The sequence below is a fragment of the Rosa chinensis genome, chromosome 1, assembly GCF_002994745.2.
Source record: "Rosa chinensis cultivar Old Blush chromosome 1, RchiOBHm-V2, whole genome shotgun sequence".
NCBI lineage: Eukaryota > Viridiplantae > Streptophyta > Magnoliopsida > Rosales > Rosaceae > Rosa > Rosa chinensis.
Window position 1 is genome coordinate 63,210,422 of NC_037088.1, and position 68,203 is coordinate 63,278,624.

Sequence of the window (68,203 nt, forward strand, 5' to 3'; positions counted from 1 at the left end):
ACAGAGCGAGGTTCGATATCATCATAGTCTATGATTCCTTTTGCAACATGATATGCAAATGCATCATCAATTGCCATAGAATTTTTATCCATCATCTCATGTACACTAGTGTAATTCATGGAGATCTCTCTATTCTCTGGAATTGGTTCTGACATTGGAGCGTCCCCCAATGATGTCTCTTGGACATAACCATAATCCGGAATGTTTTCATGAGATGGATTATTTACATCGATGATTAATGGATTATTTTGTGCCAAACTTGCTTTCTTTCTTGGGCTAGAATCCATCGAACCTATAGGCCTCCCGCGCTTTCTGGCAGGAGCCGTGGGCCTAGCCACAACCTCACCAAGGGTGGGGACGTTGGTGCTATACTCATGTACTCTTGAGGTGGCGTCATGTCCTCTAATTTTAGGGACATCAATCCTTGCAGGCACGTTTGCAGCAGGTATGTGTGATCTCGTCACTTTAGCGATATCGGAAAAAGCATCAGGCATCGATTCTGCTACGTTCTGAAGATTGAGAATTCTCCGCACTTCAATTTCGGACTGTACGGTTCGAGGATCAAGATGAGACAGAATGGGGTCGACAGACCACGACAATTCCTGTCGTTCCTGTTGAACATTGATGTTCTTATCTCCCCCTAACGACGGGAAGACCGTCTCATCGAAGTGACAATATGCAAATCTAGCGGTAAAGAGATCGCCTGTCAAGGGTTCTAAATAGCGGACAATCGTTGGAGAATCATATCCAACGTAAATGCCTAATCGTCATTGAGGACCCATTTTGGTTTGCTGTGGCGGCGCAATAGGCATATAAACTGCACACCCAAATATGCGTAAGTGTGAGATATTAGGCTCATACCCAGTCACCATCTGGGACGCAGAGAAGGGTTGAGTGGCATTGGGCCTCAGACAAATAAGCACAGCTGCATGCAATATTGCATAGCCCCAAGCAGAAATAGGGAAATTGGTGCGCATTACCAATGCCCTAGCGATCATTTGTAGTCATTTAATAGCGGCTGATAGGAGCATTTTAATGCGACGTTTTAACTGTTATTTCTCTATATTTTCTGCTTTATTTCCTTAATAAAACTCTGTTTAGGAAAGTTTCCATTCTTCGAATGGGAAAGTTCCTAATTGTAGAAAGTTTCCGTTTTGTAGTTTCTATTTTCCATTTTTAGAAAGTTTCCATTTTAGTTTAAGAAAGTTTCCATTTCTTATTTTAGAAAGCTTCTACTTTCAGGTTTTTGGAATAAATAAGCTGAATTGAGTTCATAAATGGAAAGAGAAGCTTCATGAAGATGACATGGCAAGGAGAGAATCAAGGAAGAGTTTTTTTTTTAAAAAGGAAAATATATTATCCTTGGGGATTAAATTTGCCGTGTAATGCTTAAGGAAAAACAAGGTGACAACGTGGGAATTAAAGATGATTGATTGAGGATTTCAAGGAGAGATTTTCTTGGGAGACTTTTATGGAAAGAAATATTGTTGGAGGAATAATTTGGTGTGATTGCCAACGTGAAAATCAGAAATAATCAAGGAGATGACGCCAAGAGAGATTCAAGGGAGATATTTATGGAAGGAAAATATGTGTGCACCAAGGAAAAGCTAAAAAGGCGTCTAGATTCATCCCTAAATTCCCTAAAGGAATGTTGGCCGAAATTCATGAAGAAAATCAGAATAATTTCAAGGAAATTCGGAAATTAAATATTAGGGAGGTAATTTAGAGAATTTTGATTGGTTGGAACACATCACAAGGCTTACTTGGCATCCTATGATTGGTTGGACCACATCACAAAGCTTACTTGGCGAATTCCTATTGGTGGAAGCTATGTGGAAATTTCTGATTGCTTTGTGAATCCTAGCCGTGCTCCTATATATACCCACCTCTTTGACGTTGAGAATGGCCTTCTCCCATACAATTTACACTTTAGAAAAATCAGAAAATCTTCTTAGCATAGCCGTGAGTTTCTCCATCCTCTAGTCATCTCCACGAGTTCAAGCAAGGCCAAGGGAGAAGAAGCATAGCCGTGAGCATCCATCATCCATCTCCAACCTTGAAGCTTGCTTTCGAGATTCAAGAGACCACCACATCAATCGTTCATCACCATCTCCATCTCACGGTGTAATCCGATTCTCCTTTGTAACCTTTGCTTTGAATTTCGTTGGTTATGAACTAGTTGACATATGTGTTTGAACAAATATTAATTTCTGGAATTTTTATGATTAATTGAGAATTTTCAGATTCATATTATTGTTCTTCGAGAGTTGCTTATGTGGGTTTGTTTAATTAAATTTGCGTTATAGATAACTTTTGTATTTTAATCTTATGTGGTTGCAAACACTTAGGGTTTCGATATAATTGGTGCTAGGTTTAAGAACATGAAATCGACTTTTCGTTTTGTGTAAACTTGAATCAAAGTAGTAAAGGTTTTGTACAAAGATCAAATTTAATTAACGAGGATTGCAATTAGGTGGACTTTTCCATACTAAGTTGTACACTTGAGTTGATAGCCTTTCTCTATGTGTAATGCGTTAAACATGACATGATTGACTAGCTTTCTAGGGTTTGATTGCATGTTTGATAGGATTAATCTAGGTGCTTTCGCTTAGGTTAATTAGCATTGAAAAGTAAAAAATGGGAATTCATTTGCTTTCGAATGTTTCACATGATCAACTCCTCTCTCATGACTTAGATGAACAATATTAGGGTTTGAATCGATTTTAATCATATGTTTCGGTTTTTGATCTTTGTTTCTCTCATTCCATTTGTATTTTTATGTTTTTGCATTTTAATTGTTTTGTTAACTTAGTTTATTTTTCGAAAATCAAAACCAAAAATTCCTCCTTTTTCGTAAATAATGTTTATACTTGTGAATATCTTTGTGAATATTATACTTTGTTTTAATTTTAATTGTTTAATTGTTTGACAATGACAGGTGTACCCTCAATCCCCGGAATAGAACGATCCCTATTTACTATATACTACTAACGATATTTTAGGGTTAAATTATGCGCTTGCTTTCAGGCACATCAGCGGCTTATGCGAGACCATTTTGGGTGTGAACATGAGGAACTGGGTATTCAACTTCAATCCCAATGGACATGCAATAATCATCAAAAGTTTTTGATGTAAACTCCCCAGCATTGTCTAGTCTTATAGACTTAATAGGATGATCAGGGTGGTGAGCCCTTAACTTAATAATCTGTGCTAGGAGTTTAGCAAATGCAGCGTTCCTAGTAGACAATAGCATGACATGTGACTAGTGTGTCGATGCATCAACCAACACTATAAAATATTTAAATGGTCCGTATGGTAGTTGAATAGGTCCACAAATATCACCTTGGATTCTTTGCAAGAATGGTATATTTTCTTTAGTGTCCTTTGCATAGGATGGTCTCTATCCTAATTTTGCTAAAGAGCAGGCTTTGCAGAATGAATGATGGGCTTTAGAAACAACCAATGAGGATTTTGGTTGAGCCACGAAGTCAGAATGGACTTTAGAAGTAAAATTTGGAGACAAAGGAGCCTTGGTGGCGTCAATGCCACCCTGAGGCCGCAGGGGGATGGCAGCGCCGGCCAAGGATGACCGGATATGGGGGTGAACGGTGTCCAAAAACTGATTTTTACTTCTTTTCGTTCTGAAAAATGGATGTCCGTGCGAAGTCTTTAATATACGGATCATCATATCACGACTTGGATGTCCCAAACGGTCGTGCCAAAACCTATATGTGTCCGAATCCCATAAATCATCTCTCATAACATGATTTGATTCAATTACTCGAATAGTGGTTGCGTACAACCCACTAGATCGACACATAAGTTTCTCTAAGACTCTTTTATATCCGTAGTCATGAGAAGTGATGCAAAGGAACTCTTATCCATTCTCACAATGTGTTTCCACACGAAAACTATTGGCTCTTATATATTTGAAGTAATAAAGTTTGAAAAATATGTCTACGACATGAGATAAAATAAATCGATACTTTATTAATAATAGCCAATGATTACATCAAAGTTTCGTGACCAAAATCTAATCCAATATAAAAATCAAATCGTAGACAAATCGTAGTCACTCTATCCGTTTGGTAACTCTAATCAAATATGATCAGGGAAGTAGAGAGAGATGTCGGTGGAGCAGGGCTCTCTTAAGTACCACTAATCTCAATTACTTTGCTAGACATCATACTTAATTCGATGCGCCACATAAGATAGAATTAATACAAAATGTCATTAATTGACTAATGCATATTGCCATTACATAATTCTTGGAAAATAAAAGACTATTCTAGATAAAAATCTGCGGCATTTTGTCTACATCGCCAGATTTAAAGTCTTCTATAGCTCAATATCTTGATCACCATTGATCAGGTACTCTATAAAATACCATGAAGAGGATGCTCTCTTGATTGAGATCTATTGACACAATACATATGGTCCCTAGGACCAATGGCATTGGAATAGTGTTACCATGGCCAAAAGTGGCGCCATGGATTCCAATCCTCATACCCTCAACGTCATGACCCCTATGGTCATGTTAGGGTTTTCTCAATCAATTTGTTCTTTTGTGTTTTTCACAATCATGCATCAATAATATGATGTAGAGAGCCTCCGAACAATATTTCATAACTCTTTCAAAGTTTAGAGAAGCGGATATTAGTCTATCATGCTTCTAAGTTTGGAAAATTGTGAATGTTACTAAAACTTTCACGAGGCGTAACCCAAAGGTTGTTAGTGTTATCCTCATTCATGTACTCAAACTGGAGGGCCATCCTCATGTGGCGCTTCATCAGGGTAAATGCCCTGGAATTATCTATCTCAGTTTGAGGGCCTTGAGTGGTTCTTTTAGAACAAGACTCCTGGATTGTAGGCAATAAATCAAGGGCAATTAGGTGGAGCTCAATAACATGAGCCCACAGGAAAGTATCCGTGCCCGTAGAATCTAATGGAGTAAAATCGAGCTTGTTCAAGTCTGACATCCTGAAAAGGAAAGCAAGAACGTATTAGTTTCGGAGTCAATGCTTCCACGAAAACTAATATAAGATTTCTGAGCCTTAATGCTACCAAGAAATTGATTTCCAAGAATATTTGGATTAGACCGAAACAATGATGTTTGAATGGTCAAAATCGATGCTCACGAACGATCTTAGTCCGTAGCTTACGAACGCTCTTAGTTCGTTAAATCGATGCTTACGGACGCTCTTAGTCCGAAGTCTTACGAACGCTCTTAGTTCATTTAATAGCCATGAAATTGAAGCACGCTCATCTAGGCTCTTCTGCTTGTGACCATAATATTTGAGTTAGCTGTTAGCATTAGGAAACAAGCAAACTAATCTTGTGTACTGAAACTGTAGAATCCGTGTTCATTAATTCGTTAGAACAACTTCATAGTTACTCGCCACTGATGTTCTCTATATAATATTATTTTGTGTGTTTGAGACTGAAAATTTGTTCTTATTTTTCAGTGCAGAGTGGAATATACATGGGCTGTTGGTATATATGGGCCTTGCACATTGCCTAACATAACATTAAGTTAATACAACATGTTTCACGACATTGAGTGACAGTAATATGAAAACACAAATGAACATGCATTTTTCTCTCCGAAATTACTTGTTTGTAATCTCAGCAGACAAAAAAATATTGGTAAAAAAACAAAAGCAAAGCAATAGAAATACCCAAGTAGCACAAGAAGTGAAACAAGGAGCTGATTGCTCATCAAAAGAAGAAGTAAAGAGACTTGACCTTCCAAAGGCCAAATGGAATGCCCTCCTAGTCTAGTAGCATCTCTTTGATAAGAGTTGGATCCTTTATTGACACTAAAAGCTGAGTTGCTCCGAATCACAACTTCACAACAAAGCCACATTTCTTGTGCAAATCAATCACCCTGAACCTCTGAATGCCAAAGATAAGAGTCAATGGTCAATGCTCTATGCTCTATGGTCTCCACCAAATTCAAATTCACCACAGGAAAATTCCAATCATGACAAAACTTGTTCAACTTCTGGAATCCAAGAAGACATATTATATTTTTGTATTGACATGCTTCATTTAGTTTTACGATTTCATTAATTTTCTAAGTTAAGCTGGACCGGGCAAAGTTAATTACTCTAAAAAAAAGCAATTGATCAGAGTGCAAGCAACAATTTTACCGGTTTGTATTGCTCTTGCCAGGGACATACACATTGAAAACTATGAACCAATCATATTGCTCTTGCCCAGTACATAGAAATTGAAAACTAGGATTGGATCATATTGCTTTTGCCCGGTACATAGAAATTGATATAATTATTGTGTATAGTTTGACAAATGCGCCAGTCCAAGCACGTACAGCACCGACCATATGGATGGTCGGTGCTAGTTTCCAACCCCAAATACCAAAACAAAGATTGAGAAATTACCTGGTTAGTAGAGAATAATGAAAAGCGAAGGTACCTTTCCTTGAACAGTTCGAAAAGAGGAGTGGACGGACTCGGAGGCATTTGATTTCCTGGGTCCATTCCCACCATTAGTCAAAACCACTCCAATTCTTTTGGCATCCATCCAACAAGAAGAGCAACTTGCACTATTAGGCTCTTCATTGCAATTAGAAAATCGGGCACTAGTTTCAGTTGTTGATCTTGTGTTTCTTACATGATGGCGGCTTCATCTTCATCTGGTGCTCGTTGCAAGTATGATGTGTTCCTCAGTTTTAGAGGGGCAGACACCCGCAAGATCTTCGTCGGCCATCTTTACAGAGCTCTGAAACAGAAAACAATCAACACCTTCATCGATTCTGAAGAGCTCAGTAAAGGAAACAAGATTTCGGAGCTACTCACAGCTATTGAGGACTCGAGGATTTCGATTGTAGTTTTATCTCAAAAGTATGCATCTTCCACTTGGTGCTTAAAAGAGCTCGTCAAAATCCTGGATTGCATGGATACGAAGAAGCAGATAGTGGTGCCTATCTTCTACGAAGTAGATCCCTCTCATCTACGGAAAATCAATGGAAAATTTGCTGAAGCTTTTGCCAAACATGGAGAGAATTCTAACCTCGACAACGAAGAGTTGGAAAGCTGGAGGTCCGCTGTAAATAGACTCGCGGATCTATCTGGCTGGGATTCGACCAAATATGAGTGAGTAATCTTTATTCAAACTCTCGGTTAGTTTTAGTTAGTATGTCAGGCGGAGTGGCCTGATTTTAGTCTTTATCACATTTTAGTTTAGTTCTATGTCACTATATGTTCCTAGTAACTGTATGACTCAATCACCCTTTAAAAATACAATTACACGGATTTCAAATCTTGCAGGGATGACGGCAAGCTTGTTGAGGAAATTGTTGAAAATACTTTAAAAAAACTGATCCACACTTCGTCCAATAAAGCTGATGGCTTGGTTGGAATGGATTCCCACATTACAGAAATGAATTCAAGATTATGTCTTCAGGTGAATGATGTTCGTGTTGTTGGAATATGGGGTATGGGCGGTTTAGGAAAAACAACCATTGCTAGAGCTGTTTTTGACGAAATTGCTTGCCAATTTGAACACTCCTGCTTTCTTGATAATGTCAAAGAAGCTTTTATAAACAAGCGTGAAGTACAAATGCAGGAAGCACTTATATCTATATTGCTGAAGGAAATGGTGCAGAGTCTGGGTTTGAACAGAGGTTGGAATATGATAAAGGAAAGGCTAGGTTTGAAAAAAGTCTTGGTTGTTCTTGATGATGTGGAAACTTTTGCCCAAATAGAAGCCTTGCTTGGAAAACTACATGCATTTGGTGAGGGAAGTAGGCTCATTGTAACGACTAGAAATAAGCAATCACTAAGTGGAGTTAATGAGACGTTCAAGCCATCGTATTTAAGGGATGATGAAGCTCTCGAGCTGTTTCGGAAATATGCTTTCAGAACAAATCAACCCAACAGAGACTACGATGATCTATCAAGGCGTGCCATAGAATATGCTCAAGGTTTGCCTTTAGCACTTAAAGTCTTGGGGGCATTTCTTGATAACAGAAGTGTGTGTGAATGGGAAGTCGTGTTGGAGAAATTGAAGAAAATCCCACACATAGAAATTCAGGATGTGCTTAGAACAAGCTTTGATGGACTAGACGATTCAGAGAAAAACATATTCCTAGATATTGCATGTGTCTTTAGAAAATGGCGCACAAATTTTGTAACGGAATTACTGGACAGTTTTGGCTTCTTTCCCCACAATGGATTAAGAGTTCTAGTTGACAGAGCTCTCATAACTTCGTCAAATTACAGAGTCGACATGCATGATTTAATTCAAGAAATGGGTAGAGAAATCGTCCGCCTAGAATCTACTAAAAAACCTGGGAAGCGTAGCAGGTTGTGGAGTTATAAAGATGTTAATCACGTGTTGACTCAAAATACGGTGAGATATTCAATCAATCATGATCATTCTTTAGCTCTTTTCCATGTCAAATGTGTACATAATGTTTGGTAAAATACAAAGATTCAACTTTGACCAAATCATGGGAATCTTGTATTAACTTTCTGATAATGTTATGGATATTTTGCACTGACATGTAATTTGCTATTGGTTTGCAGGCTACGGATGCAATTGAATGCTTAATGCTAGACTTGTCGAACTCAAAAGTTGACCTAAGCATAAATGCTGAGGCCTTTGTAAGGATGACGAAGCTAAGACTGCTAATAATCTGTTATTCATTCCACGTATACCTTATTCCATATAGCGAGTGCCGCAAGAATATATGCCCAGTAGGTGGCTGTAAACAACTCTTGAGCGGGGACTTCGAGTTTCTTTCCCATGAATTGAGGTTTCTCTTATGGCATGGATGCCCGGTAAAGTGTTTGCCATCAACTTTTATCCCGAAGAATCTTGTTCACCTTGACATGCGTGGTAGTCACATTCGAGAACTTTGGGAAGGAATCAAGGTACGATCATCTAAATATCCTTTTCTTGTTTCAAAATTATAAATTTCCATGTGCCCCAAGTATGAAGACATGTTTTCCTGGTGTTTTAAATGCAGCCCCTACAAAATCTGAGAGTCATCAAGTTAAGTCACTGTCGATACCTTGTCAAAATCCCCGACTTAACTGAGGCGATAAATCTTGAGACACTACTTCTTGATGGCTGTTCAAGTTTATTTGAGGTTCATTCATCCATTTCTGCTCTTCAAAACCTTCATTCATTGGATCTTACCGGGTGCAAAAAACTCAAGATTCTCCCAAAGAGAATTCATATGAAATCTCTACAGACCTTTTGTCTTTCGGGCTGCTCAAATCTTGAAAAGTTTCCGGAGATTTCAGGAATCATGAAGGAGCTATCAATGCTTCGTTTAGATGGGACCGCAATTAAAGGACTGCCCTCATCAATCGACCTGCTTCTGAGGATTAAAAAATTAAGTGTGCGGAACTGCAAAAGCCTTGAATTTCTTCCCGACAGTATCTGTAATTTGGCAAAGCTTACACATCTGAATCTGTCTGGGTGCTCAGTACTTCATTACTTGCCTGAGAAATTGGGGGACTTAGAATCCTTAGAGGTCCTCGATGTAAGATATAGTGGTATAAAACAACTTCCATTCTCTGTCCTACGTTTGGGAAAGCTTAAAGGTGGATTATCATGTATTGGATGTAAAAAGATGACGGCACCCTTGTCAGCCTGGCCAACATCAATCGAAGAATATTGTAGTTACTCTGTTCTGCTACGTGCCTACGTCTTGATTTAAGTGACTGCAATCTGTTGCAGTTATCGGATGGTATTGCTCATTTATATTCTTTGAAAACATTAAAGCTGTGCAGAAACAATTTGGAGAGCTTACCTGTGACAATGAATCGACTTCGTTGTCTAACGCATCTTGAATTGGAAGCTTGTAAGCGACTGAAGTCGGTACCTGAGCTTTCATCGAGTGTAATACGCATAGATGCACATGATTGCACAGCTCTGGAAACAGTTTCAAGACGAAAGACTGATCCAGTATGTAGAATTCTAGACTTCAGGTTTTCTAATTGCTTCCGGCTTCAAGCAAATTTGTTTATAGATATTGTTGAGACTGAGACTTATTCTCTCGACCAGGTTTCTCTCTCTCTCTCTCTCTCTCTCTCTCTCTCTCTCAACTGACAGACATACAAATCCCGAAATTAAGTTTATAGTTGTTTTCAATGTATAGGACAGTCATCTGCGACCTCTGTGGTTCCACATGTGGCTTCCTGGAAGTGAAGTTCCAGAATGGTTCAACCTTCGGGATACAGGATGTTCAGAAACTTTTCGGAAGACAGGATGTTCAGCAACTTTCCAAGCACCACTGAATGGTTTCAATAACAAGCTTTTAGGATTTGCTATATGCATTGTTATTAAATTCAATGGTGCTCGTCATGATGTATCTGATATGTATGGAAGATGTTATTGGACCTCAAAAGGAAAGCATGGTGAGTACTTCTTCGAATTTGATTTGCTCGGCCGGCAGTTCGGAATTTACAGTATAGAGTCAGATCACCTGTTCATGGCATATTTGCCATGGTCTGGATATGGCAGGATTTCACAAGATAGATTAGATGCATTTAAGATTGTAGTAGAAACTGGAACTTATTCTCCGACAGAAGATTGGTTTACTAGTGTCTGCGGTGTTCGTTTAGTTTATGCTCACGACGAGATGCAAAATAGCGTGACACAGCCCATAATTCATGTGGATGGCCAGACAATGGAGGATGCGGTGCAGCAGGGGGAGGGGTGCTGTGCTATAGGAAGGGTGACGGGGCTTGGCGCACCTTTCTTTACGGACCCGTTGGAAATAAGAAAGAGTGAAACAGAGTTGGAGGCAGAGTCATCGGAGTCGCGCGAGGGGAGAGGCACGTGCCAGATATTGGAGCTGTTACCAGAGCCGCAGACTGAGAGAAAAGAAGAGGAGGATGGGGAGGGGTGTCATGTGTTAGGGTCGACATTCTCTTTGAGAAAGAGAGAAACAGAGAGAGAAGGAGACAGAGTCACCAGAGTCTCTGACGAGGGAGAGATATCGGAGTTGGGCAGCCACAGTGGTCTGGTGGTGCCAAATTCACAGAGTGAGGCCAAAGAAGAGAAAGAATTGATGGGGGAGGAGTCGTTGGAGAGGGTTGTTATGGCCGCTGTGCAGCTGCTTTTACTGGCTGGGTGAAGTATGGCGTGGAAATATAGAGAAGTGGCAGAAGCAGAGGACTTTGGCTTGCATGAAGGGAAAAAAGATTAGTTGAAGAGTTGACAGTAGTGATCCAAGGTTAGTTTCTTAGTAGAAAGTCCTTGCATTTCTGTGCTGTCTTTGATGCTCGTAAAGATCTTCATGTTATTATTTTTGTTACTCATCTTTTAATTTTTTGGAACTCAGAACTCACCCACACTGAAAAAAAGGAACACTCATTGATATGCACAAATTCCTTGATATGTGTTGTTTATTTATAATTGCTTTTGTTTACATTTTGTGCTTAATGTAGTATGTTGATAGTGATGCTAGTTTTAGTGGTATGTACACTTAAAATTTCTCACTGAGCAAGCAATACTTGGAAACTGAAGTTTTAAATCCCCTTACCATATATTTTATTTTCAAAATTAGATTAGCATCTGTGTTACTGGCTCCCTGAATTTCGCTATTGTAGCTTTTAACTTTTAGTGGAGAAATTCACTATGATTTATATCTCTATGAAATTTGATGTTGAAGTTGGGCATGCAAACTTTTTTGGGGAAGATGTATGAGTTTGAATCATCTGGGATGGCACAGGGCGTGTGATTATTAATTTGGTTGAAATAGGTTTTGCGATACTTAGAAATAGCACTAGTCAACATTGTGGGTGACTGAATTATTTGTCTGAAACTTGAAATTGTAATTTGTTGATTGCATTCCCTTGACAAGTATATAGCTTTTATTGTGAATTCTCGTACGTATGATACACAAGTTTGGCACCTTGCTGTTGCCTTGTTGGAGAAATTTTGGTAACATATGTTTTTTGCTGTTGTAGAGTTTTCTTCTGAGGATTGTTCGGGCAAAAATTTCAGCACTTGATGTTACTATCATGAGGATTGTTGAAAATATCACCATGATTTTCCCTCAGTAGTGTAAATCTGAGCGTTTGAACTAATTAAAAGTGAGGAGAACATATGAAGTTAGCAACAAATTTGAGGCGGAAAACGTATGTTTCTCTATTCTAAAGTTCTGGTCAATGGCTTGGACAGAACAAACTAACTTGCCCTCTTATTCTCACTCAGCTCAATAACCCTCGTGTTCTCTCTAATGACCTGTCTCTCTGCACAGAGAATATAAAGAGGAAATCAGGAAACGAAAAGGGAGTCTGGCAACGTGTCAATGGTACAATGTTATCAAAGGTGAGTTGGCTTGCTAGCTAGCTCTGTCATCTATAATTTCTTTGATGCTAGTTTTAATTATTCGTTGCAAATTCATAGGTGATCACATCTGACAACCAGTGATAACATTTGAATCTCGCCTTTCCATCACAGAAAGGGAGAATCAAATCAAGTTGAGTAATTGATGCCAGCTAACAGTGGCATTTGGGTAGCTAGAACATGTGCCTGTCATCCAAACCATTTTCTCCTCTAAAAACAACCACGCAGCTGCAATACTACTCTGCTGCCTCAAGTTGGTTCAGAGAAGTTTTGATGATGATGTGTGTCGTATTCCACTGTAGTCTGAAATGATAATAATTGACATGTGGATCTGCAAGCATTTTATGTCATGAATGTTACTTGTGGGAGAAGAAAAACACGGTTAGTCTGGACAAGTCTATAAGGTTAAAATGTTCTGTAAATTAGTATGTAATAGCTTTATAATTTGCTTTAATTTCTAGGACTCTTAACGCATTGCCATTGTGGCTTTTTGTTCTTGGTTTAAAGACTTAGGGCTACTACTTGGTTTGGTAATTACCAAACCAACAGAATACCAACCGATACTTTAGGTTTGGTAAACCCACTTTTTGGTAACCGAGACCGATAAAACTGAAATCGAAAATTACTGAAAAAGTTAGTTTGGTTTTGGTAAATACCGAATTTACCGATTATTTAAATATTAGCTTTATATAATATGGTTTTCAATACACAGACATGTATGTTAAGAAATAAACATAAAAGTTTTCATAATAATATGAACATTACTCAATATACTACATAATAATAGTACATGTATTTTGAGTAACCTAGTCTAAGATGGTTAAATAAGCTAGTTTTATTGAAAATTGCTAAAATTTAATGTCATATATACAAAAGAAAGCTATGATTAGTAGATGAATACGAAGTTTACGGTTATAAAATTGAAAAACCTAATTTTGTTCATTCTAATTTATATTACAAAGAATTAGTTATTCTAAAGTTGGTAATACCGAAAACCGAAATACCGAATTTAGTAGATATGATTAAAAATAAAAAATTTTGGTTGGTAATTGGTAGCTCAATTTTGAAACCGAAAGCTTTGGTTTTGAAGTTGGTAATACCTATAACCGATTCGAACCGACCGAGTGACAGCCCTCTTTAAACTTTATATTGGTAAAGCTTTGTGTGAAGTTCTACAGAATTCAAATACAAAAAGAATGAATCTTTCTAAAAGCTCAGGGTGTGGTGTATTCATCAAAACTTCAATAAAGCTCACCACTTGCACCTACAGTCCAGGCCCATCACAAATTCCAATCTAAACATTTACCACCGCCTGCTCTTACAAACCTTACCGGTTCATTGTCGACACTCATCGGAATCTGGGACTGCGGTTCGACCGGAAGTTGCGGCAGTACGGTGGTTGACTGGTTGGTAATTTGGGTAGCGGCACAACGGTGGTAGTAATCAACTGTATTGCCAATCTGCGGCCTTCACCATATTTGGTTGCTCCGGTTGTAGCTGCCAATCAGCGTAGTGTTTTGATTCTTTTTTGTTTGGACAGAAAAACAGAATAGTGGTGTATACTTGGATATGTATACTGACAAGTAGGGTACCCCACCCCTGACAAGTATATCTCTAATTCTCTATCTACAATTCTACATACATTCATTATTCATTAGTCTTTCTTGTTTTTTTTTTTTTTCCTTCGGTTTCGATATGTCTATATGCTTGATGTTTTGTTATTCAATCAGATACTGTGAAGATATGTCCTATGCCATTTCTAGCTAATTTTTTGGTGTCAACATTAGAACACAAGCGAAACAACAAGGTCATGTGCTATTGTGCTTTGAAATGACATGTAGAATTCTCATAAATATTCAATCTGATTTCTGTTGTACGTGCTGAATTAGATTGGAACCAGTTCAGTTGCTTACATGACCCCTTCTTAGACTCATCATTAATGTACACATCCAAACAAATACAAGTTCTGCACTTCGGCCCAATTATTCACAGGCCCAATCCCTGGAAAAGTGAAAACGCACGATCTCATTGTAGGATAGGATTTCTGGTCGTCCCCCGTATCCGCAAAATTTGCGATGACTACCCAACACGTGGAACGTTTGAGAGACGACGACGACGACGACTCTTGACGAGTTGACTCGTGGAGTGCGATCCTTGTTTGTCTAATTTAATGATGATACGGAGCAAGTATGATGCTGGTCTATTCGATCGTCGACGAGCTTTGATCTTGTCGGTGTTTATTGCATGATGGCTTCTTCTTCATCTCCATCCGGCGATCCCTGTGAGTATGATGTCTTCCTCAGTTTTAGAGGAGAAGACACCCGCAAGATCTTCGCCGGCCATCTTTACAGAGCTCTGCAACACAAAGCAATCCGCGCCTTCATCGATTCTGAAGAGCTCGAAAAAGGCAACAATATTTCAGAGCTACTCACATATATTGAGAAATCAAGGCTTTCGATTGTCGTTTTATCTCGAAACTATGCATTTTCCACTTGGTGCTTAAAAGAGCTCGTCAAAATCCTGGATTGCATGGATAAGAAGAAGCAGATGGTGCTGCCTATCTTCTACGATGTGGATCCCTCTGATCTACGGAAAATCAAAGGAAAATATGCAGAAGCTTTTGCCAAACATGGAGAAAATCCTAACATTGACAAGGAAGAGGTGAAGAGCTGGAGGTCCTCTGTAAATAGAGTTGCGGATCTATCTGGCTGGGATTCGACCAAATATGAGTAATATTTCTTCAAACTCTCAATTAGTTTTACACTTCTACACTTCTAGTCTCGTAAATCTGGCCTTTTTTTCTTTTCTATGCTTCAGTGGAAATCTTACAATTTTACCCCATAGCTATTGTTAAAGTGTTAAGGTTGTGATATACTTCTTCGTTACCATGAAGGCTGCCTATTTCTTTGTTATAAATTCGTGGATTCATACTGATGTTTAACTGAATTTCAAAAGTTTTTAATCAACTAAGCTCTATGAAGTTCATTTTTCTTGAATTTCTATACAGGGTTTTGTGTGCTAACTTATGAATCCCTTCTCTTAATCGAATTGTACTTTTTTGGTTTAGTCTTATGTATTTAGGTTTTTTTTTTTTTTTGCTAGCATACATGCATTAATCTTTTAAACTATAAGTTTAGATACTTGACTCTGATAAGATCACTGCAAATTATTAACTGAATCCCTGGTTTTAGTCTTTATCACATTTTTAGTTTAATTCTATTTCACTATATGTTCGTAGTACCTGTTTCACAGTACATCTTGCTTTGATTACTCTTTACAAACACAGTTACACGGATTTCTAATTTTGCAGGGATGACGGCAAGCTTATTGAGGAAATTGTTGCAAATACTCATAGAAAGCTGATCCAAACATCGTCCAATAAAGACAATGGCTTGGTTGGAATGGATTCCCACATTACAGAAATGATGTCAAGATTATGTCTTCAGGTGAATGATGTTCGTGTTGTTGGAATATGGGGTATGGGCGGTCTAGGAAAAACAACCATTGCTAGAGCTGTTTTCGATGAAATTGCTCGGCAATTTGAACACTCCTGCTTTCTTGGTAATGTCAAAGAAGCTTTTAAAGACAAGCGTGAAGTAAAAAAAATGCAGCAAGAACTTCTGTTCAAATTGTTGAATGAAAAGGTAAAGAGTGTAGATTTGGACAAAGATAGGAATGTGATAATGGAAAGGCTGGGTAGGAAAAAAGTCTTAGTTGTTCTTGATGATGTGGAAACTGTTACCCAAATTGAACACTTGCTTGGTAAACCACATGCATTTGGGGAGGGAAGTAGAGTCATTGTGACAACTAGAAATAAGCAATCACTCAGTAGAGTTGATGAGACATATCACCCCACGATATTAAGTGATGAAGAAGCTCTTGAGCTGTTTATGAAATATGCCTTCACAAGAAATCAACCCAATGGAGACTATGATCATCTCTCAAGGCATGCCATAGAATATTCTAAAGGTTTGCCTTTAGCACTTAAAGTCTTGGGGGCTTTTCTTGATAACAAAAGTGTGCCTGAATGGGAAGCAGTGTTGGAGAAATTGAAGAAAATCCCACAAATAGAAATTCAGGATGTGCTTAGAACAAGCATTGTTGGACTAGACGATTTTGATAGGGACATATTTCTAGATATTGCATGTCTCTTTAGGGAATGGAACACAGATTTTGTAACAGAATTACTAGACAGTTGTGGCTTCTATCCCCGCAATGGATTAAGGGTTCTAGTTGACAGAGCACTCATAACTTTGTCATTTGACAGAGTCAACATGCATGATTTACTACAAGGAATGGGTAGAGAAATCGTCCGCCTAGAATCTCCTAGAGAACCTGGGAAGCGCAGTAGGTTGTGGAGTTATGAAGATGTTAATTGTGTATTAACTCAAAATATGGTGAGTCATTCAATCATGATCATTCTCTGGCTCTTTTCCATGTCAAATGTGTACATAATGTTTGGTAGAAAGATTCAACTTTGACCAAAATCAAATTCATGGGAATCTTGTATTAACTTTATTATAATGTTCTAGAATTTTGCAATAACTTTTAATTTTCTATTGGTTATGCAGGCTACGGATGCAGTTGAATGCTTAGTGCTTGACTTGTCGAACTCAGAAGTTGACCTATGCATAAATACTGGAGCCTTTGTACGAATGAAGAAGCTAAGACTACTCATAATCTATTATTCATTCTACACCATATTTGATGATTTTGAAGATGAAGATTATTCTGATTTTGAGGATATTTGCCCAGTCTATGGCTGTAAACAACTCTCGAGGGGGGACTTCGAGTTTCTTTCTCAAAAATTGAGGTTACTCATATGGCATGGATGCCCGCTTAAGTCTTTGCCATCAACCTTTATCCCGGAGAATCTTGTTCAGCTTGACATGCGTGCTAGTCACATTCGAGAACTTTGGGAAGGAATTAAGGTACTATCATCTACATATCTTTTTCTTATTTCAAAATTATAAATTTCTATATTCCCCTTGTATGATGAAGACATGTTTTCCTGGTGTTTTAAATGCAGCCCCTACAAAATCTGAAAGTCATCAAGTTAAGTCACTGTCAATACCTTGTCAAAATCCCCGACTTAACTGAGGCCATAAAACTTGAGAGAGTACTTCTTGACGGCTGTTCAAGTTTATTTGAGGTTCATTCATCCATTTCTGCTCTTGAAAACCTTCATTTCGTGGATCTAAAGGGGTGCAAACAGCTTAAGATTCTCCCAAGCTGCATTCATATGAAATCTCTACGGGCACTTAAACTTTCGGGCTGCGCAAATCTTGAAAAGTTTCCAGAGATTGCAGATGTTATGATGGAGTTAAAAGAGCTTTATCTAGATGGGACTGCAGTTAAAGAACTACCCTCATCTATTAACAATCTCACTGGGCTTCGTGTTTTGGATCTCACAGATTGCACAGAACTTAAGACTCTATCAACCAGCATTCATATGCCTTATCTTCAGACCCTCGAACTCGGTGGCTGCTCAAGTCTTGAAAAGTTTCCGGAGATTTCAGGAATCATGAAGGAGCTAACAGTGCTTTGTTTAGATGAGACTGCAATTAAGGGACTTCCCTCGTCAATTGATCTACTTGAGGGGCTTGAAGAATTAAGCATGCAGAACTGCAAAAGCCTTGTCTCTCTTCCGGACAGTATCTGTAATTTGCCAGCCCTTAAACATCTGGATCTCACGGGTTGCACAGAACTTAAGACTCTATCAACCAGCTTTCATATGAGTTCTCTTCGGTACCTTTACCTCGATGGCTGCTCAAATCTTGAAAAGTTTCCGGAGATTTCAGGAATCATGAAGGAGCTACCAGAGCTTCGTTTAGATGAGACCGCAATTAAAGGACTTCCCTCATCAATTGATCATCTTGAGGGGCTTAAAGTATTGAGTATGCGGGACTGCAAAAGCCTTGAATTTCTTCCCGACAGTATCTGTAATTTGGCAGACCTGACACATTTGGATCTGTCTGGGTGCCCAGTATTTCATAACTTGCCTGAGAAATTGGGGGACTTAAAATCCTTACAGGTCCTTAACGTAAGGGATAGTGGTATAAAACAACTTCCATTGTCTATTCTACGTTTGGAGAAGCTTGTACGTGACGGATTATCATGTAGTGGATGTAAAGAGATGATCGCACGCTTGTCAGCATGGCCATCATCAATCGAAGGGCATTGTAGTTACTCTGTTCTGCTACATGTTGATTTAAGTGACTGCAATCTGTTGGAGTTATCGGATGGTATTGCTCATTTATATTCATTGAAAACATTAAAGCTGTGCCGAACCAACTTGGAGAGCTTACCTGTGGCAATGAATCGGCTTTGTTGTTTAACGCATCTTGAATTGGAAGCTTGCAGGAGGCTGAAATCAATACCAGAGCTTTCATCGAGTATAAATTACATAGATGCACATGATTGCACAGCTTTGGAAAAAGTTTCAATGCCAAAGCCTCAGGACAAGACTTATCATTTCTTTACATTTTCTAATTGCCTTCAGCTGGTACAAACAAATCTATTTACAGATATTGTGGAAAGACATTCACATTTGCAGGTTCCTATCTCGCCCCCTCCCTCTTTGTGACAGATAAACAAACAAACTTGTACAAACACATAATTAAACCAAATAAAGTTTACTGTTGTTTTCAATGTGTAGGATAATTACCTGCGACCTCTTCAGTTGAATATGTCTCTTCCTGGGAGTGAAGTTCCCGATTGGTTCAACCATCAGAGTAGGGGATTTTCAGTGAGTGTGCAGCTACCACCAAATTGGTTTGACAGTAAGTTTTGGGGATTCGCTATCTGTGCTGTTCGTGTATGCCAGGGACTTATTGATGATACATCTCCTTTATCTGCTGCTTGTGTATGTACCTTCAAAGGAAATCGTGGCGATTATATTAATGATGATACATCTCCACAAAATCGTAGTTTCAGTTTTGATTTGCTCAATTCGGGTTTCAGAACTGATAGATTCTTTGAATCAGATCACATGTTCCTGGGATATGTGTCGTGGTCTGAATGTCGCCTGATTGAAATAGGAAAACTGGTCAATGAAGCCTACACTGAGGCCACATTTCAGATTGTAGCCTACAATGAATTCAAAACAGAACAGCTCCGCATCACAAGCTGCGGAGTTCGTTTTGTATATGCTAATCCAGATGAAATGCTGGATCTAAACATGCCGCCGCCCCAAGTTCATGTGGACAGTTGTGAGACTGGAGTTTGTTTTATGGACGACCCATATGAATTCACAAACAAAGAAACAGAGAGGGTAGAGATTTCGAGGGAGATAATGTCATCGGAGACAGCGGAAGGGATAGACACCTGCCACACACTGCAACTGTTTCCGGAACAACAGATAGAGAGGAAAGGAGAGAAAGAGATAATGAAGATGACAGAGCAGGAGGATGGGGAGGGTTTCCGGGTGTTAAGTCCTGTATGCTTCTGCTTCTCATTGTCTGGGTGCACCATGTGTTCGAGAAAGAGAGAAACAGAAAGAGAGGGAGACAGAGTCACCAGAGTCTCTGAAGATGGTGAGTTGAGCAGCCAGAGTGGTCTGGTGGTGCCAAATTCAGAGACTGAGAGAGAAGAAGAGAGAGTTGAGGGAGGGTTCAATAATGGGAGAGGAGTCATCAACTGGAAGAGGATTGCTAGGGTCACTATGCAGCTGCTTTTATTGGCTGGGTGCAGTATCGCGTTGAAACAGACGACTTTGGTTCGCATGAAAGGAAAAAAGAGCAGTTAGGAGTTTAGGACGGCTAATGCATTTCTGTGCTGTCGTTGATGCTCATGGAGACCCTCATGTAATTATTCTTGCTACTCATGACTCATCTTTAAATTTTTACAACACAAAAGTCACCAAGACACCAACACTAAAAGAGGAGTTGATATCTTAAACTCAATAGTTTCTCTTCTTGCAATGATAAACTTAATTTACAAGTATTTAACTTTTCTTTTGATTCCTCATAACTCATAAGTCATATGTATGATACTTGTTGGACAAATTTCAGATAATATATCCTTGTTGCTGTAGTAGAATTTCAGCAAAGACGAGTTGGGCTATGTCTGGATGCACTATGTCTTTGGGAAACAGAAACAGAAAGAGAAGGAGAATGATGAGTATCTGATGAGTTGGGCAGCCACAGTGGTCTGGTGGTGCTAAACTCACAGAGTAATGGCAAAGACGAGAAAGAATTGATGGGGGAGGAGTCATTGGCCGGAAGAGGGTTGTTAGGGCTACTATGCAGCTGCTTTCACTGGCTGGGTGAAGTATGGCGTGGAAACAGAGAAGTGCCAGAAGCAGATGACTTTGGCTTGCATGAAAGGAAAAAAGATTAGTTGAAGAGGTTATAGTGGTGATCCAAGGTTAGTTTCTCAATAGAAAGTTTTATGCATTTCTGTGCTGTGACTGCTGTCTTTGATTCTCATAAAGACCTTCATGTAATTATTTTTGTTACTCATCTTTTAATTTTTTGCAACTCAGAACTCACCAACACTAAAAAAAGAACACTCGTTGCTATGTACAAATTCCTTCATATGTGTTGTTTAGTTGTAATCGCTTTTGTTTACATTTTTGCTTGATGTAGTACGTTGATAATGATGCAAGTTTTAGTGGTATGTTCACATAAAATTTCCCACTGAGCAAGCAGTACTCATAAACTCATTGTAATTTCAAACTTAGATTGGCATCTGTATTCGGCTCCCTGAACTATGCTGTTGTAGTTAAACTTTAGCTTTTATTGGAGAAACTCACTATGATTTATTCCTCTATCAAATTTGGTGTTTAGGTTGGGCATGCAAACTTTTCAGGGGAGATGCATATGTTTGGATCATCTGGAAGGGCATAGCAACAGAAGGAAAGTATGCCTCAGTGATTTCATTCCGTCTTCAACAGAATGCCCGTTGTACTGGTACTAACATTAAAGCGGCAAACGCCAGGGTGATTTTAATTTATTTATTTATTATTATTATTTTTTTTTTTGTAAAGGCTTGGATAGGTAAGGACTATTAATTTGGTTGCACTAGGTTTGGCGATAGTTGGAAATAGCAGTAGTGATCATTGTTGGTGACTGGTTTAAATGTCTGAAACTTGAAATGGTAATTTGGTGATTGCATTCCCTTTACAGGTATTTAGCTTTTATTGTGATTTCTTGTGTATGTGAGACAAAAGTTTAGCACCATACCGCCATACGGTTGCCTTGTTGAAGAAATTGAAGAAAGTTTGGTAATATATGCTTGTTGCTGTTGTATAATTTTCTTCTATATGTAGTCATTCATTGTTCGGGTAAAAATTTCAGCGCTTGATGTTGCTATCATGAGGATTTTTTTGAAAATATCACCATGATTATGCCTCAGTAGTGTAAACATGAGTGCTTGAACTAATTGAAAGTGAGGAGATCATCATATGAAGTTTGCAACAAATTTGACATGGAAAATGTATGCTTCTCTATAATAAAGTCTAAAATTATGTAGTCAATGGCATTGGACAGAACAAACTCACTTGTCCTCTTATTCACTCAGCTCAATTACCCTCATCTTCTCTCTAATGAACTGTCTCTCTGCACAGAGAAGATAAAGAGGAAAGCAGGAAAGGAAAAAGGAGTCTGGCATAGTGTTATCATAGGTGAGTTGCCTTGCTAGCTAGCTCAGTCGTCATCTAATTTCTTTGATCCTCCTTTTAATCATTCGTTGCAATTTCACAGGTGATCGCATCTTATAACCTGTGATAACATTTGAATCTCGCCGACTTCAGGCGAGTTTCGACTCTGCTATGAGGAGCATTACATCTCGACGTCGTTTTGTTCGTGTGAAGCCTTTGGCGCAATAGATGCGAGTGGCAACAGCGTGTTTCAAACTTACGATCTTGGCTTTGACAGCGACGGCAAGTCCGAGAGCAGCGCAACGGTGCGTGTGGGTTTTGCCCTTGCACACACGTGGGCTATTTGGTGGGTTTTGTCCTCACTGATATAGTTCCGACTACATCCGATTATAAATTACATTGTGGGCTTGAGAAGATCTAGTGCCTCCAGATTCTATAGCGATGGTTCTGCGGTGTCTTTTGAGGTGGTGGATGCCTCTGGGCCTCACACCTTTATTGTCCCCTAACAAAGTTGCATGAAGTCTCGTTGTACTTTTCTTCTAGCGAGAATTTATTAAAGATGGCGTTTTACCATCTGGGTAAAATGCTTGTGGTAGTTTTGAAGCTTAGAGCATCTCTAACAGTAAAAGCTATTTTTTTAGTTAAATCATCTAAAAGTTAAATTTAGGTAGTAAATTTCTAGTTTTTCGTCCAGCAGTGTTAGCTAAACTAAAAAAATTGAACGTGGAGTGTTTAGTTTTTTGTTATTTTCTCTCTCCTGCCTAGCTAAATTTAGTTAGAGATTTTAGCAAAAATCAAATTTGACTTTCATATAGCTATTCTGCTGGAGTGCTAAACTATCTCAAATTAGCCAAATTTATAACTTTTTGTTGAAATAGCTAGTTTGTTGGAGATGTCCTAATTCTATGAAGAGTTGTTACACTAGTCAAAGAGAATCTCTGAGTACCACAATTGAGTGTATTGATAAATGGATTTCTCACTTAATTTTAATTTTGTGAGATGACTAGCCATAATCTCGTAGGCTCACCAATGAATCAGGGTTCAATGTAACAGTGTGCATAGTATTAATTTTTCCTAATTGTTTGGACAATTATGAGCAAAGGAAATCATCGTAAATGTCGTTATAAGATTTGAATGAATACTCAAAAGTAAATTAGTTCGTTGTGGAAGTAAATCGGCTCCATGCATTGCTAGATTAGTTTGCCTTTATATTAAAGTATTGTATTTTTATATTAAGTTAACAGAAAATTTATTTTAAGTCCAAAATTCACCCTCTATATCGTAAGCAATTCAGACAAACATTTTTGTGAACTGCGGTTCTACGACTTCACCTGCCACGTAACATTTCTTTCCTTTTCAGGTTTTGTCCGATTAATTTACTCAATTAATAAGCTACAGAGAAGACGTGAAGACCCATGATTGGCAATTGTTAATAGTGCTTAAACCCAAGAGGTGTCCCCTATTCCTAATAAAATAGAACACGATTCTTTCTTTCCCCACTTCTCAAGGCCGGTGGAACAAAATCGTTTACTTTGACTAAGCCCTGCCGTATCTCATTTCATTTCTTAGATCGGGCTTTTCGATCGAGTCCCATGGCCGCTTCTTCTTCTTCTTCGTCTTCTGCAGCTGTCGGTCGTTGGAACTACGATGTCTTCATCAGTTTTAGAGGCGATGACACTCGCAAGATCTTTGTCGGCCATCTCTACAAAGCTCTCCATCAGAAAGCAATCAACACCTTCATCGATTCCGACGAGCTTAGAAACGGTAACAACCCTTCAGAGCTTCTGGAAGCCATCGCCGACTCGAGGCTTTCCGTTGTGGTGTTCTCTAAACACTATGCTTCTTCCGAGTGGTGCCTCAGAGAGCTGGTCAAGATCGTCGAGTGCATGAAAACGATGAAGCAGATTGTGGTGCCCGTTTTCTACGAACTTGATAGTTCCGATATTCGGAAACTCAAGGCGAGTTTTGAGCAAGCTTTTGCTGAACATTTGCATGATTCTAATGCCGATGTGGAAGAGGTGCAGAGGTGGAAGTCTGCTCTAGTTGAGGCCTCCAATTTATCTGGCTGGGATTCAAGAAATTATGAGTAAACATTTCTTTCATATATACTTTTTTTCTGTCTAATGAAATTGTTAGAACAAAAAGTTTTTTCCTTTATAATAAGGGTTGAATAATTAAGCTGGGTTTTATGTTTTTTTTTTACCATACGCTAATCAATTGGATTTCATGACAATTAAACTGGGTTTCAAGATTCTGATCAGTTGATTGTATATATATGGATCATACTGTAAATTAACAAAGGCTACTAGGATATTAAAAGATTCCTGATTTTGGTCCGAACACATATAGTTTCAAGTTGTCGATTTATGTTTTCTTAGTATCAGTATGATATTAGTACATTAGCTCTTGCTCTGGACTTACAAAAAGAAAATTTATGTATTATTTTTCTTTTCTTTTTCTTAAAATATGGCAGGGATGACGCCAAGCTTATTGAGAAAATAGTCGGTGATATTTCTAAAAGATTGATCCGCGTCTCATCCGGTATAGACAATGTTTTGGTTGGAATGGATAAGCACATTGCAGAAATAGATGTACTATTATGTCTGGGGGTGGATGATGTTCGTGGTATTGGAATATTCGGAATGCCTGGTATAGGTAAAACAACCATTGCTCGAGCTGTTTATGATGAAATCACTTGTCAGTTTGAACACTATTGCTTTCTTGAAAATGTCAAAGATGGTTTCAAGAATAAAGGTGCTGTACATATGCAGGAAGAACTTCTATCTAGAATCTTGAAGAAAAAGGTGTGTACCTTAGGTAATTTGAATACAGGCTTCAAGATGGTTATGGAAAGGCTGAATAAGAAAAGAGTTTTGCTTGTTCTTGATGATGTGGAAAATTTTTCCCAAATTGAAGCCTTACTCGGAAAGCAATGTTCATTTGGTGGTGGAAGTAGAATCATTATAACAACTAGAGATATGCAATCACTAAGTGGAGTGCAGGAGAGATATAATCCCAAATTTTTAAGTGATGATGAAGATCTTGAGCTTTTTATGCAGTATGCGTTCAGAACACACCAACCCACAGGAGATTACGATTCTCTCTCAAGGCTTGCCATAGAATATGCTCAAGGTCTGCCTTTAGGACTTAAAGTTTTGGGAGCTTTTCTTGATAGCAAAAGTGCATGTGAATGGGAAGATGAGCTAGAAAGAATAAAGAAAATCCCACACATAGAAATTCAGGGTCTGCTTAGAACAAGCTTTGATGGACTCGATCCTTTACAAAAGGATATATTTCTAGATATTGCATGCTTCTTCAGAGGAATGAACAAAGGATATGTAACAAAAGTTCTGGAAAGTTGTGGTTTTTACCCCCATAGTGGATTACGAGTACTACTCGATAGAGCTCTCATCACGATCTCAGATGACAATAGGCTCGAAATGCATGATTTACTACAAGAAATAGGTTGGGAAATCGTCCGACGACAATCAATTAAAGAACCTGGGAAGCGCAGTAGGTTGTGGGTTTATGAAGATGTCGATCATGTGTTCACTCAAAATACGGTGAGATATTTGATCATGACCTCTAACTCCTCTTCATATCAGTACCTACATTTAGTGGAAACCTTTAACTTTGAACAAAACCCCATTTATGGGAAACATGTACTACCTTTATAATTTTAGATAAGTTTATGGGTATTTTCACTCATGTAATTTCCACTATGCTTATCCAGGCTACAGATGCAGTTGAGGGCATAATGCTTGACTTGTCAAGATCAAAAGAGGTATACTTAGCTTCCGAAGCTTTTGTTAAAATGACGAGGCTGAGACTGCTAAGAATTATCAGTAATAACCATTCACGTCAGGATTTATGTCATCCAAGTGATGACACTCAACAACATCTGAGTGGCGACTTCAAGTTTCTTTCTAATGAGTTGAGGATTCTCCACTGGCATGGATTCCCCTTAAAGTCTTTGCCATCCAATTTTATCCCGAAGAATCTTGTTGAACTTGACATGCGTTCTAGTCACATTGAACAACTGTGGGAAGGAATCAAGGTATCATTTTCCTTTAAAATGTCAGCATGAAGTTTTAGATGCATTATGCATGTTATCTAATGCATGTTATCCTTGTTGTTTTGACATGCAGCCTCTGAAAAAGTTGACAATTATTAATCTAAGTCACTCTCAATACCTTAAGAAAATACCTGACTTCACTGAGGCGATGAATATGAAGAAACTAATTCTTGATGGTTGTTCAAGTTTATTGGAGGTTCATCCGTCCATTTCAGCTCTTAAAAACCTTGTTGTCCTGAGTCTAAAAGGGTGCAAAGCAGTTCAGAGTCTTCCGGGTAGCATTTACATGAAATCTCTTAAGACCCTTGATCTTTCTGGTTGCTCAAATCTTAAGATGTTTCCAGAGATCTCAGGAATTATGGAGGACCTATCAGAGCTTTATTTAAATGAGACTGCAATTGAAAAATTACCGTCATCGATTGAACAGCTTCAGGGGCTTGTGTTATTGAATATGGCAGACTGCAGAAGCCTTGTCTGTCTTCCAGACAACATCTGTAATTTGGCATACCTTACAAATCTCACTCTCTCTGGGTGCTCAAAACTTTATCGTTTGCCTGAGAACTTGGGGAATTTAGAATCCTTGATGATCCTTGAAATAGAAAGAAGTGGTATAAAAGAACTCCCTTTTTCGATCTTACGTGTGAATCAGCTTAAAAGATTATCATGTGATGGATGTAAAGAAATGATGGTGCCCCTTTCATCATGGTCATCATCAATCAAAGGATATTATACTTACTCTGGTATGCTACATCTTGATTTAAATGACTGCAATCTGATGGTATTATCAGATGGAATTGCTCATTTGTCCTCATTAAGAACATTAGAGCTGCGCAGAAACAACTTGGAGAGCTTACCTGCAGCAATGAATCGACTTCGTCGTTTATCACATCTTGAATTAGAAGCATGCAAGAGATTGAAATCAATACCTGAGCTTTCATCAAGTATTAGTTACATAGATGCACATGATTGCACAGCTTTGGAAACGGTTTCAACACCAAAACCTCGCTCTTCTACAAATCTTTGCTTCACATTTTCAAATTGCCTCCAGCTGATACAAACCAATCTATTCAGGGATATTGTGGAAACTTATTCCCATTATCAGGTTCCTCTCTCTCTCTCTCTCTCTCTCTCTCTCTCTCACACACACACACACACACACACATTCTCACTCTGTTAAACTTTAAACAAATACATTGACACAACACTAACATTTACAAACAAAAAGTTAACGCAAAAGAAGTACTTAAACATTGTTATGTTTTTTTCTTGTCTAGGGTAGCTATCTACGACCTCTCTCCTTTAGTATGTCACTTCCTGGAAGTGAAATTCCTCATTGGTTCAACCATCAGTGTAAGGGATTCTTAGTGAATGTGCAGCTACCACAGAATTGGTTTGATGATAAGTTTTTGGGATTTGCTATATGCGGTGTTAGTAACTTCAAGGGTGCCCATAATGATGCATCCGATCTATCTGCTGTTTGTTTTTGTACCTTCAAAGGAAATCATGGAGAGTACAAGTTCAGTTTTCATTTGCTTGATTGGGGTTTCAGAACAAACAGATTCCTCCAGTCAGATCACATGTTCCTGGGATATGTGCCATGGTCGCAATATCGCTTCAGTGATGGAGGAAAGCCGGTCAATGAACGCTACTACACTGAAGCCACATTTGAGATTTTGGTAGAAAATGGAGTCTATGCACATGATGATTACAGGACAGTAATACGACGGCATTGCATCACAAGTTGCGGAGTGCGTTTGTTTCATGGTAATTACATGGAACCGCAAAATCTAAGCATCACTCAGCCTAATTCTCATCATGATAGCAGTGAAATCCTATTGGACACTGCGAGGAAGAGAAAGAGAGAAATAGCAGGGGTGAAAATGCAGTGGAAGTGGCCTCCCGCAGAAGAGGTGTTCACTGAGCAAGAGCAAGAAGGATCCCTATCAAGGGAAGGGTCCCTGGTGGGGGAAGGGTCCTCCGCGGGCAAGAGGTCCTCGGCGGGGGAAGGGGTTCTTTCTATCCTTTCTTCAGTAGCAACAGTAGAAAGTGGTGCCAATGAGTATGCTTCCGTCCCCCTCCGATTTTTGTCTAAATTATATTTTGAATAATGTGTCCCATACAACTTGCATTTCTTCCCATAACTTTTGATTGTGTGTTGGCAGACGTGATGGTCCAACTATCCCTAATCGTACTAACAGAAGAAGGCGCACAAATTTGCGAAATTCGGCAACGTGGATACGGGATACAAATCAACTTATTGATGACGGCCATGCTTGGAGAAAGTATGGCCAAAAGGAGATACTTGGATCCAGATATCCCAGGTATTTAGGACATTTTTATCATATCAAATTTAGCTATGTTTCTTGAATTTGAGGCAATATACTACTACAATCTGATGCGACTGTTGTCTATGACCTCTAATTGTCTGGAAGCAGATCCCTTTCTCTTTAAAGTATGCCTTTTTTTTCTTTCTTTAATACTCATAAGATCAAATAGTAGCAAACAAAGAAGTGGAGACTGAAGAGTTCAAACCCAGAGCCTCTTGCAAACAAGGCTATGGTGCCATGTTAGATAACTATGGGCTGAAAAGCTTTTGTTGTCCGGGAATTGGTCAGCAATGTATTTTAACCCAACTACTTTGAACTCACCCTTTTTGAAATCTTTATTAAACACCGCATTGTACAAGCTAGAATATCCTGGACATACAAGGAATATAAGTTTTGGACTACAATTAAATACAGCAAGGATATTTATCAGACAATAAAGGAACTTAATTTTGACCTGTAATTCACTACTTTCCTTTTCTTTCCGTTTGGATGAAGTAGCTCATCTTTTATCATTAGGAAATAAAACCATGGTATCCTTGAAGATAATGTCACCCAAAGTCGAGATTTAAAAAGTCAAAATATTTCTTTCTTCCCATAACATTAGATTATTTTTGTTGGCAGAAACTATTACAGATGCACTTATCGAATGGATCAAGGCTGTATGGCCACAAAGCACGTGCAACGCATCAGTGACGAGCCAGTATTATATAGAACTACTTACAGAGGAAATCACACATGCAGACCCGTCTCCAGCACACAGGACATAGAAGAGTTCTATTTGGCATATTAAGTTCTGTCATTTTGGTAATTGGACAGCATGCTTCTTCCCAAGGCTGCAAATTTTGTTTGGAATTACTTGGATTTGTATTCTTATGATATTCGCTCTTCTATTCATGATTATGTCAACAGGAAGAGGTATATATATGTGGTGCACTTGTTACCTCTGATTTTGCTTTTTGCTGCTGGTGGTTTTGAACTTTGATTTTCTTTGCTTTTGCGCAGAAACTGTTAAAATATTGGTATGTCAATGGCATTGAAGTATTGAACACTACAAACTCACTTGCACTGTTATTGACATTCGCTATTTAATTCTCGTATTTTCTCTAATAAACTGTCTCCCTGCACAGATCAGATAAGAGGAAAGCAGGATACAAAAAGGGTGTCTTTGCAACATATGGATGGTGGAATGTTTTCTCATATGTGAGTTGGCTTGTTAGTCGTTATGTAGCTCAGTTTCTCCTTGTAGTTTCTTTGATATTAGTTTTAATGCCTTGAAACGAGTGATAACATTACAACCATCTCTGATTTCCATCATAGGAAGAGAAGCAAACCAAGATGAGTGCTTGATTCTAGCTGAAGGTGGAATAAGGGATTCCCTATCCAATGGCATGGTGGCTATAACATGTGTCTTTCATCCGAGCAGTGACCTGTTTTTCTCTTCTAAATGCAACTCCGCAGCTCTGCAATATTCTGCTGCCTCACATTGGGGCAAGGAAGTGCCATTTAAGTGTGTAATAGATACTGTAGAGGCGAAATTGAAATTACGAACATTGACATGTGAATTTGCAAGCAGTTTATGTCTTGAATGTTACTTTGTAAGAAGTAAAACACAGTTAGTCTGGACAAGTCCATAGGGTTGACATGTACTGTAATTCACTATGCAAAAGCTTTATAAATTGCATTTTTAAAATTCTCAAAAGCATTGCCATTGTTGCTTTTGTTCCTGGTTTAAACATTGTATTGGTAAGGCTATGTGTGAAGTTCTAAAGACAGAATCTTTCTGAAAGCACAGGATGGTGTAGTCATCAAATCTTAAACAAAGCCCACCACTTGTACCTACAGTCCAGGCCCATCACTTCACCAAATATATACGCCTACACAAACTCCAATACATACATTCTGCTGTGACAAACCTTACCGGTTCATCGGAATCTGGGACTCATGTCCAACCGGAACTTGCAGCAGAACGGTTGATGGTAACGATGTAGTAATCAACTGTACCACATTGGATTTTGATGGTGACGATGTATTAATCAATTATATTCGGGTTTGTTCCTCGAACTCGAATCCTTTTACTAATATTGTTTTGGTTGCTCAGTTTTTGTTTTAATTCATGTTTTGTTTGTGTTGCAAGAACAGAATAGTGGCGTTCCGAATTCTAATCATGGAGGATTGTGGATTGTGGTCTGTATAGCAACAAGGAAAGGTATATGTCTAATTCTCTATCTACAGATGGAATACACTATTACCTCTCTTTTCTTTTGGGATTTCTGGGTTCGTTTGCATTTGCTCATGTGCTGGTTTTTATATTGTGATGTTCTTTGCTCATTTAGAAACTGTCAAGATATGTTTTATGCCCCTTTTTTTGTTGTAGTTAATGCTGTTGGTGTCCCTCCGATTTTGGAGTGGAAGGCAGCATTGCTATACTGGTATTTTGCTTTCTTGACATTTGTATATCTGCAAAATAGGCTGCATGAGGCTCAGGATTTGTGTTGGTGTCCAAATTATCCCTTAAAATTTTGGAACTTTTTGGAGTCTGATGAAGTCTACGACTGTTATAAGCTCATATCTTTCAGATGTTTTGGTATTGGAACCAATGTTATGAGTTCCTTTTAACTATGAACTCTTTCTGGCACTTGGTCATGCATTCATCAGTAACTCTGGTTGTTATTGATCTTGGTTCTTGTATGAAACTTGTGTACTACCTTCTCCTTTTGTTTGAAAAGTTGCTCATTCGACGATAATGTTTTTGATCCCTTTATCTGTCTAAAAACCCATTGAGATATGGAATCTTTCTTGCTAATGGAAATATGGGTTTCAATACAATGAACAAAGAGCTGCTCTCCAGCCTTTTAAGTTTTCCTGACCATTGCATTACTGACATCGACTGGAGCTTAACAACTCAAACTGTAAAAACTCAAAAACTGAAACCACCTGATTAGATAAACCCTTTAGCACACATCTATAGCTAGAATGCTCTGATTGCTTGAGTTCTAACTCCAGAAAGACTGGTATTGTAGAATTTTCCTCTTGCTGATATCAGGAGTGAAAGACGATATTACAAGTTCATATTAATTTTAGATACCCTGAGCTGTTTGTACATATCATCAAATCAACTTGGGTCTTTCTCCAATAGGGTGAACTTGGGTGCTCCTCCAATAGCGCTAAATGTAGTTTTGCAGTTAGTTTGGTTGACATTTTCAATTCTGCAAAGTACCTTAAGGTCCAAGGATTTGTGATAATGTCCACATAACAACATATTGCTTTTAGAGTCTCTCTAAGGTCTTCTGCTTTTGAAGAAACAATCTTTCTGGACAGAAGCGAGAAGAGTGACTTGTGACCGTAACATACGTCTTAGTTGACAGCATAAGAACACAAGCAAACAAATTATATGTATGGGCCGTTAGAAAATATGGGCCTTACATTTTACAGACTGCAAGCTGTCAATCCAGTTCATACCAGGGATGATGTAAACGTATGAACTACTCTTGTCTTGCAGTTATGTCTAAATTCAAAAGGAGTCCCCTGCCTGAGTAAAACAAAAAGGTCTGGTAGTCATTTGATTCCTGGGTCCCTTCTTAGGTCCCTTCTTACCATTAGTCAAAATCAAAACCAGTCCAATTCTTTAATGGTCTCGACTCTCGAATGGGAGTAATTCATAAGCATCCAACCAACAAGAAGAGCAACTTGCATTATTAGGCTCTTAATTGCAATTAGAAAATCGAGCATTAGCTTCAATTCTTACATTAGACTAGTTGATCTTGTGCTTGTCGCATGATGGCTTCTTCTTCATCATCCAGCGGTCACCGGAAGTATGATGTCTTCCTAAGTTTTAGAGGAGAAGACACCCGAAAAATCTTCGTCGGCCATCTTTACAGAGCTCTGCAACAGAAAGCAATCAATACTTTCATTGATTCTGAAGAGCTGAGTAAAGGCAACAAGATTTCGGAGCTACTCACAGCTATTGAGGACTTGAGGATTTCGATTGCTGCCACTTCCACTTGGTGCTTACAAGAGCTCGTCAAAATCCTGGATTGCATGGATACGAAGAAGCAGATAGTGGTGCCCATCTTCTACGAAGTAGATCCCTCTCATCTACGGAAAATCAATGGAAAATTTGCAGAAGCTTTTGCCAAACATGGAGAAAATCCTAACCTCGACAAGGAAGAGTTGAAGAGCTGGAGATCCGCTCTAACTGCAACTGCGGATCTATCTGGCTGGGATTCGAGCAAATATGAGTAATCTTTCTTCAAACTCTCAATTAGTTTTAGACTTTTAGTCTCGTTTGTCTGGCCTTTTCTTCTCTTCTTTACTTCAGTGGAAATCTTACAATTTCGCCCCGTAGCTATTCTTATAGCGTTAAAGTTGGGATAAAATCGCGGATTCATACTGATGCTTAACTGAATTTCAAAAATTTTGAATCAACTAATCTCTATGAAGTTCATTTTTCTTCAATTTCTATATATTTATGTGCTAACTTATGAATCTCTTCTCTTAATTGGATTGTAACCTTTTGGTTTAGTCTTATGTAGTTGGTTTTTGTGGTAGCATACCTGCATTAATCTTGGAAACTATAAGTCTAGATACTTGACTCTGATAAGATCACTAGAAATTATGATATCATATCAACTGAATCCCTGATTTTAGTCTTTAACACATTCTACTTTAGTTCTCTGGCACTATATGTTCCTAGTTACTGTATCACAGTACGTCTTGCTTTGAGTACCTTTTACAAATACAATTACACAGATTTCAAATTTTGCAGGGATGATGGCAAGCTTATTGAGGAAATTGTTGAAAATACATTAAAAAAACTGATTCACACTTCGTCCAATTAAGCCAATGGCTTGGTTGGAATGGATTCCCACATTAGGAAAATGAATTCAAGATTAGGTCTTCAGGTGAATGATGTTCGTGTTGTTGGAATATGGGGTATGGGCGGTATAGGAAAAACAACCATTGCTAGAGCTGTTTACGACGAAATTGCTTGCCAATTCGAACACTCTTGCTTTCTTTATAACGTCAAGGAAGCCTTTATAAACAAGCATCAAGTACAATTGCAGGAAGAACTTCTATCCAGATTGTTGGAGGAAAATGTGCGGAGTGTAAATTTGGACAGAGGTTGGAATATGATAATGAAAAGGCTAGGTACAAAAAGTCTTATTTGTTCTTGATGATGTCGAAACTTTTACCCAAATTGAAGCCTTACTTGGAAACTTACATGCATTTGGTGAGGGAAGTAGAATCGTTGTAACAACTAGAAATAAGCAATCGCTTAGTGGAGTTAATGAGACATATCAGCCCATGTGTTTGGGAGATGATAAATCTCTTGAACTGTTTATGAAGTATGCCTTCAGAACAAATCAACCCAATGGAGACTACAATCATCTCTCAAGGCGTGTTGTAGAATATGCTCAAGGATTGCCTTTAGCACTTAAAAAGTCTTGGGGGCTTTTCTTGATAACAAAAGTATATGTGAATGGGAAGCTGTGTTAGAGAAATTGAAGAAAACCCCACATATAGAAATTCAAGTTCAAGATGTGCTTAGAACAAGCTTTGATGGACTAGACGATACAGAGAAAGAAATATTTCTAGATATTGTATGTCTCTTTAGAGAATGGGGCAAAGATTTTGTAACAAAATTATTAGACAGTTGTGGCTTCTTTGCCCACAATGGATTAAGAGTTCTAGTTGACAGAGCTGTCATAACTACAGAGCACAATAAACTTGATATGCATGATATAGTACAACATATGGGTAGAGAAGTCATCCACCTAGAGTCTACTAAAGAACCTGGGAAGCGCAGTAGGTTGTGGAGTTATGAAAATGTTGATCACGTATTGACTCAAAATAAGGTAGATATTCAATCATGAGCAATCTCTAGCTCTTTTATCACTTAGATGTTTGGTAGAAAGATTCAACTTTGAGCAAAATCAAATTCATGGGAATCTTGTATGAACTTCATGATAATATTCAAGAATTTAATTTGCTATTGGTTATGCAGGCTATGGATGCAGTTGAATGCTTAATGCTAAACTTGTCGAACTTAAAAGTTGACCTATGCATAAATACTGAGGCCTTTGTAAGAATGGCAAAGCTAAGGCTACTTATAATCTATTATTCATTTAACTCCATATTTGATCCCAGATACTGTTGTACCTGGGGTACAAGCTGTGAGACTATATGTCTTGTTGATGACTGTAAATTTCTTTCTCATGAATTGAGGTTTCTCTTATGGCATGGATGAAGTCTTTGCCATCAACTTTTATCCCAAAGAATCTTGTTAGACTTGACATGCGTGGTGGTCAAATTCGAGTGCTTTGGGAAGGAATCAAGGTACGATCTTTTATGGATTTTTTCCTGGAAATTATAAATTTGTATATGCCTCATGTATGAAGACATGTTTTTCCTGGTTGTTTTAAATGCAGCCCCTGCAAAGTTTGAAAGCCATCATGTTAAGTTACTGTCAATACCTTGTCAAAATTCCTGATTTGACTGAGGCGATAAATCTTGAGGAACTACGTCTTAATAGTTGTTCAAGATTACTTGAGGTCCATCCATCCATTTTTGCTCTTCAACACCTTGTTATCCTAGATGTAGATAACATGATTATGCCTCGGTACTGTAAATCGGTACTGTAAATCTGAGCGCTTGAACTAATTAAAAGCGAGGAGATCGATCATATGAAGTTAGCAACAAATTTTGAGATGGAAAATGTATTTTATTCTAAAATTCTGTTGTTAATGGCATTAGACAGAACAAGCCAACAAACTCCTCTTATTCGCACTCACCTCAATAACTATCATCTCCTCTCTGATGAAATGTCTCTCTACACAGTTAAGATAAAGAGGAAAGGAGGAAACGAAAAGGGTGTCTGGCAAAGTATCAATCGTACAATGTTATCAAAGGTGAGTTGCCTTGCTAGCTAGCTCTGTCATCTTTAATTTCTTTGATGCTAGTTTTAATTACTAGGTGATCACATCTTACGACCAGTGATAGCATTCGAACCTCATCCTTCCATCACAGGAAGGGAGAATCATATCAAGATGAGTAATTGATGCTAGCTAACAATGACATTTGGGTGGCTAGAACATGTATCTGTCATCCAAACCAGTATCTCTTCTAAAAACAACCGCACAGCTGCAATGCTACTCTGCTGCCTGGAGTTGGTTCAGAGAAGTCTTGATGCTGATATATGTCGTTGTGCACTGTAGTCTGCAATGACAAACATTGACATGTGAATCTGCAAGCATTTTATGTCATGAATGTTACTTTTGGGAGAAGAAAAACAGTTACTCTGGACAAGTCTACAGGTTGCATGACATGTACTGTAATAGCTTCATAAATTGAGCTCCTAGGATTCCGGACTCATTGCCATTCTGGCTTCTGTTCTTGGTTTAAACTTTGTATTTTATGTGAAGTCATACAGAACAAAAACAAAAAGATTGAATCTTTCTGAAAGCTCAGGATGTTATTAGTGTATTAATCAAATCTTAATAAAGCCCACCACTTCCACTTGCAATCCAAGCCCATCACTTCACCATATACATACGCCTACACAAACTCCAATCCATACATTTAGTAGTAGTAGTAGTACTAGTAGTTCACTGTACCACATTGGATTTTGCTTTCACGATTTGGCAATCTGCAGCCTACGCTATATACGGGTATTGGTCCTCCAACTCAAAGCCATTTGCTTCATAATTTTTTTTTTTTTGGTTGCTCAGTTTTTAGTGAGTTTATGCTGATCGAGTTCGTTTTAATTCAATTTTTGTTTCTGATGCAAGAACAGAATAGTGGCTTTGCGAATTCTAAGCATGAAGGATTGTAGATTGTGGTCTCTACAGGGAAAGGTATGTCTATGTCTCTAATTCACTTTTTGTTAAGTGGCCAAGTTTGTTGGGGTCGACCAAAACAAAATAAGCAAGTTGTGTATTGTTAATAGAGAAAATAAGGAAATGAATGCATCATGTTGATTGTCATTAGGTTACTGGCGCCACAGTAAGCAGAGCATCTTCTTCTTTTCTTTGGTCAAAGAAGCACAGCTTCTCATATTAGGCCCTCAGTTCCAGTCAGAAAATCGAGTGTTTCAAATCCGGCGTTAGGCCACTCATCGCTCTTTGACCAGATTTGATCTTGTGCTTATCAATAAATGGCAGCTGCTGCTGCTGATGATTCTTCTTCTTCTTCTTCTCGCATTCGTGGCAGTTATGATGTCTTCTTGAGTTTTAGAGGGTTTGACACTCGCAAGATCTTTGTTGGCCATCTTTACAATGCTCTACAAAGGAAAGCACTCGCTACCTTCATAGATACTGAACAGCTTGGAAAAGGGGACGTTCTCGGGGTGCTACTGAAAGCTATTGACGCGTCAAAGCTTTCGGTGGTAGTTTTATCTGAGAACTTTGCCTATTCCAAATGGTGCTTACTGGAACTCGAAAAAATCGTGGAATGCATGGAAACAAAGAATCATATAGTGGTTCCCATTTTCTACCAAGTAGATCCGGCTGATGTTCGTTATGTGAGGGGAAGTTTCAGCAAAGCGTTTGAACAACATGAGCACAAGTCCAGGGGGACCCCCGAAGAACGGAAGCGGTGGAAGTCTGCTCTAATTAGAGCCGGCTATATTAATGGCTGGGATTCCCGCAAATACGAGTAATGTTTCTTCATACTGTTCCAGCTATTATTTACAACAACTGATAACATTGGGACTAGGATAAGCAAAAACACCAAATATAGTCAACTACACTATCATCCCTAGTCTAGTAGGCAGCTAAAAACATGAGTATACATCATATAATAAATACAGAACTTTCTTGTCAGACCCAAAATATGAGGCATCTGACCAATTTTTGATTTTGCTGGCATAGAGCATAGCTGCACAGTTTTTTATTTTTTATTTTTTTATCTTAGTTCTAAATTAGGAAGGTTATTTATTTATTTATTAAACTTTTCCAGTTTTCCTTAGGCCTCCCTTTGCTTTAGGATGGCCCTGGTGAATATTTTCAGCAGGAATCTCGAGAGTGCAGAGTTTTAAGGATGTTATGTGAATCCCTGAATTGTTGTAGTTTTAGGTCAGTGGTTAGTGTCTCATTAATTTAGTCTTAACTGGGGAATTACATCATAAAGCATGCATCTCCAAGTAGCTTGTTCCATCTAACAAACTATCTGGCTGATTAGGATTTTGATCCTTTTGGTTTAAATCCTATATGGTCTATATATCCTGTGATAGAGGGTTCTGACTATTTGACTAACTACTTATCAATACTAAAAGCAACTGTATGACACAATACAGTTTTTCAATTTTTTCAGGGATGATGTCAAGCTTATTGATGATGTTGTTAAAAATGTTTTAAAACAGTTGAGCAACATCAGGGAAAGTAAATCCAATGATGACTTGGTTGGAATGGATTCCCACATAAGCAACATGAAGTCTCTGTTAAGTGCTTATGGGTCGGGGGATATCTGCATTGTTGGAATATGGGGTATGGGTGGTATAGGGAAGACAACCATCGCTAGAGCTGTTTATGAGGAAATGTGTGGAAACTTTGATCACCATTGCTTTCTTTATAATGTCAAGGAAGATTTCAAGAGAAAAGGTGAAGCAGGAATGCAGGAAGAACTTCTATATAGAATCTCAAGGGAAAATGGGCAGCACTTAAGTTCCAAAATGATTATGGAAAGGCTTAGTGGGATAAAACTTTTTGTTGTTCTCGATGATGTGGACAGTTCTGATCAAATTGATGCCCTACTTGGAAAACAATGTTCATTTGGTCGTGGAAGTAGAATCATCATAACGACCAGAGATAAGGGCCTACTTAGAGAATTTGATGTATACGAACCGGGATATTTAGATGAAGATCAAGCTCTTGAACTCTTTAAGAAGTATGCCTTCAGAACAATCGAACCCTCAACAGAGTACGATCATCTCTCACAGAGTGCCATAAAATATGCTCAAGGTCTGCCTTTAGCACTTAAAGTCTTGGGAGCCTCTCTCTATAAGAAAAGTGTACGTGAGTGGGAAGTTGAGTTTGAAAAAATAAAGAAATGCCAGCACCTGGGAATTGAGGGTGTACTAAGGACAACCTACGAAGGACTAGATCATCTACAGAAAACAGTACTTCTAGATATTGCATGTTTCTTTAAAGAAATGAAAAAGGACTATGCAACAGAAATTCTGGAGGCTTGTGGCTTCTTTCCCATAAGTGTATTACCAGTTCTCGTTGATAGAGCTCTTGTGACAAGCACTGGATACTATGTTGTGTTGACAATGCATGATTTACTATTGGACATGGCCTTGGGAATTGTCCGTCGAGAATCAAGCCTCAGTAGGTTGACGAGTTCTGATGAAATTGAGGAGGTGTTAACTCAAAACATGGTGAGATATGACTATAAATCTATTTATTCTTGATGACTTTTTTTTTCTTGTGAAATATCTGAACGGGAAGCTGCTGAATACAGCAGCAAAGCCTAGCATGTGAAATACTAGAATGCTTCAACTTTGACCAAACTCAAATTCATAAACATGTATTAGTTTATAACTGTAAATAACGTTTTGGATATTTGCACTGATGAACTTTTTACTTTGTTATCCAGGATACGAAAGCAGTTGAAAGTATAGACCTCGACTTGTACCACTCAAAAGGCATACGCATAAATGCTAAAGCTTTTGTTCGCATGACGAAACTAAGACTGCTTAGAATCCGATATAACCGATCCATAGACTTTGTTGATGATTATTATGGTTCACGGGGGGAATTATACCATCTAATTGATGACTGTAAACAACAAGTGAGTGGAGAGTTAAAGTTCCTTTCTCACGAGTTGAGGTGTCTCATCTGGCATGGATGCCCCCTGAAATCTTTGCCATCCAATTTCAACCCAAAGCATTTAGTTGACCTTGACATGCGTTCTAGCCGCATCAGACAACTTTGGAAAGGAACCAAGGTACAATGCTCATTTACATTCTTTATTTTAGAAGGCAGTTAAGTTTTTAATGGCTTGTATGCTATTTAATGCATGTTTTACTGGTACACACATGCAGCTTCTGAAGAAGTTGAAATACATTGATTTGAGTCTATCTCTATACCTCAAGGAGACGCCCGACTTAACTGAGGCCACAAATCTTGAGAAAGTAAACCTTGAAGGTTGTACAAGTTTATTGGAGGTTCACCCATCCATCTCTGATCTTAAGAACCTCGCTTTCTTGAGTCTAAAAGGGTGCAAAGAGCTTAAGATTCTTCCAAGCAGCTTCTGTATGGAATCTCTTAAGACCCTTGAGCTTTCTGGCTGCTCAAATGTCGACAAATTTCCTGAGATTTCAGAAGTTATGGCCGAGCTACCACGGCTTTCTTTAGATAAGACTGCAATTAAAGAACTGCCCTCATCAATAAAAAATCTTAGGGGGCTTGTCACTTTGAGCCTAAAAGATTGCAGAGAACTTGAGAGTCTCCCAAGCAGCATTTGTCAACTCAAGTCCCTTAGATATGTTACTCTCTCTGGGTGTTCTAAGTTTAAGGTGTTTCCAAAAATTGTGGGGGTAGAAGATATGAAAGGATTAATAGAGCTTCACATGGATGGAACGTCTATCGAAGAGTTTCTGCCATCAATTTCAGCTCTTAAAGAACTTGTTGTCTTGAGTCTAAGAGATTGCAAACAGCTAAAGAGTCTTCCTAGTAGCATTCATATGAAATCTCTTGACACACTTATTCTTTCTGGATGTTCGAACCTTCAGAAGTTTCCGGAGATTTCAGAAAAAATGTGGAGGCTCTCTGAGCTTCATTTAGATGATGTTGCAATTGAAGAACTGCCGCTGTCAATTAAAAACCTTTGCCAGCTGGAATCTTTGAGCCTTAAAGATTGTGGAGAACTCAAGAGTCTTCCAAGCAGCATTTTTGAACTTGAGAGCCTCAGTATGATTACTGTCTCTGGTTGTTCAAAGTTTAAGGTGTTTCCACAAAATGAAGAAGATTTGGAAGGACTACAAAAACTTGTTACATTGAGGCTAGAAGATTGTGGAGAACTTAGGAGTCTGCCGAGCAGCATTTGTCAACTCAAGTCCCTCAGATTTGTTGCTCTCTCTGGTTGTTCAAAGTTTGAAGTGTTTCCGGAAATTTTAGAAGCTATGGAAGAATTAAGAGAGCTTCATTTGGATGGAACATCTGTCAAAGACCTTTCCCCATCAATTGAACGGCTTAAGAGGATTATGTTATTGAACATGAGAAACTGCAGAAGCCTCATCTTTCTTCCTGAAAATATCTGTAATTTGTCATACCTTACAGGTCTCACTCTCTCAGGGTGCTTGAATCTCCATAACTTGCCCAAGAACTTGGGGAAATTAGAATCCTTGGTGGATCTTGAAGTACAGGGAAGCGGTATAGAGCAACCATTCTCTCTCTTGCAACCAAAGAAGTCACCATCATCATCAGCCAATTGCTTAGTTGGCATGGATCGCCATATAAATAAAATGCAATCGCTATTATGTCTTGATCAGGTGGATGATGTTCGTATTGTTGGAATATGTGGAATTGGGGGTATCGGCAAGACAACCATTGCTACAGCTGTATATGATAAAATTGCTCCTCAATTTGAACACCACTGTTTTCTTGAGAATGTCAAGGAAGGTTTCACAAAGCATAGTGCAGAACAAATGCAGGAAGAACTTCTGACCAGAATCTTAAAGGTAAAGGTGCAGAGTTTAAGCATTTTGAACAGAGGCTCCAATATGCTTATCGAAAGGCTAGGTACGAAAAAAGTTCTAGTTGTTCTTGATGATATAGACGATATAACCCAGATTGAAACCTTGCTTGAAAAGCCATATTCATTTGGTGGTGGGAGTAGGATCATTGTAACAACTAGAAAGGAAGAACTAATGAGTGGATTTAAAATATATCGTCCCCAGCTATCAAATGCTGAAGCTGTTGAAATCTTCAGACATTTTGCCTTCAGAACAATTGAACCCTCGAGAGGGTATGATGATCTGTCACAGCGTGCCGCTCAACATGCTCAAGTGCCTTTAGATCTTAAAGTCTGGGGAGCTTTTCTTTTCAACAAAAGTATACATGAGTGGGAAGATGCCTTGACGGATAAGCACACGGTGTATTGGGTGCTAACAACACACTTTTATGGCCTACATTACTCGGAGAGGAACATATTAATAGATGTTGCATGGTTCTTTGAAGGAATGAAAAAAGAGTATGCAACAAAAATTCTGCACAATTGTGGCCTCTTTCCCTATAGTGCATTAAGAGGTCTAATTGATAGATCTCTCGTATCTATATCAGAAAGGGACGGGACTATCAAACTGCATGATTTACTACAGGGGATTGTTCGGGATTGTGTTCGCCACGAAGATGAACATGAACCTGGAAACCGCAGTAGATTAGAGGGTTACCAGGGAATTAGGTGTTTGTCAACTCCAGATCAGGTGAGATATTGATATCTATGACGAATTCCTTTTTCTTTGTAATATCTTTATAAAGCTTCAACATGTAATATTGTAATTCTTTTGTTCAAAGTTTCGTTATTAACCAAAATTTCCATTGAAAGTCAACTTTGACAAAAAATTAATTTGTAGGAGATATGTGTTAACTTATGATCTTCTATATGGATCTGCATATTTGCACTGACAGAATTTTCTCTATTGGTTATCCAGGTTACTAAAGCAGTTGAAGTTGTAACCCTTGATCTGTCGAACTCAAAAGAGGTATACTTCATTGCAGAGGCTTTTGTTACAATGAAGAAATTAAGACTGCTCCGACTTTATGATAACGGCTCCATTAACTGTAAACAACATGTGATTGGAGACTTTGAGTTTATTTCTCATGAGTTGAGGTGTCTCATCTGGCATAGATACCCCGTAAAGTCTTTGCCATCCAATTTTCACCCAAAGAATCTTGTCGACCTTGACATGCGTTTTAGTCGCCTTGAACTACTTTGGGAAGGAACCAAGGTACAATCATTACTTACTGGTATTTCTTTTAAATGGAAATTACGGTTTAGATGCCTTGTCTATTATTTAATGCTTGTATTTTCCTGGTTGTTTTGACATGCAGCTTCTGAAGTACTTGACATTCATCAATTTAAGTCACTCTCAGTATCTTAAGGAAATCCCCGACTTAACAACGGCTACAAATCTTGAGAAGCTAATTCTTGATGGTTGTACAAGTTTATTCGAGGTGCATCCATCCATTTGGAATCGTAAAAACCTCATTTTCTTAAGTCTAAAAGGTTGCAGACAACTTGAGATTCTTCCAACCAACATCCATATGAAATCTCTTAAGACCCTTAATCTTTCTGGCTGCACAAATCTTGAGAAGTTTCCGGAGATTTCAGAAGTTATGATGGAGCTATCAGAGCTTGGTTTAGATGAGACTGCAATTAAAAAACTGCCCTCATCAATTGAACGGCTACAGGGGCTTAATGTATTAAGTATGAGAAACTGCACGAGCCTTGTCTCTCTTCCAGACAGCATCTGTAGTTTGGCACACCTTACATTTCTCAATCTGTCTGGGTGCTCAAAACTTTCCGACTTTCCTTACAGCTTGAGGAATACACAATCATTGACAATCAGTGGTTTAGAAGAACTCACATTCTTTATGAGAAACAAAGAAATAGAAAGTGAGATTTCATCAGACGAGTTCATCAGTCTCTCTGAAAATTCATCAGAGTCGGGGGAAGAGGTTGATGGAAAAGAAGAGAGAGTGGAGATGGAGGGGGTAGTGCAAAGGGATGATTGCTCCACGGTAGGAGGGATATTGGGGGCCTTATACTGTTTCTTGAGTTGGCTGCATGGACTATATGTTCGAGGAAAAGGGAGACTGGGTCGCCGGATTCACGGGATTGTCCGGGAATCGTTACATTAATTAGCCATACAGATAGGTATACTTTATGTTCTCTTTTCCTTTTCTTATTGTGCCATTACTTTGTTTTCCCAGTATTATTCTCAGCTTTTTTTTTTTTTTTTGAATGATTAATATAGTCTTAAGCCTACGTCAAGCTTAGGAAATGGATTCTGTAATTTAGGAAATGAGAATTTTTTTTATTTAAGAAGACTGAAGGGATCTTGTGATTCATATGCAGGTCTTCACACTTTGCAAACAACTTATGCACCGAATCGTCTCACTGAACACCCATGTTGGTGCTCCTCCAGCTGCCTTGAGGAGCCAATTGCAGCTATTTTTTTTGTTCATTGATTGCTTAAATTAACAGGTGACCATTGACCCCGTTTTGAAACCAGTGATTACGTTACAACAATATATTTCCAACACAGAAAGATGAAGATGTAATACTTGATTCTAACCAATGGTTGAATTTTGGAAATGCTTTATCAGATGAATGGCTTGCAGGGTAGCTAACACATGTCTTGGACATAAGGATTTTCCCTATGGCTCCAAGCATCCACTGTATTTGTCATCCTATTACATCAATGAAACCAGATTGATTGTTCTCTTCGCAAAGGACTTGCTTTGGGTCCGTGGAAGTTTGTGACAATATGAGTGTCATAGTAGTTGATTTGAACAGATCCAAGAGAGAAGGCAAAGCTGAAATTGCAGTTGTTTGGTCAAGGTACACAGCGGTAGATAAAATGCTTGAAATGTTGTGTTATTTGGGAATGCTTATAGCAATTTCCTTGTTTAACTAGTTGATGCATGTCTGGTGTTGCTGTGTGGTATTTGGAATGCAAGGAATGCAATTGTTTGGAGAGGTGGCAGTGGTGATTCAAGGTTAAATGTTCAGAGGGATCGTACTTATATTGATGACTTTTGCGGGTTCAGACTGTGTATCCAAAGAGGCAACCAAGTCAACTTAGTAACCGGCAGTCCTCCATCTGCGAGTACAAAGTTGAATTGTGACTGTTGGCGCTTGTGGGAGTGGAATTGTTGGCTTTGAGGGCTGGCGTGCTACTTGCAAGGCGACATCACTAGGCTAATACTGATTATGAGTGTGATGGTGCTCTATGATGAATGTAGTGTCTCGCATGGACGCCAATACTTCCTTCTCGGATCAAGAGGGCAATGGAGCTGCACACGGTTTAGCTCCCTTTGGTTCCTTTTCTGCAGAGACTATTTCTGGTTAGGAAAATGAGCCTGTGTTGGCAATTTCTTGCATTGCAATTTGCAGGTGAGTAATGTTTGTAAAATGCCAAATTGTCTTATTTGTTCTTGTTGGACCGGACTTTACTCAATGGATGTCGATTACTTCTCAACTACAGACCCGGCCCAACTCTCAACCCGGACCAATCGTCCTCTAAGATTTTAGTAATGTCGGAACATTAATTAAACAATGGCTTTTCCTATGCCTAATCAGTACACCACAATCTGCATTAATCAATGACTTTGGTCCTAAATCTAAGAATGTTGGAGCAACTTCTTTACCAAAAAAGAAGCAAAACCTAGTAATTTTCTTTTTGCTGTACTGCCAAATTTCCATATACAAACTGGAAAGTGAAAAAAAAAAATAAACGTACAGGATTACCTATGTTTGACGTCGACGAAAGGAGCACACATCAGAATTCAGAACATAAATTGGGCCGACGACGAAAAGCCATGTCCTAACACACCAGAACTCCAAGTCCCACAGGGAAAGAAGGCTTGCTTTTGGCAGGCCTCGCCGACGAGTTTGGCGGTTCTCATTGCCGGAGAGGAAGTCGCCCGAGTCGATGAGTGGGACTTCGAGTTCTGCTGCGTTAGGAATGGCTTTTTGTCGCGTACCGGAGAAAAGAGGTGCAGAAGACTAGTGGCTTTATTTGGTCATCTTCTTTGTGGTGATTTGGGGATTTCATGCACACAATTGCCATTGCATGCATTAACAAATGAGAGAGAGAGAGAGAGAGAGAGAGAGAGAGAGAGAGAGCAGAGCATACCAAGTAGTGGCATGAGAAGAAACTGTGATTGTCTGATTGATATAGAGTTTGAGAAGGTTTGAGTAGAGAAAAGGCAAGAACCGCTTATTGGGTGGATGAGTGAACAAACAATGGAATCTTATAGCTCTCTCATGGTCTCATTCGAATTATATGGTTTGCAGAAGAGGACTCTTGGAGATGTGAGATTTGCAGAGGTGGGTTTATGAATTAGCGAGATTCTAAAATGGAACCATCATTATCTCTGTTGTTAGCGCCAGAAAAGCCTTTCCCAAAAGGGTCCTAGGCTTCTAGCATTTCCGTCTTTGGGGGAGGACCATATGTAATAACAAAGCCATCCAAGATTCCAAGGTACACAACTGGATTCGGGCTGGCTCTCTACGTGCACCTCAATGATCTTGTCTCCTGGACTTGCCAAGATGAACAGTGGTCTGGATTGCTTGATAAGGCTAATTCAATTTAAACTTCTACTTTCTAGCTAGAGTCACAGACTTAAGTAGTCCTAAATTGCTTGTCTTCCTTCAACTTCTCCAAGTGTCATAATTGAGGAGATCATAGATGTAGACAGGAGTGCAGCACCTGATTCGGTAGATCTAATAATTGCATTTTGGTTCCCTATAAAGAAAGACTAGGTTGTTTGCAAATATTTCAGTTCTATCAGTCAATAGCTTAACGCAGGTATTCATCACGAACCTAGGCAGATGATTTGTCCCGATTGCAGGTCCTATTATCGAACAAGAATGGGCGATCGCAGGCCCACAGAAAAGCAATTAATGCTAGGAACTCACATTAAACCAACTATTAAAGGGGCATTTTAAAGGGGCATTTTAATCCCGATTAAAACCCTAATGAAATAGCGTCTGAGGTTCGCTTCAATGAACCACAAAAATTACATATTTTTGGGTCGTTAAGGTTTGGATTCGATTGAATAGGTTAGATCCCAGTTTTTGCATGGATCCCGGGGAGACTGAGAATTACTGAGAGAGTAGACAAAACCAACATAGTCAAAAGGTAGATCGAGGTTGTTGGCCTACGACTCTCTGATGCCAAAGATAGAAATCTATGGGAATATTGACAGGGTTAGGGTACAGAAGGAGTAGTTGCTTATCATAAATGAGAGTGAATGCATGTATATATATATATATACTTATATAGAGTGGGTTAGGACTTGTCTCCTTTCCATTTCTAATATGAGACTAAATGTGGCACAGTGATGTTCACCTGGCCAGCATCTGACCAAAAAATGTATACTCAATAACCTTTAGATTTACATCTAAGGGTGGAAAATAAAACACCTCAACTTAATGATAATTTTCTCTGTTATCCAACAACGATTGAACATTATTTTCTTGGTCAACAACTGACTAGATGAACATTTTCATAATGTGGCATACTAAAATTGGTAATGTGAGATCAGAACCTCCACTAGACCGGGCCCTAGGGGTAGTACCAGTAAATGTATGTGTCGAGTCTTGGGCCCACCTTGTAGAGTTGGGTCACAAGTGTCTGTCAGTGGGCCCTACTCTGCTCCCGCCTGGTCTGATGGCCGAGTATTTGTGGTGTTTTTACTCAGCACATAACTGGTATGAACAAGTTCACCAAGTCCTTAGTCAAGAGCTCTCTTAGGTGAGAAGTTTGTTTTTCAAGTGTAAACGGTGCAAGTACCGACTAGACACCTAACAAGAGTAGAGTATGGCCCACTATGAGACACTTGGGATCCAACTCTACAATGTGGGCCCAGGCCCCGACACATACGCTGACCGAAACCACCCCTGTGGTTAAACCACCCCTGTGGTTTGGTCAAGTGGAGGTTCTAACCTCACATTACCAATTTTAGTAAGCCATATTTAGTCCCACATTAAAAATGGAAAAGAGACAATTCCCTAACCCACACTACATGCATTCACTCTCATTTATACCAAGCAAGCAACTACTCTTTCAATTCATACCCTTACTCTATCAATATTCTCATATATATCTGATTTAGGCATCGGAGAGTTGTAGGCCTGCAAACTCAGTCTACCCTCTAATTTTGTTTGTTTTGACGAGTAATAGAACCCGATTGATAATCTGCTGATTCTGCTCTTTCAATCATTCTCAGTCCCCCCGATAACCGCGCACAAACAACCCAAGTCCCTAATAAGGCTTCCGACTTGAAAACATATCTTGTTTGTCCTTTGTTGGACCGGGCCTTACTCAATTACTTCTCAACTATCAGATCCGGCCCAACTCTCAACCCCTACCCAGCTTTCCCCAAATACAACCGCCTTTTGGGACACGTACTCTCCCTCCCATTCCCAACTGCCACCTCCGGTACGCAGTGGCGAAGTACTCAACTCCCCTCTCACTCTTCACCACCCTCACATCTTCACAATGTCAACCTCCAACCCAAACACCACCACCGTCCGATCTCCCAAACCTTAACGCTTCCCAATGTCCACAACCATCTCCATCCGCGACTCCGCCCCCACCGCCGCTATGGCCGCAGCCATATCCTCCTCCGACATGAATGGCGGATTCTACTCCCCAGCCAAAGCCAAAGCCGCCTCCAGACCCCTCTTCAGCCCACGCTTCCCGCCATTTCGGCGTCTCCGCCACCTCTTTTGCCCGCGCAAGCTCAGACTCGTCGCCTCTGTTTTCCTTCTCTGCTTCGTCGTTTTCCTCTCCTCCAGGCTCAGCTCTCTCATGGGCTGGCTCCCTCCCCAACCCAACTCCTCATTTCCAAGGTACAAATCAAAACTCAAACCTCATTTTATTTATACTACAATTTCGGTTTTGATAAATCAAAAATCTTCAGGGGTGGTGGATTCACTGTTCTGATAAACACATGGAAGCAAAGCTCTGCTTTGAAACAATCGGTTGCTCACTATGCCACGTGTGATGGGGTTGCTGCTATTCATGTGGTGTGGTCTGATAGTGATCCACACTCAGAAACAATGAAGGCTCGTCTTGAAAAGATGGTGTTTTCAAAATCAAGAGCGGCTCAAAAACTTGACTTTAGGTTTGGGATGAGGCAGGATGAGGATTTGAACAATAGGTTTAAGCCGATTGAGGGGATGAAAACTGATGCTGTGTTTTCGGTTGATGATGATGTGATTGTCTCGTGTGACACATTGGATTTTGCTTTCGGAGTTTGGCAGTCTGCGCCGAATGGTATGGTTGGGTTCACTCCGAGAATGCATTGGATTGATGAGGAGGTTAGTGTAGTTTGAAATGTTTTGATAGGGAAATGGTGATGGATTGTGTGTTTTCGATTTTTTTTTTTTTGATTGATGTGTTTGTTTGGATGGAAATTGATACAGAAGAGTGGCGTGGCGAATTATGAGTATGAGGGATGGTGGTCAGTTTGGTGGATGGGGACATACAGCATGCTGCTTCCGAAAGCTGCATTCTTTCATAGGAAATACTTGGATTTGTATACTTACGATATGACCGCATCCATTCGTGATTATGTCACCAGGGAAAGGTAGATATAAAAACATATGTGACATATGGCTATTAGCTCTCATTTGCTTATGTGCTGCCACTGGTTTTATACTTTGAATTGATGTGTTTATGCAGAAACTGTGAAGATATTGCTATGTCATTGCTTGTTGCTAATGCCACCGGTGCACCTCCGATTTGGGTGAAAGGTAGGTTTCGCATTTCCTTTTCTTGACATTTATATATCTGCAAATTAATTTGGATGTAAGACTCAGGCTTTGTGTTGATGTCCAAATGACTATAGTTAGATTGTCTTTTGGCAGAAATAAGGCTATTGCTCTCTCTATATAAACTGAAACAATTAGATTTTTTCTTTTTGGAGATATTGAAAATGAAATAATAACTTATGACTTGTGAACCACTCTAATGAATAAACCTATACAATAGCTTGTCCAATGCATATTCGGACACCCCAAATTGAGTGAAGCCATCACTGTGTGAAACATTTTACTTGTTTGAAAACTTCTTCACTCATTTGTAAAACTTACCTTTACCTGTAATTGTAAAGAAATCAGAACAGAAACGAAGTTTGTCTTACTCAACGAAATGATGTTTTCAATGGAATAACACCAAATATCAAGTCAAAATATTGCAGAACATTGCATTGTTCGTGTCCACCTTGACAGATAAAACAGAGAGATAGCAAGTCAAATGTTAAAACTTAAACGAGCATCAATTGTATATACTCTTGAGGTATGATATGGTAATATATACTCTACTTGAGCATCAATTTATTTAAGGATATCTATTTTTGGAAGTTGCTTAGAGATCAGGAATAATAGACAAAAGGCATATTTAATCATATGACTATCGATTCCTAAGTTGTTACTCAAATTGTCATCGAATTAACTGCATTGGATAAGGGAGCATCTGTTACTGCAAACTTAAGTAGATGATTTGAAGTGTATTACAATTATATGAATATCAGAGGCATGGTCTGGACCTTTAATGTGTATGTTGTACGGTTGTTTAGCAGTAATTGCTTCTCTTTACATTTTCCCTCACTTTATGTACCTATGTTGAGCAAGCAATACTTGGAAACTGAAGTTCTGAGTATTAGTTGTAGTTCGCATAAAGTAAATGATACTGAGGCTAGTTTTAGTTGTATGTTCACATACGATTTTGCAAAGAGGAAGTAATAATCAGCAAATATATAGTGTTTTACACAATAAGACTGGAATCTGTTCTTGGCCCAACTGAACTGTGCCATAGTAATCTTGAGCTTTTGGTGCTAAGTTCATGTCTAATTTTGTCCCTCTAGCAAATTTGATGTTTATGTTGGTGGGGACACAAACTATGCAGGGAAGATGTACGAGCTTGGATCTTCAGGAATTAGCGGTCTGAAAAGGCACAGCAAGAGTGGCAACAAGTGCCTCAATGATCTCATCTCCCTCTTCGGAAGAATTCCCCTTGTACAAACTAACGTTAAAGCTGTCGATGCCAGGTTTGAATGGTTCTGGTAGTTTCAGTTCTGTAACTTGCCTTCTTTCCACCTTGTAGTTTAGTAAATGTATATGCTCTCTTGAGACAAGGATGATATCTCTACAGTAAAGATTTGGTCCTATAGATTATCTTCCAAAATTCATTTGTTTGACTTTAAGTGCCTTCAAAACCGATCATTGAGAGAGGTTTTCGACACAGAAAGTACCGTCCTTTTCTTGCTGCAAAAGCAATAGAAATGGTTCATGATCCATGAATCTCCATGACAAAACTGGATGAGGAGTATGCCCCAGCTAGCCACATGGAAACTTCGTGGCACATGTGAAACTCTTTGTTTGGTTTTTGGGCAATGACAGTAGGTTGTGGTCGAAAACCACGTTGTATAATGTTTTTCTAAGATTCTTACACATAGATTTTATTGGTCAGGCTGTTTTAGAACTATATATTCCCCATCTTCCTCCATTAAATATCTAATTCCTCTGGATTATATAATCTGTGTTCTTACTTACTGATTTGTATTTTGTGGGAAAGTAATCAACCTGTAAAATCGAATCTAATAATAGAAGTGGAAACTGTGTTTTCCACACGTGGAATCTGATTAGTTAGTTGAACAAGATGTTTGACTTGGTTTATTCTCAGTTTCTCACCCAGTTTTGATGCAGACACTCTGTGTTTTTTTAATTATCATTAAATGACAATTAATCCAATTCTAAATCATGGTTTAATGGAAAAAATGGCTGCACGTGCGGGAGATTCAGGTCACGTAATGTGAGTAATCGATCGTCTACGTTACTTTGGGCTTGTTTTCCAAATGTTGACTGGAAAATAAAAGGTCAGTGTGAATTAGAAACTAATGCGGCGGCAGAAGGGGCTTAGCAAGATTGAGTCAAGACCATGCACCTTATTCAAATGAACCTATCCTCCTCAATAAGTCAAATAACATATCCTTTTTCATACGGAAAAAAAAAATTAATAAAGTCATTATTGTTGAAAGAGACGGATAATTAAGTTATTATCGATGAAGGAAATGAAAGAGAAATTTTGTAGTTTAATTAAAATTAGAAAATGACTTTGATTAGGGTTTCTTGGCTTGGCGAATCATAAGTTTGGTGCTTGTTTTGAACGTTCCTTGAATTTAGTGTAAAAATAGAAAAGGTCACATTCATCTTTTTTTAAGAAAGTATTAAGATAATTGAATTGAAAATGTTGAGTAAGTAAGGAGTTACTATCTTATAGGGAATTGGCAAATTAAGTATCAGAATAAATTAGTCAAAACCTAACCCAATGAAACCAATGGACCTCCAGGTCCAGTGTTTGTTTGGCACTCCTCCTATTATAATGACATAATTATATAGGTCTTATTTCCTTCCATTCTTTTTTCTCTTTTTTTATTCCACTTCTTTATTTTTACTTTTCTAGACCACCAAACAAATAAAAAGGAAAGGAATTTTTTTTTTCATGCTTATTACATTAACCCACAAATTTAAAAACTTAGAGCAACTATTTTACCAAAGAAAAAAGAAAAGCGAAATTACAGTAATTTTGTTTTAATCCGAAGCAAAAAAGCTATACTAGACAGGCGCCAAATTGCCACATACAAACTGGAAAGTGAAAAAGAAAAAACGTAAAAGAAAACCAATAAATCCCCAAAAATAAAAACTTACCAGAAGCACGCTAATTCATTCAGTCCTTCACGGCACAAAACGAACCAGCTGAACAACTCACCTTCTTCTTCTTCTTCTTCCTCTGAAAAAACCCACCATTAACATTAACAAAGACTCAACCTTTTAAAACCAACCCACCATTACTAAAGTCTCAACCTTTATATCAGTCACACCCAATTCCCAAAGACTCAACCTTTTATGTAGTTTCCTGACCTCACGATGCGCCCAATCACCGAATCCCCGTCACCCTCGTCTCCCCAGCCACCGCAGCCCCACCGCACCAACCCCCTCGTCCCACTGGCCGGCGCCGCCACCACCTCCGCGTTCTCCCTCCTCCTCTTCCTCCTCGTCTGCTTCCGCAAAATCACCCGCAAGCGCACCGCCCCCGAAGCCGACTCCAAGCCCCCCCACCGCTTCTCCTACTCCCTCCTCCGACGCGCCACAGACTCCTTCTCCCCCACGCGCCGCCTCGGCCAGGGCGGCTCCGGCTCCGTATTCTTCGGAACGCTCCCCCACACCCGGCAGGACGTCGCCGTCAAGCTGATGGACTCCGGGTCCCTCCAGGGCGAGCGCGAGTTCCAGAACGAGCTCTTCTTCGCCTCCATGCTGGACTCCCGGCACGTCATCTCGGTCCTGGGATTCTCCTCCGATCGGAAACGGCGCCGTATGCTGCTGGTTTACGAGTTCATGAGCAACGGGAACCTGCAGGACGCGATGCTGCACCGGAAGTGCCCGGAGCTGATGGAGTGGAAGAAGAGGTTTTCGATTATGGTGGATGTAGCTAAAGGTCTTTGCTACCTTCATGGATTGGACCCGCCGGTTGTGCACGGTGACGTCAAGCCGAGTAATGTGCTGCTGGACGGCGGCTTCAATGTGAAGATTGCCGATTTCGGGCTGGCGAGGCTAAAGTCGGAAATTCAGGTTGTGATTGGGGAGGATGTGAAGAAGAGTGATGGTGTGGAGGTGAAGAAGGAGGAGCTCGAAGACTGTGGCTCTGTGGTTGAGGAAACCGAGAGTGTTAGTGTTGCCACTGCAGGCTTTGAGGATTTGAATTTGGGAGTTGATCAGTCGCCGGAGAGTTTAGTGATCAAGCTGCCTGTTTCGCCGGAGACTCCGGTGACGGCCTCACCACCGGAGGAGAATGTGGATAAGGAGGGGGGAGAGAAGCCGAGTGTGAATAAGGATTGGTGGATGAGACAGGAGAATGGGAGTGGTGTGAAGGACTATGTGATGGAGTGGATTGGGAATGAGATTGGGAATGAGAGGCCCACGGCTGCTTCAAGTAGTGAAATGGTGGGGAGGTCGGAGAAGAAGAAGAAGAAGAATAAGAAGAAGAGGAATAGGAAGAGATTGGATTGGTGGATGTCGATGGAGGAGAGTGGGAAAGTTTCGAGCAAGGAGAAGAGGAGGCCTGCCAGGGAATGGTGGAAGGAGGAGTACTGTGAGGAGCTGACAAAGAAGAAAAAGAAGAAGGATAAGAAGCAGAGTAAAGGAATGAGCTTTGATGAGAATGAGAGTGACTGGTGGCCACACGATGATGAATTGTATGCTGAGACCAGGAAGAAGAAGAAGAGTAGGAGCAGGAGTTGGGGGAGTATGAGTAGTATTGATTGGTGGTTGGATGGAATTCGCCGTAATGCTAGTAATAATTCTGCTAGTGGGGAAATTCCTAAAAGCTGTGGCATGAGTAGTACGCCAAGTATGAGAGGAACTGTATGTTATGTTGCACCCGAATATGGTTTTGGTGGTGATCCTTCAGAATTATGTGATGTTTATAGTTTTGGGGTGTTGTTGTTGGTTGTTATAGCCGGAAGGCGCCCACTTCAGGTAACAAATTCGCCTCTGTCAGAGTTCCAGAGAGCGAATTTGTTGTCTTGGGCACGCCATCTTGCTCGTGCTGGGAAGCTTATTGATCTTGTTGATAAGTCCATTCAGGGTCTGGAGCAAGAACAAGCTCTCCTTTGCATCACCGTGGCATTAGTTTGTTTGCAAAAGATACCTGCTCGCCGGCCTTCAATGAAAGAGGTTGTGGGGATGCTGACTGGTGAGTTAGAACCACCCAAATTACCACCGGAGTTAACCACGTCAGCTCAGTCACGGTTCTCACACAAGTCCCATAGAAAGGTCCGGTGAGTTTCTAATGTACGCTTTTAGTTTTTCATCAAAATTAGGTGGTATACTGCTGTAGATCATTGTTACGTCATCTTTGTGGATGATTTGTGTATCCAAAGGAGGAAAAGGAAATAGATTTTCTAATTTATATAATGAACTGATCATTTGAACATATTTCAGTTGCTCTTTTTTTACTGATAGGGCCTACAAATCCAGAATATATCTGAGCTTCCTATATAACAATAACTAGAGATAAAAAGGTGAGCACTGTTACCTGATCCTATTCTTATTGCACTGACTTTGAGGCAGGTTAACTTTGCTTTTTTTTATCTGGTCCATACTTTTTAGCTTAGTCATTTGAATCAGTGTTCTAGATATTGAACTAGAACTTGATTAAACTTGCTTAATCAAGTTCTTTTAGTTGACCCCTTCCACCTAAAGGAAAAGAAAGGCAAAAAAGAAAGCAACTTGCTTTTCATCATTTGAAATTTTTGGTGCAATCATCATTTGAAATTTTTGGCCAGGGTAGTTGTTTAGTTCCTATCTCGAGTTTTGTGGAGGTTAATTGACTGTGTGCTTTTCATATTTAAGACATTTTTGACCCTTACAAGGGAAAGTAAATGTAGACTATAATGCATTAGTAAAGGTTATACATATTGAATTTGGGACGAAGTGCATATAGATTCTCCTGTGGCTGGTGCCATTATGTAGTTTGCACAAGCTTGAGATGATCCGGTAAACAGGTCTTTTTCTTTGGTTGTTCCATCATTTGTGCAGAAAAGGGCATGACATGACTTGTGGAGAGGATTTAGTGGTGCTATTTTGTGCTTTTTTTATCTACCAAAATGAAAGAATTGTTCTTGAGTAGCTTGGTAGTAGTGTCTTGGGAGTGGAACCAGTGAGCAATATATATGATTTCTTCAAAAGTAGAGAGTAACTGGAACTTAAAGCATTTATAGATAAACAAAGAGAATCTGCTTATAGTGTATCTTACTGGTCTGGTTCTGTAAGTCTGCCAATAATGAATTCCAGGTAGAGATGGCTACAAATAGTAGCTACAGAATCAGTTGCCAGTTGTGACATATTCCTACAGCCAGCTGATGTCACAAGTTCATATAGGGCATATTATGTTATTTTCCCCATGTTATCATAAGCTTTTCACCATAGACACATTAGGCTTGCTGTTGCAGAACATTACTTTTCATGGTCTTTATTAGTATAGATGAGTGGTATCTTTTCTTATCTAATAGCTTTGGGAGAAAAATCTAGGCATTACTTCCACAAAATCAGTAAATTCTGTCCTGCATCTGAGGAATAGATCTCGAGTTTCTTTTTTTAATGCTGATTATTTTGTGGCACCGTGGACCAAATGATAATGCTCTATGCTTTCATTTGTAAATTTCTGAGAGTTGCCCCAATTCTGACTTAGTAGTCCCATAAAAGAACATCCAGTAGTGAAAAAAATTCTTTGCTGTTGACTCATAGCTAGGAGTGATGTATCTTACTGGATAGATGAGAAAGAAACAGGAAGCAGCTCTATCAAAGATTTTTGGTATTGTCCGAGTCAGGAGACAGAGCTTCATAATCCAACCAATAAATTGAAGCTGTATTGCACTCATCCCACATTAATTTCCTGCAACTGTATATTTTGACTAATGAATGTATTCCACCCAAAAGAAGTAGAATCTTACTTCTGAATATCTGTGATCAAAATAATTGAAATGCCAACATCTGATTAAACAGAGGACAAGCTTACAACAGACGATATAACAAAAAATGTGGCCTCGTCAAAACTTTGTCGAGATGAAGGGAAAAGAGTGCACACACTTGGTTCTGCAAAACAACATCAATCATAGATTGCACCCTACATTGCTATCAAACTCAAGGTACTCGTTGCCGGGTTCAGGTTTACGCTCAGTATGAGGCCTCATCCTACCAGCCACCACCCAAACATGGGGCAAACTAGTCTGGCAATTGCCTCAATTGCGCATGTTACCACAGATTTCGAGTAGCAAACGTTACTGTAACCTCGACTCACCCCTCAAGCCCATTGATATTAAGTTTACGGGCTTTTCGGTCTCCGCCCAACAAATTGTCACTGAAATTTCATGAGAAAGATACTAGGAGAAATATGCATTTCCAGTTTTTGCCTATCTAATGAACCTATTTTTCAGTTTATTGTGTGATAACTATTTCTGGTATTCCGAGATGCAATACAGTTGGTTGAAAGCTGAAGACATTGAGTATAGCGACAACTGCAAATGCATATTTTTCATCTTTCCACACTGGCAATTAGGTCCAATTTGTAACCAAAAAATTTCTAGTCAGTTACCGTTACCAACTAGGAGAACACTACAACAACTAATGTTCACAAATCAAGTGTTGCACAGTTTGTTTTGTGCTCCACTAATAATCATTTGGGAATGTGTGCCTGTGTTTTAAAACTTTTCTATCATGTTCCTATTTTATCCGAGATAAGATTTTGTTACAAAAAGTTAAAAGAATAACAAAACAATAAAAGCTTATATGAAAACGGTAAACAAAATTGTGGATTTACAATTTTTGGTAGTGCATATATATATATAGATATTATCCATAGCGGAGCTCCGATTTGAAATTAACTTGTGAAGTTTGAGTTTTTGATCACTTTTTGGTCGCATATCCACATTTTGATCGTTCAGTTTTTAGGTACTAGTGTATAGATCATCTCTGCAAATTTTTAGCCAAAATGATGATCGTTAAGACATTGATGACTGCTTTAAACATAGTACGATTTAGGTTGACAGATTCAGTCCGTCCATTGGTTTAAGCGAGTTAGACTGAAAATTTACAGAGATGATCTATACAATAGTACCTAAAAACTGAACGGTCGAGATGTTGATATGCGATAGAAAAGTGATCCAAAACTCGAACTTCACACTTTCAAAGCTGAGCTCCGCTCTGGATAGGATCTGTGTGTGTGTGTGTGGAGCCATTCTAGTGAGGGATCTATTTTTTTGGCCATTTTAGGGGATCGCTTATTAGACCTACTTTTCTATCACATATTCACATCTTAAACATCTCAATGGGTCCCTCAATAGATCCCTTGAAATGACAAAAAAAAAAGATCCCTTAATAGAAGGATCCTCTATATATATACCGATCAAACAACTGCCGGAGGGGATGAGCAAAACAGGGAGTCTACAGGATGGGGTTCAACTAGTGGACACCCTTGGAAGAGTTGGTATATATGTCCAAGAGTTTAAATACTTAAAATTTTTACATACTTACTTTTCATATTCTGAAATATCATGAAAATAAAAATAGTAAAGTCAAACCAGAAAAAAGTAATAAAATAAAAAATAATAAAATGTATCCTGCTATAACTCTTTACCTACCAAGTCTACTTCTGTTTTGTATATTAAAGGCTAGAAGGCATGGATTAATTTGACAAAGGAATTCTATGCTGCATATCATGATTGATGGCAAGTAATAAATTAAGGGCATAAAGATGTGAGGAAGCCTAGATGTATATACAAAAGTACGTGGCTGATATATACTTGCATGAGATGAAGGCCAGCTTCCTAATAAATAACTCCCATTATTAAAGAAAAACTCATCTTGATTATGTTGGATGCGTGTAATACAACTCGTGCCAAATCTGTACTGAATAATTCTTCAATCAATGGAAATTACAAAGAAGCTAGCTAGTTGATGCTTCCGGCAAAGGATATGTCCACACAATTCTTCGATATATGACTCAGACAAATTAATGCCTCTCTTCATAAAATTCAAGAACTTAATTATTAAGCAGCTAATTAAACTATAAATCAAATCCAGGAAGCAGCTAGGTGGCCAGATACACTATATGCATGTTTGATGGAACAAGCCAAATAATACAAGGTGGCCAGAAATACTAATGAATAAATGCAGGACTACTCCATACTCCTTTGAATAATAGACGATCATAATCATTGACGAATAATTTGCTTCCTCACATGTATGAATCTGTAAATGTTATATATCCAACACGTACATTGCCAGAGAAAATCACAGTCATGCATGAAGCTAGCTAGATATGATCTATGAGTTTCAAAAATATTATGCATTTTTTTTATTCAAAAAAAAATATTATGCATTTCATAGTAACTAATTATTGGCTTAAAGAGAGAAGCTTTACAAGGAGGTTTGGCAATATTCATCTTCCCTTATCTTACAGAACACTCGGAAAGGAAATCAATTAATCACAAGTCTTTTTGTTCACTTTTACCTTCTGGGAGGTCTACTAAAAAAGAAACTAGTACTTAGGAGGGAACCTGTAATTAGTTACTTAACTATGAGTCGCTACGAATCAATACAATTAGATTGAGTGTTACTTGGAGATAGTACTTCTGGATGTTGGAAGCGCTTTAGCTAGCTTCTGTTCCAGCGCAGAAAGATCCAGACTTTCCACATCATCGACCTGATATATATGGAGTAAGAATCCTATATAGTTTAACACGTACTGAACCGCAAATAGCAACTTAAAACTGACACAAAACTGTAACCAAAATATATAGCAATTCAAAACCCTAAACCAAAATTGATATACCTCAATCTGGATAGTGTGAAGGAGTCTTTCATTTACTTGGGAGGAGACACAACTAACAACAGTAAGCCCTCGTCCAAGCAGAATTTCCAAAACGCTTGAGATTGAAATGAGTGGTAACCCATCCTCTCTGAAGCCACCACTCACCAAAATTTGCACTCCACCAGAACTTGGCTGGACTGTAAAACAGCTAGGCAAATTCACCTTATCTGAATTCAAAGAGCTTCCAGTAGTGCAGCGACGGTCAACATCAGTGCTTATTTTAGGGAATTTCTTAAATTCATCTCTCTTTGCGTCTAATGTTTTGATTCTATTCTGGAGGTGTTTTATGTAGTTCACAGCTTCGTTCATGTGATCAGACGTCGAACGCTTTCCCTGCTTAATTAATTTCCCACCATATTACAAAAACCCTAAGTTAGAATCTGTCAAATCCCTAATAGATATATAATCCTATATATTTGGTCCGAAATTTACAAAATTGAAGCTAGTAGAAATCTAAAGGAAATGAAATCAAGTGTGAGGGTTTTTGATCTTCACCTTGATGAATTCAAGGGGGAGTAGGGATCTAAGACGGGAGTATAAGGTAGCCATTTCTTGCCTTCTTTGCCTTTCATTCTCCCTATGAATCATCATTTTCTTCTTCTTGTTATCCTTTGAATTTTCAATAATTGTCTGATCCAAAGCTGCAACCACTAATTTCCTCCGCCGGCTTTTCCCCATGTTATTGTTGTTGCTGAGAACAGTACTGCTGCATCCATCCGGCGAAGCATATCCGAGAATCCTATCTTCTGATGAATTCTGGTGGTGAGGATTAGATGATGAAATCTGGAAGACCAGCTTATTTCCCTGGTGTAAAGGAAACATTGCAAAACAAATCAAAGACTTGGTGAACAGCTAGCTAGCTAGCTAGCTAATTCCAACTCTAAAGAAGAGGAAGAAGATATGATCGATTTTTCATGGGCCTCGCTGGCTAGGTAATTAAGATGCCAAAGATTCCTTGAAATTTGATATCGATCTCTTCCCATTACAAGATAGGTGAGCTAAGAAGTGACCTCACCCAAGGTCACTTTAAACTTTTAATATGCTCCTCTCACTGTTGCTAGGCGCAAAAGTTAACCCCAGCATAATTGGCATTCACATTATCAGGTGGAGCACAGACCTAAAACATTAATTTATAAAGTCTCTGTATCTGTCCCTTTTAGTACTGAAGCGATCATTTCATCTCAATTATTCCTTTTTAATTTGGACTTTGAAATGACACTCTATTTGATATGGGTCATTTAGTAGAGTAATTAAACAGGAAGCTCGTATATTTCTCAGTCATTTCAAAAATGTGATTTATATGTATAAGAAGTTTAGCTATAGTTAAACAATAGCATTATTGTGCATGACCGGAACAGTAGTGTCCAGGAACGAAAGCACAGAAGCAGCCTAACCACCAACAGTATCAAGAAGAAGATTTGTAAGAGAATATAGTAATGCTGGAACATAGCAGATTAGCTGCTTCCTAATTCTTTTTTCTTGACAAAATCAGGTATCAAATCTATTATAATATTCAAAGTGGCTAATAATTGTGAACAAATTATATATAGTTATGCATGGGAGGGAATAAGATCGAGTTATGGAAGCACTCAGACTGTGATAAACATATTTATAGTTAATTTTTAATTTATCCTTAATGATGACCATGAGTGCAACTGTACTAGATGCAACCTTGGGGATTTATCAGCTAGGGTTTGAAGGTTGGGTACACTTTCACTAGTAAAAGAGAATTCGATCTCACTACTGCGAATGCTTATTGATGTGAGTTGTGGCGGCAGGCAATTAATTATAGGCTTTCATACCAATGACTTGTGCATATCACCATAGTTATTGTTCAGATAATATTTATCCCTGTATTATTGGAATCGTTGGGCTCGAGGATTTTGATCGGTTTGACTTTGACCATCTCCGAAGTTTTAGTTTTTAAAGAAGAGAAAACCACCCCTTTCAAAAAAGAAGAAGAAGAGAAAACCACGTACGCGAGGAATAGATTTAAATTGATGTCAAATCAAAGAAAATCCATATTTGATTTCTTAAGAAATCTATGATTAACTTCTTACATCTTATTTGAATGATCCCTGCTTAGCTTATTTCAAGGACGGTCGTCTACCCAAGGAGTAGGTCGGTGGGCATTCGATATGGGCATCTACTATGTACCATCAACCTTGTAAGTTTGTGTCTCGTTGCAAACCCTAATCGATATTTTTCTGGTTAAGTACTTGCAGATCCTAAGCTTTAAGACTACATGATATCCCACATGTTGTAGACAACTACTTGGAAACTAAACAGCCCTATATATGGTCCCAAGGACAGCATGCCAGTCATCTTCACCAAATTATACTAAGCATCAAATAAAGCTTTAATTTGATTATATATTATGAGCAAATCTTCATGTCAATCCCCTTTAAAGTAAAAGCTAGAGTATTGTAATCAAATAAATACATATATGTATACACACACACACATAATATATGATAATTGTAGAATAGAACAGGAACAGGACATGATTAATTATGTTTAAGAGTCATTTACCATCAAGGTCAAACAACCATGCGGATGGACATGATTATGTTTAATTAGCTTGGTTAGAATAAGTCGCTTAGGTACTTTGTTTTGAGTTCAAATTTACTAAGAGTAACGCTGCAGAAGTACAGCCCGCTCTTGATCACATTTCTCATTATTGTTGTGGAGCCAGCCAGGGAGGAGCAGAGACCATTAATTCTTAACGTGGAACAGAAAAACGATGAGTCTATCAGTCTATGTATGTATGTTAGTTTTCAGAATGAAAGAATGCCAAGTCATCACGCACGGGTAGTAAGAAGGAAAATGTTTTAATATGCAAAACCCACGAGTCTCATGATGCAACTTGATCAACACAGTAGAGTAGTAGTTACGCAACTTGTGATGCTTACCAACTATCGACTGATGAGTTATGACCAGGTTACATACATATACACACACAAACACACGTGTGTGTGTGTATAAAAGGGCAACTTGGGCTCTCAAGTGGATGGATACAAGTCATACAACACCTAATTAAAAAACAGTGTACTTCAGACCATTTCACGTATACAAGCTTGCAAATTATCTTAGTTGTACCTCTAATATGTGATGAAAATATCATCATTTAGTCTTCTGAACAACGTTTGATAAAGCCCTCTAACAAAAAATAATGGAAGAGCCAGTACCTAGGCAAAGTGGCCCTCATTGTATGGGAGAATTCTTGGGTACCTTGGTGTTTGTCATACCCTCATTTTGTTAAATATTTTGGACCATTGGATTAGTAATATATCTAATGGTTCAAAATATTTAACAAATTGGTAACTTGTTTAGCCCTTAGCCTTTTTGATTTTTCTGGTAACACAAACTACTAATTGAATTGAAAACAATAAAGATAGTGAAAACAATAAAGCCAATTAATGTTTGATTATCAATTGACAATTGACAATTATGATTTTTCCTTTTTGCAAAAAAAATTAAAAGAACCTTCTATCCTAGGTTCACCGAATTACTTTTAGTTAAATAGTCTATATTACTAATTAATTTTATTATTAGTGAATTAATGCTTGTTATTAATGAACAATTACACAATTGAAAATTACGTTTTTTCCTTATTAAAAACAAAAACCTTCTAACCTAAGTTCGCAAAATTAGTATTAGTTAAGTAATATTTATTACCAATTAATTATATCATTAGTAGTTTCCTTAACCAAATATAATTCTTTTTACATGCATTTTACGACAATGACAACAATTAGTGTAAAAATAAATAATATTTGTTTTAAATGTAGTCAAATGAGAACCTACTTTAGGACTTATTTACTCAAATGAGAATTTACTTTACTCTAATGAGAACCTATTACAATTACCACTTTTAAGACTTAATTACTCAAATGAGAACCTACTTTTCTCTAACGAATACCTTATTTACTTTAATGCGGAATTTTTTTCTAATTACCACATGTGTCCTCAAAGTGGTTACATGAGTCCTCAAAGTGGTAAATATTATATAAAATAGAACATGTATGAATCTTTATGTTTTTATCATTAGTGAAATTATTACTACAATGACTACACAAGTTATCACAACCCACAACACTTGATGTAAAAGCGGTAACTTTTGCTCTATTTGTAGTAATTACTCCACCTAAACTAATGTACTAATTTATAGACAATTTAACAAGTATGACAACAAATTTGTTGTCATCTTTATGTTTTTATCATTAATGAAATTATTACTACAATGATGAATGACTACACATTTTACCACAATCACAACAATTGATGTAAAAACGGTAACTTTTGTCCTATTTATAGTAATTACTTAACCTAGACTAATGTACTAATTTATGGACAATTTAACAAGTGCAACAACAAATTTGTTGTCAAACTGGTAAATCTTTATATTTTTATCATTAATGGAATAATTACTCAATGACTACATATTTTACAATAACTAGCAACTATTGGTGTAAAAGCGGTAACTTTTGTTCTGATTATAGTAATTACTTCAAAAACTATACCATTTACAAGATTACCAATCATTTTACAATTCCTACAACATTTGAGTTGTGAAAATGGTAAAATTAAAATTAGACCAAAAGATATGTAACAACTCAGTATTGTAAGGAGTTTCTCCACTTGATAATCAAGGTTCTAAATTTGATAAAAGTTGTCCAAATATGATATTTACATCTTTGACCACTTAATTACAATAACCACAATAACTGTTGTCATAAGTCGTAATTGTAGTTCAACTATGTATAATTTATTATTTTGACAATACTTGTTACATGATTTTTAACAATGTTACATATCAAGAAAGAGTGTGTTGTTAATATGGTAAATTTTATTTTTTTAAATGACACATGTCGATATTTAATTGGGTAACCTATTGACCAGTTCAGTAGGTTTCCACTATATTAATTTACTAAAAGTAAAAAAAATATAAAAATAAGGGTATGACAAACACCAAGGTACCCAAGACGACCCCCATTGTATGGGTCAGCATCAATATTTGATTTAGGCTTCGGTGAAATAGTCTTATGAAACTCAAAAAGGGTATTATCTAATTTTCTTGAGAAAAAAAAGGGTGTTGATCCAGGTAGACAACTACAAAAAGAATAACAATAAAAAACAATTACAACTTGAAACATATTAAAGAGTTTTATAGTGAATAGACTCTCTCTCTCTCTCTCAAGCAGAGCCTTAGGGTATTCTGGGCAGCGGGTGGCCGCGGCTCTATTGCCGGCTGTGTAGCATCAGCGACTCATCATCGTGGGTTGTGAGGAGCAGATCTTAGCGTCAGCCATTTGGCGACGGTCGGATTGATCTGACTTGGTTGGAGACGAGGCAGTTCTCGACGGCAAAATTTATTGCGTTGTCGGATCAAGATAGATCGGCGGCTATTCAGGGAGGCAAAGCTTCAGGGAGGCCGTTCTGGTGGTTCGGGGTGTCGAAGAGGTTTCGTACGGGCTTGGGTTTCTTGGTTTCAGGTTTTGGCCGAGCGGTGCATCAGGTGTTTCAGGTCGCCGGGGGTTCTGCTCGAAGTTCTGGTTCCAGGCTTTTCCAATCAATCTTCTGTGCAGGTGATTAAGGCTCGCCGGAGAGAGGTAGCAGAGATACTTGCTCCCAATCAGATTCATCTGATTTTAGTGTTCATTATTAGAGGAAAAATGGTGTGGCGGAAAGGCAAGCCACCAGAGGATCTGTTGCCAGCGACGGTGGTGATGGCCAGGCAACTTGATTGGACTTCTTTTTATTTAGCTCGGATTTGGGCTTGGGCTGTTAAGCCAGGCTCAATTCGAGTCAGCAGATTTCAAAGAGCAAGAAGACAACCTGTTGCCGAGGTTGTTATCTGCTATATTTTAGTGTTTGCTATTAGACATTTGATGCAAGTCTTGTTTAGGTAGGGTTAATCTCTATGAGCTTTTCTTAGATGTTTCTAGTTGTTATTTGTACCACAATCACGTGTCGGCAAATAGGACTAGATGAATGATTTTTCCTTAGGAAGCGAGGTTGTGCTTGCTTAGTTAGGCTTGCTTCATGCAAGCGTCCCATTAGACTTTAATGAGTTTAGTTTGGCTTAGATAGGTTATCTGGGTTCCCGGATCTTCTTATGTAAGTTCTGTTAGACTCTGACCTGTTTCTATGGCTTGATTACTAATGAAATCAATTCCTATTAAAAAAAAAAAATGTAGACAACTACAAGAAAGAGCCACGAACACAACCTCTGCCAAGTTAATCCAAATGGAACGCTAGAAACACATAAATGGGGAGACAACTCAACCAAACATATCGAAGGAGTAGAATGATTTTGATCAAGGTTAGCTAATTGTCAGCAACAAAATTAGCTACCCAAAAATATGTGTAACACTTAACAAACCGGAACTGATTAGCTAAAAGCTTAATATATTGAACAAGCATCTTGACACTCCAAGGAACAGCAGTCTTGTTAAGAACACAGTCTTCATAATCTCCTTCTCCGCAAATCTGATTAAACTGATTGAGGAGAGTAGAGCTTAAATCATCGCAAAGAGCAGTACCTTCTGCAACAAGAATTCCTGCATGACCAATTTTCTTTGTAGCAGCGTACAAAGGAATGACATCAATTCTTTGATTACATGGGATCTATACAAGTTTTATCAAAGATGAAGAATTCTGAATTAAACTGTGATGATAGATTAAAAATTCGATTCTCAAAATGTAATAAATTTAGATTAGAATCATAATAGAAAAGTTATTACCCTTGAGGTCATTACATGGGTTATAACCCCAACAACAAAAAACATAACGGCCTAAAGATTAAGAAGAAGAAGAAGTAGTAGTAGAAAAGGTGTAATAAACATGGAGAGGCATAGGAGAGAAAATGCTGGTGGGTGGGGTTGCATTTTCAATTCAAAAAACATGAAAAGCTGTGTGGCCAGAGGCAAGTTTCTATTAGATGTATACAGCTAGGCCATTGAAGAGACTTTGGGAATCTTGCTGCTGGGATATTGATTTGGTCCATGGAAGATCTAAAACCCTAACTAACGAATCTACTACTTTTCCCTTCCTTACCAGCTCCGTGTACTTACTTTGAGTAGTTGATCAGAGAGCCTATATTATACTATGTCTCCTTTAGAGCTAAGGAATCTTGAATTATACATGGTCCTTCCTGTACTTCATCATCTAATTATTCCTTTGAACAAAAATACAGAATCCGCCGACAAGATCTGATCTTGCCAGATATATGTTTCAGTTTAATGGATAATGATCAACCTTGTGCGAATTCCATTATTGACGATAGCCAAAAGAAGATGATGCATAGAGATATTGAAAGGAAAAGAAGACAAGAAATGGCCGCGCTTTATGCATCACTCAGATCCACACTCCCTCCTCAGTCTATCAAGGTAATTTGTTAAAGCCCAACTGTTCTTCATACTTGCTCAATACTTTGTACATCTTTCTGGGTTTGGATTAATTAGTTTTGTCAGAGTTTATATATCCTCGTAAATTACATAATCTAAATGCGATGAACAAGGTTATGATCGTGGATATATGTGGATGGATTATTTCAGGGAAAGCGTTCATTGGCAGATCATATGAACGACGCTGTGAATCATATAAAACACCTGCAAACGAGGATCAAAGAACTCGGTGCCCAGAGAAATGACCTAAAGATACAAACGTCGTCGCCGGATTTGAGTTGTACTAGTGCTCTTGGCCTAGCTGGGAATCTTAGTGGATCAACTGGTAGCTCTTCATCATTGTTAGCAGGCAACTTTTCAAGAAGCCGTGTTGCAGTCAACCCTTGCTTAGGTGGCGTTGAGATTGTAATAATCAGCTGTGTTACCGGTGGTTCTGCAGAGCCACAAGGTGTGGTCTTATCAAGATTGCTGCAAATACTGCTTGAACAAGGACTTACTGTAATTAGTTGTGCTACTACCCAGGTTAACAAAAGGCTTGTATACACCATACAATCCGAGGTAGCTAGTCTTTAATTTCTCATTTAATTGGTTTAGGTTTTTAATTATGTACGAGTACAGTGCAATAAGATCGTAATTCTTGTTTCATATCTCCAACTTCACAGGTTAGCAATCCATCATATATAGACTTTCCTGGGCTGGAGCAGACTCTCGCTAAAGTCGTCTCATCATCGACCGGATTTTGAAGGGGGCAATGTATATATGTTTATATGGTTGATTTACACAATACTAAGAAAGTTTAGTTCTAGGTTTCTTCTCTGCAAGAATGTAACATAACCAATCATCAGCAACATTTTGCTAATTTGCTTGCTTGGTTTTGTCTCTCAATCTCCTCCCTGCATTTCGATTGTTTCGTTTAGGAAAGACAAAATGCATGTGTTTTTACAAAGCCATTCTTATATAAGGAAGAACAATTTTTCTCATTCTAGCTTCAAGTACTTTCTTATTAGAAGTTTTACATCGATTGGGAGCTATATGCTGATTTGATTTTCCTCTAGAGTGTGTTTGGAATTTGGATGAGGGAAAAAATGATGGAATTTAATTGGAAGTGAGGATTTCATAATTCCTAAAAGCCAATTCCTTCGTTTGGCATTATCATATTGGAAATTTTAAATTTCTCTCTGGAAAAAAAAACGAAGAAATTCGTTATTTAAATTCCTTACTTCAATTTCCACTAAAATTGGTGTCATTTACGAATTCCTTTGTAGTATTCAATTTTTATTTCCAAAACAAGACTTTTTTCTATTTTATGTTTTTATTTGTTTTAAACTTTCTTAATTTATTACACATTTCAAATCCTAAATAGATGCAACCAAACAATAGAAATTGTAATTAATGGAATTTTAGATTGATGGAGTTAAAGATTCCATCATTTATAAATTCCTACGAATTTTATAGTTTTCTCATCCAAACGCACCCTAGAGTAAAGTATAGGCATTTCTTTGGATTCAAATTTGCTCACCACTCAATACAAAACTGCCACGTGTTATAAAACAGAATTATAGTTTATCATGATGTTTTATTTAAAAATTATATTTTAAGTATTCAATTAATTCTATATGACGTGGCAAGTGTTAATAAGTTGGTGATATCACCACAAAATAAATGTGGTGAACAAATTAGAATCCCATTTCTTTCCAGCTAGCTCATATTGTTTTCTTCAGAGTGTACAAGGTGTTAAGGGTAAAAGGGGTAAATTACCCCAAGTCAAGTCAATATAGGATATCTTGTTGTAAACAAAAACATACTGTAATTTTCATCATCATAGTTAGGTACGAAACTCTCTCTTTTTCTGGGTTTTTCCCTCATCTTCTTCAAGCTTTCTTATAACTCTAACATGGTATCAAGAGCTTAGGTTGATCTATGACCTAGATTTCGTTAAGAAAAAGTCATCAAGAATCAAATTTCTCTTCAGAATCACTACAATTGATCAAAGTAGCAAGCTGTTCGTTTAATTTGGGCTCAAGATTCAGAGAAGTTCATCATCGATTTGGGAGTTTTTTTGTTGAAATTTTAGCTATTGTTCATACTATCGAAGCTTTGGATTTCAGTTCTGAGTATATGATTACTGGAAATTATAGTTGAAGATACAAGAATCTCTGCAAATTGTAGCATTTGATACTTCGAAACACTAGAAGTTTGGGGATTTTAGTTCAGAGGTTTTCTTTGTTATGAATTGGGGTTTCTTCTAGAATTTGGTTGTTGATCGATGAAAAATTGTTGAAAGAAATAAGTGCA

At 38.4% G+C, this 68,203-nt stretch overlaps 8 protein-coding genes across 33 annotated transcripts; 7 read left to right on the forward strand and 1 right to left on the reverse strand.

The window, feature by feature from the left end:
* The first annotated feature begins 6,447 nt into the window (after positions 1–6,447).
* Positions 6,448–12,945, forward strand: LOC112171850 (disease resistance protein RPV1). 3 transcript variants are annotated; one of them, XM_040513123.1, is made up of 8 exons: positions 6,448–7,115; positions 7,290–8,373; positions 8,550–8,897; positions 8,993–10,038; positions 10,133–11,212; positions 11,949–12,119; positions 12,196–12,312; positions 12,391–12,945. In XM_040513123.1, exons 1-4 carry the CDS (start codon positions 6,634–6,636, stop codon positions 9,689–9,691), a joined length of 2,613 nt encoding a protein of 870 aa, XP_040369057.1. In that variant the 5' UTR covers positions 6,448–6,633; the 3' UTR covers positions 9,692–10,038; positions 10,133–11,212; positions 11,949–12,119; positions 12,196–12,312; positions 12,391–12,945. The 3 variants fall into 3 exon arrangements, with proteins under 3 accessions (XP_040369057.1, XP_024159275.2, XP_040369058.1); XM_024303507.2 differs by having other exon boundaries at positions 12,242–12,312; XM_040513124.1 differs by having other exon boundaries at positions 10,138–11,212; positions 12,242–12,312.
* Positions 12,946–14,269: 1,324 nt separating this feature from the next.
* LOC112189757 (disease resistance protein RUN1) lies at positions 14,270–22,577 on the forward strand. 9 transcript variants are annotated; one of them, XM_040512069.1, is made up of 10 exons: positions 14,270–15,059; positions 15,641–16,727; positions 16,902–17,261; positions 17,360–18,886; positions 18,989–20,135; positions 20,366–20,697; positions 21,120–21,242; positions 21,459–21,556; positions 21,899–21,955; positions 22,035–22,577. In XM_040512069.1, the coding sequence occupies exons 1-5, from the start codon at positions 14,575–14,577 to the stop codon at positions 20,075–20,077; spliced, it is 4,548 nt and encodes a 1,515-aa protein (XP_040368003.1). In that variant the 5' UTR covers positions 14,270–14,574; the 3' UTR covers positions 20,078–20,135; positions 20,366–20,697; positions 21,120–21,242; positions 21,459–21,556; positions 21,899–21,955; positions 22,035–22,577. The 9 variants fall into 9 exon arrangements, with proteins under 9 accessions (XP_040368003.1, XP_040367984.1, XP_040367978.1 ...); XM_040512050.1 differs by having other exon boundaries at positions 14,272–15,059; positions 20,343–20,697; positions 21,120–21,271; positions 21,853–21,955; XM_040512044.1 differs by having other exon boundaries at positions 14,272–15,059; positions 20,343–20,697; positions 21,120–21,271.
* An 842-nt stretch (positions 22,578–23,419) lies between these two features.
* Positions 23,420–30,032, forward strand: LOC112166848 (TMV resistance protein N). Of its 7 annotated transcripts, XM_024304103.2 has the most exons (11): positions 23,420–24,017; positions 24,405–25,494; positions 25,665–25,988; positions 26,080–27,108; positions 27,281–28,065; positions 28,169–28,327; positions 28,955–29,137; positions 29,243–29,248; positions 29,336–29,352; positions 29,461–29,533; positions 29,651–30,032. In XM_024304103.2, exons 1-7 carry the CDS (start codon positions 23,524–23,526, stop codon positions 29,121–29,123), a joined length of 4,050 nt encoding a protein of 1,349 aa, XP_024159871.1. In that variant the 5' UTR covers positions 23,420–23,523; the 3' UTR covers positions 29,124–29,137; positions 29,243–29,248; positions 29,336–29,352; positions 29,461–29,533; positions 29,651–30,032. The 7 variants fall into 7 exon arrangements, with proteins under 7 accessions (XP_024159871.1, XP_024159568.1, XP_024159683.1 ...); XM_024303800.2 differs by having other exon boundaries at positions 28,955–29,248; XM_024303915.2 differs by having other exon boundaries at positions 29,243–29,352.
* Positions 30,033–34,982: 4,950 nt separating this feature from the next.
* On the forward strand, positions 34,983–44,540 carry LOC112167399 (disease resistance protein RPV1). 10 transcript variants are annotated; one of them, XR_005804076.1, is made up of 12 exons: positions 35,171–35,241; positions 35,306–36,000; positions 36,126–36,186; positions 36,320–36,985; positions 37,643–38,708; positions 38,927–39,277; positions 39,375–41,756; positions 41,985–42,281; positions 42,385–43,210; positions 43,412–43,540; positions 43,663–43,897; positions 43,974–44,540. XR_005804076.1 is itself a non-coding variant. In XM_040512074.1 (10 exons), the coding sequence occupies exons 4-9, from the start codon at positions 36,486–36,488 to the stop codon at positions 43,192–43,194; spliced, it is 5,406 nt and encodes a 1,801-aa protein (XP_040368008.1). In that variant the 5' UTR covers positions 35,171–35,241; positions 35,306–36,000; positions 36,126–36,186; positions 36,320–36,485; the 3' UTR covers positions 43,195–43,210; positions 43,412–44,540. The 10 variants fall into 10 exon arrangements, 1 of the variants encoding a protein (XP_040368008.1); XR_005804077.1 differs by having other exon boundaries at positions 44,017–44,540; XR_005804078.1 differs by having other exon boundaries at positions 34,983–35,241; positions 43,663–44,540.
* A 2,839-nt stretch (positions 44,541–47,379) lies between these two features.
* Positions 47,380–50,651, forward strand: LOC112167995 (glycosylinositol phosphorylceramide mannosyl transferase 1). Its single transcript, XM_024305136.2, has 5 exons — positions 47,380–47,917; positions 47,989–48,388; positions 48,494–48,657; positions 48,753–48,823; positions 49,977–50,651. The coding sequence occupies exons 1-5, from the start codon at positions 47,625–47,627 to the stop codon at positions 50,135–50,137; spliced, it is 1,089 nt and encodes a 362-aa protein (XP_024160904.1). The 5' UTR covers positions 47,380–47,624; the 3' UTR covers positions 50,138–50,651.
* Positions 50,652–51,716: 1,065 nt separating this feature from the next.
* Positions 51,717–54,064, forward strand: LOC112167909 (receptor-like serine/threonine-protein kinase At4g25390). The gene has a single exon (XM_024305044.2). The coding sequence runs from the start codon at positions 51,998–52,000 to the stop codon at positions 53,909–53,911; it is 1,914 nt and encodes a 637-aa protein (XP_024160812.1). The 5' UTR covers positions 51,717–51,997; the 3' UTR covers positions 53,912–54,064.
* Positions 54,065–57,424: 3,360 nt separating this feature from the next.
* On the reverse strand, positions 57,425–59,511 carry LOC112175530 (transcription factor bHLH120). The gene is made up of 3 exons (XM_024313218.2): positions 58,995–59,511; positions 58,461–58,832; positions 57,425–58,331 (listed from the first exon to the last, which is right to left on the reverse strand). The coding sequence occupies exons 1-3, from the start codon at positions 59,319–59,321 to the stop codon at positions 58,242–58,244; spliced, it is 789 nt and encodes a 262-aa protein (XP_024168986.1). The 5' UTR covers positions 59,322–59,511; the 3' UTR covers positions 57,425–58,241.
* Positions 59,512–65,743: 6,232 nt separating this feature from the next.
* On the forward strand, positions 65,744–66,657 carry LOC112182812 (transcription factor bHLH36). The gene is made up of 3 exons (XM_024321360.2): positions 65,744–65,890; positions 66,059–66,466; positions 66,571–66,657. The coding sequence occupies exons 1-3, from the start codon at positions 65,744–65,746 to the stop codon at positions 66,649–66,651; spliced, it is 636 nt and encodes a 211-aa protein (XP_024177128.1). The 3' UTR covers positions 66,652–66,657.
* Positions 66,658–68,203: the final 1,546 nt, after the last annotated feature.

What these genes read in the sequence shown, in the direction of transcription:
- LOC112171850 (XM_040513123.1), top strand. Translation starts at nt 6,634, where the DNA reads ATGATGGCGGCTTCATCTTCATCTGGTGCTCGTTGCAAGTATGATGTG. An exon ending in TGGGATTCGACCAAATATGA is followed by an intron (nt 7,116 to 7,289) that starts GTGAGTAATCTT and finishes CAAATCTTGCAG; the next exon opens with GGATGACGGCAAGCTTGTTG. An exon ending in ACGTGTTGACTCAAAATACG is followed by an intron (nt 8,374 to 8,549) that starts GTGAGATATTCA and finishes ATTGGTTTGCAG; the next exon opens with GCTACGGATGCAATTGAATG.
- LOC112189757 (XM_040512069.1), top strand. Translation starts at nt 14,575, where the DNA reads ATGATGGCTTCTTCTTCATCTCCATCCGGCGATCCCTGTGAGTATGAT. An exon ending in TGGGATTCGACCAAATATGA is followed by an intron (nt 15,060 to 15,640) that starts GTAATATTTCTT and finishes CTAATTTTGCAG; the next exon opens with GGATGACGGCAAGCTTATTG. An exon ending in GTGTATTAACTCAAAATATG is followed by an intron (nt 16,728 to 16,901) that starts GTGAGTCATTCA and finishes TTGGTTATGCAG; the next exon opens with GCTACGGATGCAGTTGAATG.
- LOC112166848 (XM_040512090.1), top strand. Translation starts at nt 23,524, where the DNA reads ATGGCCGCTTCTTCTTCTTCTTCGTCTTCTGCAGCTGTCGGTCGTTGG. An exon ending in ATGTGTTCACTCAAAATACG is followed by an intron (nt 25,495 to 25,664) that starts GTGAGATATTTG and finishes ATGCTTATCCAG; the next exon opens with GCTACAGATGCAGTTGAGGG. An exon ending in AACTGTGGGAAGGAATCAAG is followed by an intron (nt 25,989 to 26,079) that starts GTATCATTTTCC and finishes TTTGACATGCAG; the next exon opens with CCTCTGAAAAAGTTGACAAT.
- LOC112167399 (XM_040512074.1), top strand. Translation starts at nt 36,486, where the DNA reads ATGGCAGCTGCTGCTGCTGATGATTCTTCTTCTTCTTCTTCTCGCATT. An exon ending in AGGTGTTAACTCAAAACATG is followed by an intron (nt 38,709 to 38,926) that starts GTGAGATATGAC and finishes TTTGTTATCCAG; the next exon opens with GATACGAAAGCAGTTGAAAG. An exon ending in TACTTTGGGAAGGAACCAAG is followed by an intron (nt 42,282 to 42,384) that starts GTACAATCATTA and finishes TTTGACATGCAG; the next exon opens with CTTCTGAAGTACTTGACATT.
- LOC112167995 (XM_024305136.2), top strand. Translation starts at nt 47,625, where the DNA reads ATGTCCACAACCATCTCCATCCGCGACTCCGCCCCCACCGCCGCTATG. An exon ending in TGCATTGGATTGATGAGGAG is followed by an intron (nt 48,389 to 48,493) that starts GTTAGTGTAGTT and finishes AAATTGATACAG; the next exon opens with AAGAGTGGCGTGGCGAATTA. An exon ending in GATTATGTCACCAGGGAAAG is followed by an intron (nt 48,658 to 48,752) that starts GTAGATATAAAA and finishes GTGTTTATGCAG; the next exon opens with AAACTGTGAAGATATTGCTA.
- LOC112167909 (XM_024305044.2), top strand. Translation starts at nt 51,998, where the DNA reads ATGCGCCCAATCACCGAATCCCCGTCACCCTCGTCTCCCCAGCCACCG.
- LOC112175530 (XM_024313218.2), bottom strand. Translation starts at nt 59,321, where the DNA reads ATGTTTCCTTTACACCAGGGAAATAAGCTGGTCTTCCAGATTTCATCA. An exon ending in TCCCCCTTGAATTCATCAAG is followed by an intron (nt 58,833 to 58,994) that starts GTGAAGATCAAA and finishes TTAATTAAGCAG; the next exon opens with GGAAAGCGTTCGACGTCTGA. An exon ending in TTCACACTATCCAGATTGAG is followed by an intron (nt 58,332 to 58,460) that starts GTATATCAATTT and finishes CATATATATCAG; the next exon opens with GTCGATGATGTGGAAAGTCT.
- LOC112182812 (XM_024321360.2), top strand. Translation starts at nt 65,744, where the DNA reads ATGGATAATGATCAACCTTGTGCGAATTCCATTATTGACGATAGCCAA. An exon ending in TCCCTCCTCAGTCTATCAAG is followed by an intron (nt 65,891 to 66,058) that starts GTAATTTGTTAA and finishes GGATTATTTCAG; the next exon opens with GGAAAGCGTTCATTGGCAGA. An exon ending in TATACACCATACAATCCGAG is followed by an intron (nt 66,467 to 66,570) that starts GTAGCTAGTCTT and finishes CCAACTTCACAG; the next exon opens with GTTAGCAATCCATCATATAT.